Raw genomic sequence first — 72,089 nt, forward strand, 5'->3', positions numbered from 1 at the left:
AGCTCTACTCTTGGTCAAATCAACTATATCCATCCTGATATGACTCTCCAGGTTGTAGTAGTTTCCTCTAATTTACCAGTATGTTTAATTCTATTCTATGAATTTTATAGGTCCCTGAAATAATATTTTGGAATGTGGTTACATATTAGAAATAGGTAAATTAGGTAATGATTTGATGAGATTACTAATTACTTAAGTTTTATTTTATTTTTTGAGCACCTACTAGTATACGGCATTTTGCCATCTCATTAAAGATTCCGTGATAAATAAATGTACTTTCTATTTCAGAGGGTCTTACAATTCCCTCAAAATCATGCAAGACTTCAAGCAAGGTACTAATTTTTGAGTAGTCTGAATCTTTTTGAAATAATGTATTCCTCCTATAATATCTTAAAAAACTTTTGATGTATTAAAATTGCATAAACATATGAACAGAGAGTATATTTTCCAATCTATTATCCTCTTTCAGAATTATGTTAAAGTGGACTAAATATGAATCTTAATATGTTTACTTTAGTTATTTTTCTAGTGTTCTTAACTTCATTCATACTAGTAACTAGAAGACTAAGAGGAGGTGAGGCAGTGACCCTGCATGGATCACAAAATATGGTTAAGTGAAAGTGTTAAGTGTTCCAGGCAAGACACATGGCTCCAGTGAGTGACGGGACTTGTGACAAACTGATGTCCACATTTGAATAAAAATAGACAAAATAATCACCTACAGAGGAAACTCTACTGGACAAATTTAACCTTCCATGAAGTGGGAAGGTGAACATGCTAAGTTTTGAATCCAGGTCTATTTGATGCTGAAATCCATCCATCTTAAACTCTTCATCCAGGTCTTTAATTGTAGTTCATTCCTAAACCTGCACCTGAGTACACTGTCTTGAATTATTGCAAAATCTTCACCAACCACACATTCTCCAGCTTTTTCTTAGAATGAGCTTCTTAGACAGATGCTTAATGCTGTCTGTAATTCCTTGATTCTTGCTTGCTTCACTCACAAATGTTGATTTTAATTCCATATTCTAAAGGTTCCTTCTCAAAAGTGCTATATTAGGATTGTAGTAACATATTTAAAAAGGTCTGCTGTGTAGTCAGTTTTTCACCTTACCCGATTACGTGACAAGCAAAGGGCTTCTTGCCCATATAACACTTAATTAACCACAATGCTATGGCATTTATGTTTCATGCACAGAAGGAAAGGAATCAGAAGAGTCAGGAATGTATAGAACATATTCTAGGGCAGTCTATTTTAACAGAAAAAGAAATGGAGCCCAGGATGATTAGATCATTTCCCAAGGTTACTTTAAATATTAGACAATAAATTAGTAAGTGATTAAATAAATGAATAAATAAATCTCAAATCAGTTTCTCCTTTACTCTTTAAGAGATGTATATCATTGTGTCATTTTATCACACCGTATCATTTCTTCTTCTAGTATAGAATGTTAATGCAAGGTTTTCTAAAACTATTAAAATGAATTTTAATAAAAGTTATTTTGTGGAGAAAATACTTGATTATCATTCTTTCTGTAAATACTAACTTGGAAGACAGAATATGATACTCTTCATTGTTTTCTTTTTATTTATTTTATCTGTGTCAGTATCAATAAAATGTAGTCCAGCCCAACCAATCTTCTTTCTGGAGGAGCCATGAAGTATCATTTGTTATTAACTAGGTAAATAAAGTCTGTCTCTTTAGAGTGTAAAATTTCAGAATTCTTTAGTGATTTGAAGGTTTTAATGCTACTGCCAGCAAGTCTCTTTGCTTAAAAGAAAAAAATTGATTTTCCAATATATGTCAAGTGCTGCTCAGAGTTGAAAAACAAGTTGAAAAAGACAGTACCTGTGAAAAGCTGAAGAGAATGTGAGTGAGAGGGAATAGCAATTTATTTTACCCTGGAAACTGATTTCTGCAGAGTAAATGGTATAAAAAATCCAAACTTTGTCAAAAGTTCCAAAAATATGGATAAATGCAAGTGTAAAAAGCCAAAATTAGCTTGCCAAAGTAAGACTAGGGAGTAGTTATCACACACATTTTGTCCAAGTTAGTCAAAGAGAAGTGGAAAAAACATCCTTGCTCTTTGGAAATTATAATTTAGTACTTTTTTTCATTAGCAGCAGCAGAATACAATTTCTTATAAGACTTTTAACAATTAAGTTAACTTTTTCCACTTAATGAATCCAACTGTTTTTCTGTATAAACTGACCTTTCCATTGCCTAGGCAGTGAAATGGTTATGAGAACTGGCTTTAGGGTCAGGTTTGAGTCCTTGCCTTGTTATTTCTAGATATATGACAATTAAGTTACTTGAGCTCTCTATGCCTCATTAATATAGTCATAATAATAGTTCCCATCTCAAACAGTCGTTCTAAGGGTAAAAAGAGATATTAATGCAAAACACTTAGCATAGTGCCTGGCAAATGGTAAGCATTCAATATTTGTCAGCAAGGATAAATATGATGATGATGAGGAGGAGGACTACGACAAACACTGTATACATATATGTTTAGCATAATGGTCATACAACATTAAAGTGTAAATACGTGTATATGTATATGTGTGATATTAAATATTTGGTGTCTGGCATCAAAGAAGTCGTCTTCAATTAGGTGGTGCTACCCAGTGCCTTTACTAAGGTGGAGAAGCACTGCTGATGTGCTGTCAGCAGCTTTTCAAGCATGCACCATACATCAGAAAACAACTATCACTTCTTGAGCACTTACTATGTGTTAAGTAATAAGAGATTTAAAATCTTAAATTATTTAATTCTTGCAATAAACCAATGAAATAAGTTACTATTGTTACCTCTGTTCACAAACGGAGAAACTAAGAACTGGGGAGTTAAGAAATGTGCCAAAGTCACACAATCAATAGATGGAGTGCAGGGATTGCATTATATGCTATCTGGCTTCCAGCCTCTTTGTTCTTATGCATTATTCTCTACTGCTTTATAGGGAACAATTTGAATTTTTAAACCTTCAGAAGACAATATCGGAAGGAATCAGCAACACTCTCTTTGTTTTTAGTTTTCAGCAAATGAGATTTTTATCGGCATTCTTTTCACAAAGGGGCAGATTAAGACTGAAGATTGTGCATCTCCAAGGTAGTACACTTGAAAATAATTAGTAAATACAGTGAAAGAAATGTTGTGTCCAGCCACCCTTCATTATCTCTTTCAAAAAAGCATTCTGGGGAGGAGGACCTTCAAGATGGCAGAGGAGTAAGACGTGGAGATCACCTTCCTCCACAGAAATATATCAAAAATACATCTACATGTGGAACAACTCCTACAGAACACCTACTGAATGCTGGCAGAAGACCTCAGACTTCCCAAAAGGCAAGAAAATCCCCACGTACCTGGGTAGGGCAAAAGAAAAAAGAAAAAACAGAGCCAAAAGAATAGGGATGGGACTTGCACCTCTGGGAGGGAGCTGTGAAGGAGGAAAAGCTTCCACACACTAGGAAGCCCCTTCACTGGTGGAAATGGGGGGGGCGGGGGTGTGTGGCAGAGGGGAAGCTTCGGAGCCACGGAGGAGAGCGCAGCAGTAGGGGTGCAGAGGGCAAAGCGGAGAGATTCCTGCACAGAGGATCGGTGTTGACCAGCACTCATCAGCCTGAGAGGCTTGTCTGCTCACCTGCCAGGACGGGCGGGAGCTGGGAGCTGAGGCTTGGGCTTCGGAGGTCAGATCCCAGGGAGAGGACTGGGGTTGGCTGCATGAACACAGCCTGAGGGGGCGGGTGCGCCAAAGCTAGTTGGGAGGGAGTCCAGGAAAAAGTCTGGAACTGCTTAAGAGGCAAGAGACCATTGTTCTGGGATGCGCAAGGAGAGGGGATTCAGAGCACCGCCTCACCAAGCTCCAGAGACCTGCGTGAGCTGCGGCTATCAGCACGGACACCAGAGACGGGTATGAAATGCTAAGGCTGTTGCTGCAGCCAAAAAGAAACCTGTGTGCAAGTACAGGTCACTATCCACACCTCTCCTCCCGGGAGCCTGCGCAGCCTGCCACTGCCAGGGTCCCGTGATCCAGGGACAACTTCCCCAGGAGAACACACGGCATTCCTCAGGCTGTTGAACGTCATGCCGGCCTCTGATGCCATAGGCTCACCCTGCATTCCATACCCCTCCCTACCCCCACCCCTGCCGAGTGAGCCAGAGCCCCCTAATCAGCCGCTTCTTTAACCCCCTCCTATCTGGGTGAAGAATAGACACCAGAGGGTGACCTACATGCAGAGGCAGGGCCACATCCAAAGCTGAAACCCAGGAGCTGTGAGAACAAAGAAGAGAAAGGGAAATTTCCCTGTGCAGCCTCAGAAGCAGCGAATTAAATCCCAACAATCAACTTGATGTACCTTGCATCTGTGGAATACCTGAATAGACAACGGATCATCCCAAAATTGAGGCAGTGGACTTTGGGAGCAACTGTAGACTTTGGGTTAGCTGTAGGTGACAGACTAGTTTCTGATTTTTATGTTTATCTTAGTATAGTTTTTAGCACTTGTTATCATTGGTGGATTTGTTTATTGCTTTGGTGGCTCTCCTCTTTTTTTTTATTACTTTAAAAATTTTTATTTTAAAAATATTTTTTATTTTAATAACTCTATTTTATTTTATTATTTTTTTCTTTATTTATTTTCTTGCTTTTCTTGTGAGCTGTGTGGCTGACAGGGTTTTGGTGCTCCGGCCGGGTGTCAGGCTTGAGCCACTGAGGCGGGAGAGCAGAGTTCAGGACATTGGACCACTGGAGACCTCCCAGCCCCATGTAATATCAATCGGCGAGAGCTCTCTCAGAGATCCTTGTCTCAACGCTAAGACCCAGCTCCACTCAACGATCAGCAAGCTCCAGTGCTGGGCACCCTATGCCAAACAACTAGCAAGACAGGAATACAACCCCACCGATTAGCAGAGAGGCTGTCTAAAATCATAATAAGGTCACAGACACCCCAAAACACACCACCAGATGTGGTCCTGCCAAACGGAAAGATAAGATCCAGCCTCATCCAACACAACACAGGTACCAGTCCCTTCCACGAGGAAGCCTACACAACTCACTGAAACAACCTTACCACTGGGGGCAGACACCAGAAATAAGAGGAACTACGAACCTGCAGTCCAGGAAAAGGAGACCCTAAACACAGTAAGTTAAGCAAAATGAGAAGATAGAGAAATACGCAACAGAGAAAGGAGAAAAGTAAAAACCCACCAGACCAAACAAATGAAGGGGAGATAAGCAGTCTACCTGAAAAAGAATTCAGAGCAATGATAGTAAAGATGATCCAAAATCTTGGAATTAGAATGGAGAAAATACAAGAAATGTTTAACAAGGACCTAGAAGAACTAAAAGCAAACAAACAATGATGAACAACATAATAAATGAATTCAAAATTCTCTAAAAGGAATAAATAGCAGAATAACTGAGGCAGAAGAACAGATAAGTGACCTGGAAGATAAAATAGTGGAAATAACTACTGCAGAGCAGAATAAAGAAAAAAGAATGAAAAGAATTGAGGACAGTCTCAGAGACATCTGGGACAACACTAAACGCACCAACATTTGAATTATAGGCGTCACAGAAGAAGAAGAGAAAAAGAAAGGGGCTAAGGGGTTCAGAAAATATTTGAAGGGATTATAGTTGAAAACTTCCCTAATATGGGAAAGGAAATGGTCAATCAAGTCCAGGAAGAGAGTCCCATACAGGATATATCCAAGGAGAAACGCGCCAAGATACATATTAATCAAACTATCAAAAATTAAATACAAAGAAAAAATATTAAAAACAGCAAGGGAAAAGCAACAAATCATATACAAGGGAATCTCCATAAGGTTAACAGCTGATCTTTCAGCAGAAACTCTGCAAGCCAGAAGGGAGTGGCAGCACATATTTAAAGTGATGAAAAGGAAAAACCTACAACGAAGATTACTCTAGCCAGCAAGGATCTCATTCAGTATTGACAGAGAAATTAAAAACTTTACAGACAAGCAAAAGCTAAGAGAATTCAGCACCACCAAACCAGATTTACAACAAATGCTAAAGGAAATTCTCTAGGCAGGAAACACAAGAGATGGAAAAGACCAACAATAACAAACTCAAAACAATTAAGAAAATGGTAATAGGAACATTCATATCAATAATTACTTTAAATGTAAAAGGATTAAATGCTCCAACCAAAGGAAATAGACTGGCTGAATGGATACAAAAAGAAGACCTGTATATATGCTGTTTAAACGAGACGAACTTCAGACCTAGGGACACATACACACTGAAAGTGGAGCGATGGAAAAAGATATTCCATGCAAATGGAAAACAAAAGAAAGCTGGAGTAGCAATTCTCAAAGCAGACAAAATAGACTTTAAAATAAAGACTATTACAAGAGACAAAGAAGAACACTACATTAAATGATCAAGGGATCAATCCAAGAAGAATATACAACAATTGTAAATGTTTATGCACCCAACATAGGAGCCCCTAAATACATACGGGAAATGCTAACATCCATAAAATGGGAAATAGACAGTAACATAATCATAGTTGGGGATTTTAAAACCCCACTTTCACCAAAGGACAGATCATCCAAAATGAAAATAAATAAGGAAAAACAAGCTTTAAATGACACATTAAACATGATGGACTTAATTGATATTTATAGGACATTCCATCCAAAAACAACAGAATACACATTCTTCTCAAGTATTCATGGAACATTTTCCAGGATATATCATATCTTAGGTCACAAATCAAGCCTTGGTGAATTTAACAAAATTGAAATCGTATCAAGTAACTTTTCCAACCACAACACTATGAGAATGGGTATCAATTACAGGAAAAAAAAATGTAAAAAATGCAAATACATGGAGGCTGAACTATACAGTACTAAATAACCAAGAGATCACTGAAGAGTCAAAGAGGAAATCAAACAATACCTAGAAACAATGACAATGAAAACACAACGACGCAAAACCTATGGAATGCAACAAAAGCAGTTCAAAGACGGAAGTTTATAGCGATACAATCCTACCTCGAGAAATAAGAAAAATCTCAAATAAACAACCTAACTTTACACTTAAAGCAATTAGAGAAAGGAGACACAAAAACCCCAAAGTTAGCAGAAGGAAAGAAATCATAAAAATCAGATCAGAAATAAATAAAAAGAAATGAAGGAAACAATAGCAAAGATCAATAAAACTAAAAGCTGGTTCTTTGAGAAGATAAACAAAATTAATAACATATTAGCCTGACTCAACAAGAAACAAAGGGAAAAAACTCAAATCAACAGAATTAGAAATCAAAAAGAAGTAAAAACTGACACTGCAGAAATACAAAGGATCATGAGAGATTACTACAAGCACCTATATGCCAATAAAATGGACAACCTGGAAGAAACGGACAAATTCTTAGAAAAGCACAAGCTTCCGAGACTGAACAAGGAAGAAATAGAAAATATAAACAGACCAATCACAAGCACTGAAATTGAGACTGTGATTAAAAATCTTCCAACAAACAAAAGCCCAGGACCAGATGGCTTCACGGGCGAATTCTATCAAATATTTACAGAAGAGCTAATACCTATCCTTCTCAAACTCTTCCAAAATATAGCAGAGGGAGGAAAACTCTCAAAGTCATTCTATGAGGCCACCATCACCCAGATACCAAAACCAGACAAAGATGTCACAAAAAAAGAAAACTACAGGCCAATATCACTGGTGAACATACATGCAAAAATCTTCAACAAAACACTAGCAAACAGAATCAAAAAGCACATTAAAAGGATCATACACCATGATCAAGTGGCGTTTATCTCAGGAATGCAAGGATTCTTCAACATATGCAAATCAATCAATGTGATACACCATATTAACAAATTGAAGGATAAAAACCATATGATAATCTCAACAGATGGAGAAAAAGCTTTGACAAAATACAATACCCATTTATGGATAAAACCCTGCAAAAAGGAGGCAAAGAGGGAACTTACTTCAACACAATAAAGGCCATATATGACAAAACCCAAACCAACATGGTTCTCAATGGTGAAAAATTGAAACCATTTCCTCTAAGATCAGAAATAAGACAAGGTTGCCCACTCTCACCACTATTATTCAATAGAGTTTTGGAAGTTTTAGCCACAGCAATCAGAGAAGAAAAAGAAATAAAAGGAATCCAAATCAGAAACGAAGAAGTAAAACTGTCACTGTTTGCAGATGACATGATACTATACATAGAGAATCCTAAAGATGCTAAAGTTTTCTAACTACTGGAGCTAATCAATGAATTTGGTAAAGTAGCAGGATACAAAATTAATCCACAGAAATCTCTTGCACTCCTATAACCTAATGATGAAAAATCTGAAAGAGAAATTAAGGAAACACTCCCATTTACCACTGCAACAAAAAGAATAAAATACCTAGGAATAAATTTACCTAAGGTGACAAAAGACCTGTATGCAGAAAACTATAAGACACTGATGAAGGAAATTAAAGATGATACAAACAGATGGAGAGATATACCATGTTCTTGGATTGGAAGAATCAACATTGTGAAAATGACTATACTACCCAAAGTAATCTACAGATTCAATGCAATCCCTATCAAACTACCAATGACATGTTTCACAGAACTAGAACAAAAAATTTCACAATTTGTATGGAAACACAAAAGACCCCGAATAGCCAAAGCAATCTTAGAAAGAAAAACGGAGCTGTAGGAATCACGCTCCTGGACTTCAGACTATACTACAAAGCTACAGTAATCAAAACAGTATGCTACTGGCACAAAAACAGAAATATAGATCAATAGAACAGGATAGAAAGTCCAGAGATAAACCCATGCACATATGTTCACCTTATTTTTGATAAAGGAGGCAAGAATATACAATGGCAAAAAGACCGACTCTTCAATAAGTGGTGCTGGGAAAACTGGACAGTTATATGTAAAAGAAAGAAAGTAGAACACTCCGTAACACCATACAAAAAAATAAACTCAAAATGGATTAAAGACCTAAATGTAAGGCCGGACACTATAAAACTCTTAGAGGAAAACATAGGCACAACACGCTGTGACATAAATCACAGTAAGTTCCTTTTTGACCCACCTCCTAGAGAAATGGAATTAAAAACAAAAATAAACAAATGGGACCTAATGAAAGTTAAAAGCTTTTGCACAGCAAAGGAAACCATAAACAAGTGAAAGGACAACTCTCAGAATGGGAAAAAATATTTGCAAACAAAGCAACTGACAAAGGATTAATCTCCAAAATATATAAGCTGCTTATGCAGATCAATATCAAAAAAACAAAGAACCCAATCCAAAAATGGAGAGGAGACCTAAACAGACATTTCTCCAAAGAAGATATACAGATTGCCAAGAAACACATGAAAGGATGCTCAACATCACTAATCATTAGAGAAATGCAAATCAAAACTACAATGAGGTATCACCTCACACTGGTCAGAATGACCATCATCAAAATGTCTACAAACAATAAATGCTGGAGAGGGTGTGGAGAAAAGGGAACCCTCTTGCACTGTTGGTGGGAATGTAAACTGATACAGCCACTATGGAGAACAGTATGGAGGTTCCTTAAAAAACTAAAAATAGAGCTACCATACAAACCAGCAGTCCCACTACTGGGCATATACCCTGAGAAAACCATAATTCAAAAAGAGTCATGTACCACAATGTTCATTGCAGCTCTATTTACAATAGCCAGGACATGGAACAAACTAAATGTTCATCGAGAGATGAATGGATAAAGAAGATGTGGCACATATATACAATGGAATATTACTCAACCATAAAAAGAAACAAAATTGAGTTATTTGTAGTGAGGTGGATGGATCTAGAGTCTGTCATACAGAGTGAAGTAAGTCAGAAAGAGAAAAACAAATACTGTATGCTAACACACATATATGGAATCTAAAATAAAAAATGGTTCTGAAGAACCTAGGGGCAGGACAGGAATAAAGACGCAGACATAGATAATAGACTTGAGGACACTGGGAGGGGGAAGGGTAAGCTGGGACCAAGTGAAAGAGTGGCATTGACATATATACACTACCAAATGTAAAATAGATATCTAGTGGGAAGCAACGATATAGCACAGGGAGATGAGCTCTGTGCTTTGTGACCACCCTAAGGGGTGGGATAGGGAGGGTGGAAGAGTGATGCAAGAGGGAGGGGATATGGGGATATATGTATACGTATAGCTGATTCACTTTGTTATATAGCAGAAACTAATACAACATTGTAAAGCAATTATACTCTAATAAAGATGTTAAAAAAATAAAAAATAAAAAAGTAGAAGTTGACTCAGAAAAAAAAAAAAAATGAAGGGGATATGTGCTCTTAGGAAAATATCCCAAATACACTAGTAAGTGGGAACAAAAGCAAATTGGAAAATAATATATATAATAGTATGACAACAGTTTTGTTAAAAAAATAAATATCAATATAAAGATATATGAACACTTGTTCATATATGTTACTAAACACATACACTGTTTAAAAATGGTTCTTCCAAGAAACAGTGGACATTTCACCTTTTATTTTATATACCTCTATGTTTTAAGATCCAGTAAAGAACCTGTTTTATTTTTTAAAAAAAAAACAGCATTCAGGGACCTACAATTGAGCAATAATTCAGGACATAAAGAGGGACAATTGAATTTTCTGGCATTTACCTCAAATGGCTGCCTAAAAGGCCCATTTCTACCACACTGGCCCAACTTCAAGCAATGGAATATAAATTCACATTAAGGATAAAATAGTAGCTTTTAAATAACTTGATCATATGAAAGGTTTATAGAAATGATTCGAGAATTCTTAAAGGGATGTCGAAGGCTTGAATTCTGAGGATAAAGCTGAGCTGAGGATCATCATCTGGGCACTTCAGGATTGTTTGTGCTTTTGTGAAAAGTTAAATTATTGATCTCTTCATGACTCTTCATGACTCTTATCCTTTAGCTACTGACATTTCAAGAAAATAGAATATTAAGCCAATGTTGTATTCATTATTATACATATTACACAAAAATTTAAATTCTTAAGGGCTTTTATATTTTTTAAAAAATTCTTTCTACAGTGTTTTATTACCTGAGCTATAAATAATATATAATCTGATAATATAGTTATATTGCTAATCTAATTTCCAGTTAGTATTGTTCACTTACGGAATACTTAAAATAGAAAGAAAATATTTTAAGGCATCTGTTACAGGACAAACTATCATTTGACCAGTGATGAATGTCCTGAACTTGCGGAATTTTTAGGTAGTAACTTATAAAGTGCTCTTTAATTTTCTGAGCACTTTATATAAGCAAAGACTGAACTATGTTGTTTTTGTCAGAGTGGTCTAATGTGAAAAGTTACAATGTAAACATCAAGAGTGTACTAGTTTTATCACCTAAACTCCACAGTAGCAGACAGGCCATTGTTGGACTTTTTGTTGTTTCCTTTGCTTGTTTTTCAACTGCAAATTTAAAAGATTGTGTTACATATTGTTAGGTTGAAAAATAAAATGATAAAGGAAGACTTCAACTTCCACGAGGGATTATTAGCTAGCAGAGGACTAGCACTCCTATTAAAACCACTAGAAAAAATATATTTAAAACATAGAGATCAACTGGTCGAAGATAGGGAACTCAAAAGGCGGAGACCTTGAGGTAAGACGCCAAACAGGGGAGACCCCAGTGAGGTGAACTGACTTTTACAGACTTAACCGGGGGATGTGCGGCAATTCTGGGCATGTCTTAGTAAATATTGTTAAAGAAATGTTGTGGCCAGCCAGTCTTTATTTTCCCTTTCAAAAAACCATTCAGGGATCCACAATTGGGAAACAATTTTAGGACACAGAGGGACAACTGAGTTTTCTAGCTTTTATGTCAAATGGCCGCCTATAAGACCTATTTCTACCATATGTGCCCAACCTCAAGCAAGGTAAAATAATAGCCCTTGGAATGTGTGAAGGGGAAATAAGGTTGCAGATGCATTTGGGACTGGTAATCAGCTAACACTAAAGTAGAGAGATTATCCTGAATTATCCAGGTGGGCCCAAAACTGTTCAGTCTTTAAAAGCAGAGAACCTTTCCTGAATATGGTCAAAAGGGAAGTAAAGTTGGAAGAAGGGTGACAGAGATGCTATGACACTGCTTCTGAAGATGAACTAAGCATGCGATAAGTTAAGAAATACAAGCAGCCCCTAGAAGCTAGAAAAGTCTAGGAAACAGATTCTCCCCTATTGCTTCTAGAAAGGAACACAGCCCTGCCAGCTCCTTGATTTTAGCCCAGTGAGACCTGTGTCTGATTTCTATCCTACAGAATTGTAAGACAAAAAATTTGTGTTGTTTTAAGCTACAAAATTTGTGATAATTTGCTATGGCCTCAGTAGAAAGCTGATACATTACACAAGCAAGAGGGTGAAAGTTCAGACTATGCCACAGGGAGCTGTTGCTGGATGACAAATAAAATTTAGACAGGGACTGTGGGTGTCTCAAGCATATGCCTGCTTTTCCCTCAGGAGATGGAGGAATCTGGACACCAGATATTTAATCAAAAAGTTTTCTAGAAAATAGACTTTAACAGCACTCCTGTGAGGAAAAAAAAAAAAAAAAAAACAGATGAGTGTTTTAGTTGCCAATCCTGGAGGACAAAGAGTGAAGCCAAGGTAGCCTCAACCTTACCTGGACTGATAACCAGGCGTGAAACTGTGTAGTCTTTATCTGCATTGAGAGGAACTGTTGGCACTCAATCTCTTCTCTCTTCGGCACTCCAATTACAAGCATGGTAGATATTCTGACTTTATTCCACAGGTTTCTAGCATTCTTTTCTGTATTTTAAATTCCTATTTTTTCTGCACTTCATTTTAGATATTGGCTATCAACCTGTTTTCCAATTCTCTAATCACACCTCTAGCATTTTCAGTTCTGCTGTGTCTATCTAAAGAGGTATTAATTTTAGATATTGCATTTTACATTCTAAACTTTTAATATGATTATTTTATATATTTCAATTATCTGGTGATGTGCTCCATATTCTCATCTATTTTGTTAATTTTATCCTCCATTTTCTATAATATATTATTAAGAACTATTTTAAGGCCTTATTAATAACCTCTATTATCTGGATTACAATGTATTTAGCTTTTATGATCTGTGTTTCTTTTTTCTGTATACTCTTGAACATGTGGTTTTGCCTTTTGGCATGTCTATTAAAGAAATGAGACTCCAGATGATGCTTTCTTCCTTCAAGAAGTGTAGCGGGATTTACTCTTCCTTCTGCTAGAACAGGAGAGAAAAATGACATGTGGGAAGGAATAAAGAGCACCAAAAAGGTAAATACAATGAATGTTGGGCAAACATTAACTGTATAAAACAATAATAAGGAATCGTAGGGTTTAAAATATAACTAAATGCATGAAAATAATACTGTAAAAGATGAAAGGTGAAAAAATGGAGTTAAAAGTATTATAAGTTTCTATGGTTATTAGGGAAGTAATAAGAGTAATATTTTGTGGTGGACTGAAATAAGGTAAGGTTACATGTTGTGATCACTAAAGTATCTACTAAAAGAACAGAAAGACTTTTTAATTAACAAGTTTATGGAAGAAAAATGAGCTCACAAAATAATATTGACAAAACATAGATAAGAACAACATAAAAGTGGTTCATATAGAAAACAAACAGTAAGATAGCAGATGTAAAGTCAGCTATTTCAATAATTCCATTAAATATAAGTAAATTAAATATTCCTAATGAAAGACTAAATTTTTCAGACTTGGTAAAGTGTGACAAATGGAAATATGTGGGCCTTTCTACATTCCAAATTGATAGATTTGCCATTTTCTTTAATTATCTATACGTATATGTGAAATTAAATTGGATGTCTACATAGTTCACAGAGAAAATTCACTAAATATACACATACATATACTCACATTTATATTATGTATTTTCTATGATTACTATTTTATAAATTTTTCACACTGTTACATCTTACAAATGTCAGCATTTATAATAAACAAATGAGACATGGTTGACCAATAAAACCAAACACACTTTATAAGGTAATTTATGCTTATAGAGGTAAGGTAATTACAGATTTCTTAGAGAATAGTGCTGTGCCACAACTTGACAATTCTACTTAATTTCAATTTACCATCTATTTACTGACACTCAATTAACCTCACTATTTAATTGAAAATTTTCTATACGTGTTCTGTCAAAGATATAATAGCCACTAACCACACATGGCAATTGAGCACTTAAAACTGGCTTGTGTAACTAAGGAACTTAATTTTAATTAATTGAAATTTAAATTGAATTACCTATATGTGGCTAGTGGCTAGTATATTATACAGTATAGCTGTAGTATGTGTCATGAAATCTTGCAAAGACTGGAAGATACAGAAACACAGATCTTTTTTTTTTAATCTGCCCTTTCCTCAAGATGATTTCATCCTCATAATAAAAACAGTCATTTAAAAATGCACAAAACAGTGAAATAAATGCATTTATAGGTATATAAGGTATATGTTAGGTATGAGAGGTAGCACTGGTTAGATAATCATCAATTTAAATAAGGGAGGATATTGTCCAGTCTGATGAATAACAAGAGTTTATCAGAAGTATAATTAGGAAGCATCACATAAAAAGACATCTTAATAAATGGCACTGTCATCCATAGAGTTGCTCAAACCACGAAATTAGGTATATTTAATGCCCCTGTATCTCATACCTCCATATCTAATTCGTTAATATGCTCTGTCATCTCTACCTCTAAAAATAAAGCTGGAAAATGTATACTTGTCATCTCCACCTCTTCTCCTCTAGGCCACACAGTTATCACATAGTGCTTAGCATACTGCCAAAGCTTTCTATCAAGTTTCTTAACTTCTTTTCTGTCCACCTTGAAATAATCTTTCCAAACAGTAGCTAGAGAAAGCATTTAAATGTATAAAGTAGATCATGGTCCCTCCCTGTTTAAAATTACTCAGTTTATTCCAAATTACACTTACAACTACTAAAAATAAACAGACAAAACATAAACAAAAATGTCTTATTTCCTTATCTTACAAAATGCTATGTGATACAGCACTGCTAACTTCTTATCACACAACTTTCTCTTGCTCCTTTTGTGCTCTAGACACTTGTCTTTAGAATCCTCTCCCTTGCTAAGATTGTTCCAAAATTTACAGTCGCCATTCTTATAGCCTGCAGTGCTCTTCCACCTGGTGTCAGCTGGCTTTCTCTCATCATTTGGAATTCAAAATAAATGTTACTTTTTTAAAGAGACCTCTTCCCAGCATCTACCCTAATAATCTATTTAATAACTACCATATTGCTCTATTTAATTTCCTGCACAGCTATTATGTTTTTCTCCCATCGCCAGAATGTAAAGTTACAAGAAGACTGTGAGTCTAGTTAAACTATATCCCAAGTGCCTAGAACAGTAATTGGATTGTAGAAACAAATATTCAATAAATATTTCTCAAATGAATAATTGAATGGTAAGGTACAGAAATACCTTTTAAATGTATTTGGTAAACTATTTTTTAAACATTTTAAAACAAAAATTATATCATAAGAGATGAGGAGTAGAAAATAAATCTAAACAGGCCAGGCAGTGGTAGATTATGAAGGCTATGTACGTAACACTTCTTCCTGAAAACTAAGGCTCTCCAAATCAATAGGATGCAGTTAAGTAAAAATTAGAAGATAGATTGGTCACAGGTCCTCTGGGCCTTACAAAAGTTTTTTTATTATTCTCTCATTACATTAAAAATTATTGTGGTATAACTTACATATTGTTACAATTCACAAATCTTAAGAAAAGAATTTGATTTATTTTTAAATATGAAACAGTGAACTATAATTCAGATCTACCTATACCTATCAGCTAGCTAACTATCCTTTCCAGAACCCTAGAAGTCTCCCTTCTAATCCCTCCAAGTCAATTTTCCCCTTCAGACTTAATATCTATTTTGATCATTGTCACCATAGATTAGTTTGTGCATGGAATCCTTGCTTTTATGATCTTAAGATTTGTGAAGAATACTGGTCAGATATTTTGTAGGATGTCCATCAGTCTGTGTTCCTCTGATGTTTTCTCATGATTACTCAGAGTATACATTACTGGGAAGAATACCACAAGGTAATCTGCCCTTCTCTGTGCACGACATCAAGGGGACATGATATCAATATGTCTTATTATTGGTGATGCTAAACTTTCCAATTTCTACATTGTATATATTCTATTTTCCATTTTTAATCAATAAATATTTGTTATGGAGAAGATACTTTGAGTATATACAAAGATCCTGTTTCTCCTTAACTGTGTACCACATGATTTCATCAACCACCAGTGGATCTTGCCAGTAGTGATTATTATTATAACGTTCTGAAAAGGTAGCTTTCTATTTTACTCATTTCTTTTACATTTATTAATTAGAATTATCCTTCAGTAAGAATGCTGTCCTTTATCCCTCAGAAAATATCAGGAAGGACTTAAGGATATTTAATTAAATAAGCTATAATCCAATTCAATGGTTATTTATTTTGCTGCACAAATTGTCTTAGCTTCGGCCACTCCCACCTTCAGATAGGCTCTTGTGCTCTTTTGACATGCCCTCATCCTTTTTTGTTTTGTTTTGAACAGTTCCTTGCTTTCTGGCAATACAATATGATGTAGGATCATCTTGTATTATCCCTACCCCATCCTTAGAATCAACCACTTTCTCAGGGAACCACAAAGTTTCTTTTATTGGAGAATGATATTTAGAAACCAAGATCTGCGTACATTGAAGAATCCTTGCATTCCTGGAATAAACCCCACTTGATCATGGTGTATGATCCTTTTAACGTGCTGTTGGATTCTGTTTGCTAGTATTTTGTTGAGGATTTTTGCATCTATGTTCATCAGTGATATTGGCCTGTAGTTTTCTTTCTTTGTGACATCTTTGTCTGGTTTTGGTATCAGGGTGACGGTGGCCTCATAGAATGAGTTTGGGAGTGTTCCTCCCTCTACTGTATTTTGGAAGAGTTTGAGAAGGATAGGTGTTAGCTCTTCTCTAAATGTTTGATAGAATTCGCCTGTGAAGCCATCTGGTCCTGGGCTTTTGGTTGTGGGAAGATTTTTAATCACAGTTTCAATTTCAGTGCTTGTGATTGGTCTGTTCATATTTTCTATTTCTTCCTGGTTCAGTCCCGGCAGGTTGTGTATTTCTAAGAATTTGTCCATTTCTTCCAGGTTGTCCCTTTTATTGGCATAGAGTTGCTTGTAGTAATCTCTCATGATCGTTTGTATTTCTGCAGTGTCAGTTGTTACTTCTCCTTTTTCATTTCTAATTCTATTGATTTGAGTCTTCTCCCTTTTTTTCTTGATGAGTCTGGTTAATGGTTTATCAATTTTGTTTATCTTCTCAAAGAACCAGCTTTTAGTTTTATTGATCTTTGCTATTGTTTCCTCATTTCTTTTTCATTTATTTCTGATCTGATCTTTATGATTTCTCTCCTTCTGCTAACTTTAGGGTTTTTTTGTTCTTCTTTCTCTAATTGCTTTAGGTGCAAGGTTAGGTTGTTTATTTGAGATGTTTCCTGTTTCTTAAGGTAGGATTGCATTGCTATAAACTTCCCTCTTAGAACTGCTTTTGCTGCATCCCATCAATCAACGTGATACACCATATTAACAAATTGAAGGGGAAAAACCACATGATCATCTCAATAGATGCAGAGAAAGCTTTTGACAAAATTCAACACCCATTTATGATAAAAACCCTGCAGAAAGTAGGCACAGAGGGAACTTTCCTCAACATAATAAAGGCTATATATGACAAACCCACAGCCAACATCATCCTCAATGGTGAAAAACTGAAAACACTTCCACTACGATCAGGAACAAGACAAGGTTGCCCACTCTCACCACTATTATTCAATAGAGTTTTGCAAGTTTTAGCCACAGCAATCAGAGACGAAAAAGAAATAAAAGGAATACAAATCGTAAAAGAAGAAGTAAAGCTGTCACTGTTTGCAGATGACATGATACTATACATAGAGAATCCTAAAGATGCTACCAGAAAACTACTAGAGCTAATCAATGAATTTGGTAAAGTAGCAGGATACAAAATTACTGCACAGAAATCTCTGGCATTCCTATACACTAATGATGAAAAATCTGAAAGTGAAATTAAGAAAACACTCCCATTTACCATTGCAACAAAAAGAATAAAATATCTAGGAATAAACCTACCTAAGGAGACAAAAGACCTGCATGCAGAAAATTATAAGACACTGATGAACGAAATTAAAGATGATACAAATAGATGGAGAGATATACCATGTTCTTGGATTGGAAGAATCAACATTGTGAAAATGACTATACTACCCAAAGCAATCTACAGATTCAATGCAATCCCTATCAAACTACCAATGACATTTTTCACAGAACTAGAACAAAAAATTTCACAATTTGTATGGAAACACAAAAGACCCCGAATAGCCAAAGCAATCTTGAGAATGAAAAATGGAGCTGGAGGAATCAGGCTCCCTGACTTCAGACTATACTACAAAGCTACAGTAATCAAGACAGTTTGGTACTGGCACAAAAACGGAAATATACATCAATGTAACAGGATAGAAAGCCCAGAGTTAAACCCACGCACATATGGTCACCTTCTCTTTGATAAAGGAGGCAAGAATATACAGAAGAGAAAAGACAGCCCCTTCAAAAAGTGGTGCTGGGAAAACTGGACAGGTACATGTAAAAGTATGAAATTAGAACACTCCCTAACACCATACACAAAAATAAACTCAAAATGGATTAAAGACCTAAATGTAAGGCCAGACACTATAAAATTCTTAGAGGAAAACATAGGCAGAACACTCTATGACATACATCACAGCAAGATCCTCTTTGACCCACCTCCTAGAGAAATGGAAATAAAAACAAAAATAAACAAATGGGACCTAATGAAACTTAAAAGCTTTTGCACAGCAAAGGAAACCATAAACAAGACTAAAAGACAACCCTCAAAATGGGAGAAAATATTTGCAAATGAAGCAACTGACAAAGGATTAATCTCCAAAATTTACAAGCAGCTCATGCAGCCCAATAACAAAAAAACAAACAACCCAATCCAAAAATGGGCAGAAGACCTAAATAGACATTTCTCCAAAGAAGATATACAGATTGCCAACAAACACATGAAAGAATGCTCAACGTCATTAATCATTAGAGAAATGCAACTCAAAACTACAATGAGATATCATCTCACACTGGTCAGAATGGCCATCATCAAAAAATCTAGAAACAATAAATGCTGGAGAGGGTGTGGAGAAAAGGGAACACTCTTGCACTGTTGGTGGGAATGTAAATTGATACAGCCACTATGGAAAACAGTATGGAGGTTCCTTAAAAAACTAAAAATAGAATTACCATACAACGCAGCAATCCCACTACTGGGCATATACCCTGAGAAAACCATAATTCAAAAAGAGTCATGTACCAAAATGTTCACTGCAGCTCTATTTACAATAGCCAGGACATGGAAGCAACCTAAGTGTCCATCAACAGACGAATGGATAAAGAAGATGTGACACATATATACAATGGAATATTACTCAGCCATAAAGAGAAATGAAATTGAGTTATTTGTAGTGAGGTGGATGGACCTAGAGTCTGTCATACAGAGTGAAGTAAGTCAGAAAGAGAAAAACAAATACCGTATGCTAACACATATATATGGAATCTAAGAAAAAAGAAAAAAAAAGGTCATGAAGAAACTAGGGGTAAGACGGGAATAAAGACACAGAACTAATAGAGAATGGACTTGAGGATATGGGGAGGGGGAAGGGTAAGCTGTGACAAAGTGAGAGAGTGGCACGAACATATATACACTACCAAACGTAAAAGAGCTAGCTAGTGGGAAGCAGCCGCATAGCACAGGGAGATCAGCTCGGTGGTTTGTGGCCACCTGGAGGGGTGGGATAGGGAGGGTGGGAGGGAGGGAGATGCAAGAGGGAAGAGATATGGGAACATATGTATATGTATAACTGATTCACTTTGTTATAAAGCAGAAACTAACACACCATTGTAAAGCAATTATACTCCAATAAAGATGTTAAAAAAAAAAAAGGAATGAAAACATATGTCGACACAAAGACACGTACGTGAATGTTTATAGCAGTGTTATTCATGGTTGCCAAAAGCTGGCAACAATCCAAATGTCCATCAACTGGTGAATCCATCCAGTGGAATACTACTAGCAATAGAAGGGAATGAACTATTGATAATATGCTACAGCATGGATGAACCTCAAAAAACATTACACTAAGCAAAAGAAGGCAGATACAAAAGATTACATATTGTATGAAATATTCAGAAAAGACAAATCTATGGAGACAGAAGGCAGAACAGTAGTTGCCTGGGGCTGAGCATGGGAGCAGGGATTTGTAGCAAGTGGGCATGAGAGAACGTTTTGGAGTGATGGAAAGATTTGAAAACTGGAAGGTGGTGATGGTTGAGTAACTGTCTAAATCCAAGCTCCCGGCTTGTGATATGAACTTGGTAAGTTACTTCACTGTTCTGAACCTTTATCTCTGCATCTGTAAAGGGGGCACATCAGTGCCCTGGTGCTGCAAGAGCCAGAGGTAACTCCTGTAAATTGTCAGGCTTGGTTCCTGGCACAAAACAGGCACCCAGTAAGCGGCATCACTCTTAATTGTGCCTTACCAGTCTCCAAAATAGTTTGTTGCATTCATTATTTGCAAGGCGTTGTTTTTGGTTTGTCCCTCCACCCCCCTTGTAGGCTCTTTAGACTGTGAATTAAATCAATGAGCTAACGTTTCTTCCCTCTCATCAGTTTGGCAAAAATGAAAAAGTTTAAGACTATCAGATTTTGATAAGGATCTGAGCAATTAGGTGGCTTTGTTCACTGTTGAGTAGTGACTATTGAAACAGCTTTTTTGAGTGCTCATTTGGCAATGTCTATTAAAATAGAAGATGTGGGAAAAAAAAAAAAAAGAAACCAAGATCTGGCACTAGGTGTACAAATTGCTACTGTGGTGTCACATCTTTTAGCCCTTCTTAACAGACAGGACTAATAGAGTTTATATTGTTAACAATATAAACTCATACAAACATGAGTTTACATTGATAAAACTTGAGTTTATAATAATACTTCCAACACCAGTCCTGCACCACATGATTTGTTCTAGCCGTTTCCCTTTCTTTATTTATAACTTTGTAACTTCCTTCTGTTACAGACAGAAATGTGGGTCTTATTCTCTACAATAACATGTACATGCATTTGTCCAATACTATTACACATATAAATTAGTTTTAGAATTGCTAACCCATACATTCTGAAAAAAAATTTTACCACTTAAAGCACAATGTGTGGATAGTTTTTCTTGACCTTAGCCTTCACTATCCTGTAAGAACACTGTCTTCCAAAGTTACTTCAGCTCCTCTCTTCCTAAGACCCTTAAAGTTAGTGATTTATTTGTAATATACTTATATTCATTTGTCACAATCTTCAGTGAACCTTGGGTACTTTCACATATTGTTTTTCTTTAATTTACATCAATTAAAATTTACTCTTTGTGGTATAAAGATCTATGAGATTGGACAAATGCATAGAGCCATGCAACCATGACTACCTGCATTCTCTACAGTTACAGAACTGTATGGAACATCTGGTTCACAACAAAACTTTTTGTACTGACACTTTGTAGTCAACCCCTGTCCCTACTTCTCAAATCCTAACAATCGCTGATCTTTTATTTCATTCCTATAGTTTTGCCTTTCCCAAAACGTCACAGAAATGAAATTATACAACACAAAGTGTTTGAGGTCTGGGTTCTTTTAAGCAGACTGTTTCTAAGGTTCTTCCATGTTGTGTGCATCAACAGTTTGTTCTTTTGATATTGCAGATTAATATTCTATTGCATAGATGTACTACCATTGTTTATCCATTAACTGGTTAAAGGATATCTGTGTTTTTCCCAGTTTTTAGTGATTAAGGAATAAAGATGATACAAACAATTGTATCATTGTCTTTGTATAAAAATACATTTTCATTTCCCATGGGGAGATAACTAAGAAGCATAGAATTGCTGTGTCAAATGGTAGTTGTATGTTTAGCTTTCTAAGAAATTGGCAAACTGATTTCCAAAGGAGCTGATCCATTTTGCACTCCTGCCAACAGATAAAAGAGTGTCAATTCATGCAAGAATGTGCTGGCCATTATAATTGACACCAAAGCTGTGAAGGACAAGAGTAATATTATATGCTTAACATTTTGAAAGTCACTTGGTTTCTATATTGTCAGATCAAAAGTGAGAGTAGTTAGTAAACTTTTACAAAAGTATAGTAGAGAGATGATGCCATACACACAAGACATACAGAAATACACACTCTTTCTCTCACATACACAGACAAACATACACATACCTCCTTGTTTCAAAAATCATTTCTGGGGCTTCAAATAACTTAAAAGTAGTATTTATAGCAATATATTATTCTATCTGAATTATATTTAATCACTTACTATATATTTGGCATTGTATTAAGCTTCAGGATATTCTGATCAATTATATAATTATGTATATCAATTAATATATATAAATTTGTTACATGTAAAAATATTAATTATATATATTTATATTATACATATATTTTATATATATTTTACATTATATATATTTTATGCTATAAAATATACATATATATTTCCCACATAGACCTTACAGTCTTTTGTAATTAGTATGGTAATAAAAATGGAGATCACAACAAATACTTACATTTTTTAATCTATAATATTGTTATATAAATTTATGAAATTAAATACATATATGTTTAGTCACATTCCCTCGGTAAAGTCACATTAAGTTTCCTATATATGTGCCCAAAGTAATTATGTAAATTACATTATAATAATTATTGTTATTTTATATATTTGGGTGAAACTTGCAATACTGATGAAACATTTGGCTCTAAAGATTATTTACCACAGAGTTAAAACTAAACTGATTTTTAAAAATTTTTCCTTCCAAGGAATATTGGCAAGCCTGTTAAGTAAAATTCACCAGTATGCTTTCCATTTTATTATCTGTTTATATATATGTATTCCACAAAACAAATGGTAGCTATTAGATGCATGCAATAGTTATCTGAAGAAAAAGAAACCTGACACTTAATTTCAGTGCCTGATCCATTTGTAGGAATTTAATTTCACTTTTTTACCTGAAAGATAGGTAATTTATTCATTGTTTTATAATTTATGTCTGTTTACCACCATAATGGCCTTCTGACTTTGACCCTTTCAATTGTTTATGGTTATTTTGAAATGAAATCATGTAAGTTACGTTTAAGCGGGCAAATCGAATAGCTTCAATGTCCAAAAATATTGGCAAATTGGCAAGCATTTCTTACTAACCTAGTCCTATATTCTAATTGTTTTCAGTCATCCTCTTTTTATTTTATATCCTTATGTCAAGACTTCTTCTCATTTAGAGTAATTTCTATTGTCCTGTTCTCCATTATTATATATTTATTTATTACAACTACCCTGGGATATGTGGGTAGAGTGGAGTAAAGAAATAGAGAAAAAAATTGGTTTAAGTCATTTTGCTGAAACACAAATTTTGGTTGGCTGAGTTAGGACTATACCCCAACTTCCTTTACTCATTCTCTGTTCAATTTTTATTCCTTTAATCAGTCTATAGGTTTGAGGTATTTTGAAAAAGAGAAACAATAAATTAAATGTATTGTAATATAATTTAGATAAAAATTTCAAATCATATAAGAATAATTTGAATATTTCTAATTAAAATATTAAACATATATTTAAAATACAAAAATCAGCAAATAATATTTAATAATATTAACAAAAGAATCTTCACAACCATTCAGTCACTTCTGTGTACTGATACAAGAACTTTGAAAATGACTGACAAGTTGTTTTTCCTGTGTTCTCCAACCATGAATCTATCATGTTTATTCTTGTTCAAAGAGAGTGACAGCAGATGAGAAGAAATAGAATGGACTTTAAAAAAAATAAAAACACATGAAAGATGCCATATGGCTTTTCCCCCCATAACTGTGTTGAATACATTTAGAAAAGAATTTCAAAAAAAGGAGTAAAGTGGAAAATTATTTCATAAATGGCCTTGCATTTCAAACAAATAAACAACAAATATCATTTAGCATCAAGTGACCTAATACAATGCTAAGCAATAAATTATAAACTAACTATAAGGTATTGATATGAGAATTTGGATAATGAAACTTTGTTAAGAAATCAAATATGTTAAAAAGTAGAGAGACAAGCATAATGACCCACAGTAGGCCCGTCACCCAAATTAAAAAGTTTTCAACTATGGTCAATCATCTGCTTGACCATCTCCCCAAACCTAAATTAACTTGAAACAAGTCCAAGAAAGCATACATTTACATTATTCTATCATGTGACTTTAAAATGTAAGTATTATATTTAAAGTAAAATAAAAATATCATAAGTTATTTTATCATAAAGTAACAAAACATATTTAATGTCATTTAATATGCCATCAAACAGAAACACCCATTCAGGATAAAAACCTCTCAGAAAGAAACAAATAAACAGGAATAGAGGAAACTTCCTCAATTTAATTTTTTATTTATTTATTTATTTATTTATTTATTTTTTTTAAAACATCTTTATTGAAGTATAATTGCTTTACAATGGTGTGCTAGCTTCTGCTTTACAACAAAGTGAATCAGTTACACATATACATATGTTGCCATATCTCTTCCCTCTTGCATCTCCCTCCCTCCCACCCGCCCTATCCCACCCCTCTAGGTGGTCACAAAGCACCGAGCTGATCTCCCTGTGCTATGCGGCTGCTTCCCACTAGTTATCTATTTTACATTTGGTAGTGTATATATGTCCATGACACTCTCTCACCCTGTCACATCTCACCCCTCCCCCTCCCCATATCCTCAAGTCCATTCTCTAGGAGGTCTGTGTCTTTATTCCCATCTTGCCACTAGGTTCTTCATGACCTCTTTTTTTTTTTTTTTTTTCCCTTAGATTCCATATATATGTGTTAGCATACTGTATTTGTTTTTCTCTTTCTGACTTACTTCACTCTGTATGACAGACTCTAACTCCATCCACCTCATTACAAACACCTCCATTTCATTTCTTTTTATGGCTGAGTAATATTCCATTGTATATATGTGCCACATCTTCTTTATCCATTCATCCGATGATGGACACCTAGGTTGCTTCCATGTCCTGGCTATTGTAAACAGAGCTGCAATGAATATTTTGGTACATGACTCTTTCTGAATTATGGTTTTCTCAGGGTATATGCCCAGTAGTGGGATTGCTGGGTCGTATGGTAGTTCTATTTTTAGTTTTTTAAGGAACCTCCATACTGTTCTCCATAGTGGCTGTATCAATTTACATTCCCACCAACAGTGCAAGAGTGTTCCCTTTTCTCCACACCCTCTCCAGCATTTATTGTTTCTAGATTTTTTGATGATGGCCATTCTGACCGGTGTGAGATGATACCTCATTGTAGTTTTGATTTGCATTTCTCTAATGATTAATGATGTTGAGCATTCTTTCATGTGTCTGTTGGCAATCTGTATCTCTTCTTTGGAGAAATGTCTATTTAGGTCTTCTGCCCATTTTTGGATTGGGTTGTTTGTTTTTTTGTTATTGAGCTGCATGAGCTGCTTGTAAATCTTGGAGATTAATCCTTTGTCAGTTGCTTCATTTGCAAATATTTTCTCCCATTCTGAGGGTTGTCTTTTGGTCTTGTTTATGGTTTCCTTTGCTGTGCAAAAGCTTTTAAGTTTCATTAGGTCCCATTTGTTTATTTGTGTTTTTATTTCCATTTCTCTAGGACCTGGGTCAAAAAGGATCTTGCTGTGACTTATGTCATACAGTGTTCTGCCTATGTTTTCCTCTAAGAGTTTGATAGTGTCTGCCCTTACACTTAGGTCTTTAATCCATTTTGAGTTTATTTTTGTGTATGGTGTCAGGGAGTGTTCTAATTTCATACTTTTACATGTACCTGTCCAATTTTCCCAGCACCACTTATTGAAGGGGCTGTCTTTTCTCCACTGTATATGCTTGCCTCCTTTATCAAAGATAAGGTGACCATATGTGCGTGGGCTTATCTCTGGGCTTTCTATCCTGTTCCATTGATCTATATTTCTGTTTTTGTGCCAGTACCAAACTGTCTTGATTACTGTAGCTTTGTAATATAGTCTGAAGTCAGGGAGCCTGATTCCTCCAGCTCCATTTTTCGTTCTCAAGATTGCTTTGGCTATTCGGGGTCTTTTGTGTTTCCATACAAATTGTGAAATTTTTTGTTCTAGTTCTGTGAAAAATGCCAGTGGTAGTTTGATAGGGATTGCATTGAATCTGTAGATTGCTTTGGGTAGCAGAGTCATTTTCACAATGTTGATTCTTCCAATCCAAGAACATGGTATATCTCTCCATCTATTTGTATCATCTTTAATTTCTTTCATCAGTGTCCTATAATTTTCTGCATACAGGTCTTTTGTCTCCTTAGGTAGGTTTATTCCTAGATATTTTATTCTTTTTGTTGCAATGGTAAACGGGAGTGTTTTCTTAATTTCACTTTCAGATTTTTCATCATTAGTATACAGGAATGCAAGAGATTTCTGTGCATTAATTTTGTATCCTGCTACTTTACCAAATTCATTGATTAGCTCTAGTAGTTTTCTGGTAGCATCTTTTGGATTCTCTATGTATAGTATCATGTCATCTGCAAACAGTGACAGCTTTACTTCTTCTTTTCCGATTTGGATTCCTTTTATTTCTTTTTCGTCTCTGATTGCTGTGGCTAACACTTCCAAAACTATGTTGAATAATAGTGGTGAGAGTGGGCAACCTTGTCTTGTTCCTGATCTTAGTGGAAATGGTTTCAGTTTTTCACCATTGAGGACAATGTTGGCTGTGGGTTTGTCATATACGGCCTTTATTATGTTGAGGAAAGTTCCCTCTATGCCTACTTTCTGCAGGACTTTTATCATAAATGGGTGTTGAATTTTGTCGAAAGCTTTCTCTGCATCTATTGAGATGATCATATGGTTTTTCTCCTTCAATTTGTTAATATGATGTATCACGTTGATTGATTTGCGTATATTGAAGAATCCTTGCATTCCTGGAATAAACCCCACTTGATCATGGTGTATAATCCTTTTAATGTGCTGTTGGATTCTGTTTGCTAGTATTTTGTTGAGGATTTTTGCATCTATGTTCATCAGTGATATTGGCCTGTAGTTTTCTTTCTTTGTGACATCTTTGCCTGGTTTTGGTATCAGGGTGATGGTGGCCTCGTAGAATGAGTTGGGGAGTGTTCCTCCCTCTGCAATATTTTGGAAGAGTTTGAGAAGGATAGGTGTTAGCTCTTCTCTAAATGTTTGATAGAATTCGCCTGTGAAGCCATCTGGTCCTGGGCTTTTGTGTGTTGGAAGATTTTTAATCACAGTTTCAATTTCAGTGCTTGTGATTGGTCTGTTCATATTTTCTATTTCTTCCTGGTTCAGTCTCAGCAGGTTGTGCATTTCTAAGAATCTGTCCATTTCTTCCAGGTTGTCCATTTTATTAGCATAGAGTTGCTTGTAGTAATCTCTTATGATCGTTTGTATTTCTGCAGTGTCAGTGGTTACTTCTCCTTTTTCATTTCTAATTCTATTAATTTGAGTCTTCTCCTTTTTTCTCTTGATGAGTCTGGCTAATGGTTTATCAATTTTGTTTATCTTCTCAAAGAACCAGCTTTTAGTTTCATTGATTTTTGCTATTGTTTCCTTCATTTCTTTTTCATTTATTTCTGATCTGATCTTTATGATTTCTTTCCTTCTGCTAGCTTTGGGGTTTTTTTGTTCTTCTTTCTCTAATTGCTTTAGGTGCAAGGTTAGGTTGTTTATTCGAGATGTTTCCTGTTTCTTGATGTAGGCTTGTATTGCTATAAACTTCCCTCTTAGAACTGCTTTTGCTGCATCCCATAGGTTTTGGATCGTCGTGTCTCCATTGTCATTTGTTTCTAGGTATTTTTTGATTTCCCCTTTGATTTCTTCAGTGATCACTTCGTTATTAAGTAGTGTATTGTGTAGCCTCCATGTGTTTGTATTTTTTACAGATCTTTTCCTGTAATTGATATCTAGTCTCATAGCGTTGTGGTCGGAAAAGATACTTGATACGATTTCAATTTTTTTAAATTTACCAAGGCTTGATTTGTGACCCAAGATATGATCTATCCTGGAGAATGTTCCATGAGCACTTGAGAAAAATGTGTATTCTGTTGTTTTTGGGTGGAATGTCCTATAAATATCAATTAAGTCCATCTTGTTTAATGTATCATTTAAAGCTTGTGTTTCCTTATTTATTTTCATTTTGGATGATCTGTCCATTGGTGAAAGTGGGGTGTTAAAGTCCCCTACTATGATTGTGTTACTGTCGATTTCCCCTTTTATGGCTGTTAGTATTTGCCTTATGTATTGAGGTGCTCCTATGTTGGGAGCATAAATATTTACAATTGTTATACCTTCCTCTTGGATCGATCCCTTGATCATTATATAGTGTCCGTCTTTGTCTCTTGTAATTGTCTTTATTTTAAAGTCTATTTTGTCTGATATGAGAATTGCTACTCCAGCTTTCTTTTGATTTCCATTTGCATGGAATATCTTTTTCCATCCCCTCACTTTCAGTCTGTATGTGTCTCTAGGTCTGAAGTGGGTCTCTTGTAGACAGCATATATATGGGTCTTGTTTTTGTATCCATTCAGCCAGTCTGTGTCTTTTGGTGGGAGCATTTAATCCATTTACATTTAAGGTAATTATCGATATGTATGTTCCTATTCCCATTTTCTTAAATGTTTTGGGTTTGTTATTGTAGGTGTTTTCCTTCTCTTGTGTTTCTTGCCTAGAGAAGTTCCTTTAGCATTTGTTGTAAAGCTGGTTTGGTGGTGCTGAACTCTCTCAGCTTTTGCTTGTCTGTAAAGGTTTTAATTTCTCCATCAAATCTGAATGAGATCCTTGCTGGGTAGAGTAATCTTGGTTGTAGGTTTTTCTCCTTCATCACTTTAAGTATATCCTGCCACTCCCTTCTGGCTTGCAGCGTTTCTGCTGAAAGATCAGCTGTTAACCTTATGGGGATGCCCTTGTGTGTTATCTGTTGTTTTTCCCTTGCTGCTTTTAATATGTTTTCTTTATATTTAATTTTGGATAGTTTGATTAATATGTGTCTTGGTGTGTTTCTCCTTGGATTTATCCTGTATGGGACTCTCTGTGCTTCCAGGACTTGATTAACTATTTCCTTTCCCATATTAGGGAAGTTTTCAACTATAATCTCTTCAAATATTTTCTCAGTCCCTTTCTTTTTCTCTTCTTCTTCTGGGACCCCTATAATTCGAATGTTGGTGCGTTTAATGTTGTCCCAGAGGTCTCTGAGACTGTCCTCAGTTCTTTTCATTCTTTTTTCTTTATTCTGGTCTGCAGTAGTTATTTCCACCATTTTATCTTCCAGGTCACTTATCCGTTCTTCTGCCTCAGTTATTCTGCTATTGATCCCATCTAGAGTATTTTTAATTTCATTTATTGTGCTTGTCATCGTTTCTTGGTTCCTCTTTAGTTCTTCTACGTCCTTGTTAAATGTTTCTTGCATTTTGTCTATTCTATTTCCAAGACTTTGGATCATCCTTACTATCATTATTCTGAATTCTTTTTCAGGTAGACTACCTATTTCCTCTTCATTTGTTAGGTCTGGTGTGTTTTGACCCTGCTCCTTCATCTGCTGTGTGTTTTTCTGTCTTCTCATTTTGCTTATCTTACTGTGTTTGGGGTCTCCTTTTCACAGGCTGCAGGTTCGTAGTTCCCGTTGTTTTTGGTATCTGTCCCCAGTGGCTAAGGTTGGTTCAGTGGGTTGTGTAGGTTTCCTGGTGGAGGGAACTAGTGCCTGTGTTCTGGTGGATGAGGCTGGATGTTGTCTTTCTGGTGGGTTCGTCCACGTCTGGTGGTGTGTTTTGGGGTGTCTGTGGCCTTATTATGATTTTAGGCAGCCTCTCTGTTAATGGATGGGGCTGTGTTCCTCTCTTGCTAGTTGTTTGGCATAGGGTGTCCAGCACTGTAGCTTGCTGGTCGTTGAGTGAAGCTGGGTCTTGATGTTGAGATGGAGATCTGTGAGAGATTTTCGCCGTTTGGTATTACGTGGAGCTGGGAGGTCTCTTGTGGACCAGTGTCCTGAAGTTGGCTCTCCCACCTCAGAGGCACAGCCCTGATGCCTGGCTGGAGCACCAAGAGCCTTTCATCCACACGGCTCAGAATAAAAGGGAGAAAAAATGGAAAGAAAGAAAAAAAGAGGATAAAATAAAATAAAATAAAGCAATTATAATAAAAAATAAGAAAAAAAATTATTAAGAGTAAATTTAGTAAGAAAAAAAATTTTTTTTTAATTTTTAAAAATAGATTTATTAATTTTTTATACTAAAAATAAGAAAAAAATTATTTAGAAAAAATTTATTAAGAAAAAAAATTTTTTAATTTTTTAAAATAAAAAATATGAAAAAACTTATTAAAAATTTTTTTAAAAATAGAAAATAAGGAAAAAATTATTAAGAAAACATTTATTAGGGAAAAGAAAAAAAAAATTTTTAAGCCAAAAAGAAAAAAAAAAAAAAAAAAAAAAAAAAAAAACGGACGGACCTAACCCTAGGACTAACGGTGAGAGCAAAGCTATACAGACAAAATCTCACCCAGAAGCATACACATCTACACTCACAAAAAAAAGGAGAAGGGGAAAAGTTAATATATCCTGCTCCCAAAGTCCATCTCCTAAATTTGGGATGATTCGTTGTCTATTCAGGTATTCAACAGATGCAGGCACATCAAGTTGTTTGTGGAGCTTTAATCCGCTGCTTCTGAGGCTGCTGGGAGAGATTTCCCTTTCTCTTCTTTGTTCGTACAGCTCCCGGGGTTCAGCTTTGGATTTGGACCCGCCTCTGCATGTAGGTCGCCTGAGGGCGTCTGTTCCCCGCCCAGACAGAACGGGGTTAAAGGAGCAGCTGATTCGGGGGCTCTGGCTCAGTCAGGCCGGGGGGAGGGAGCGGTACGGAGGAGGCGGGGCGAGCCTGCGGCGGCAGAAGCCGGCGTGACGTTGCAGCAGCCTGAGGCGCGCCGTGCGCTCTCCCGGGGAAGTTGTCTCCGGATTACGGGAGCCTGGCCGTGGCGGGCTGCACAGGCTCCCGGGAGGGGCGGTGTGGAGAATGACCTGTGCTCGCCCACAGGCTGTTTGGTGGCGGCAGCAGCAGCCTTAGCGTCTCATGCCCGTCTCTGGGGTCCGCGCTGATAGCCGCGGCTCGCACCCGTCTCTGGAGTTCGTTTAAGTGGCGCTCTGAATCCCCTCTCCTTGCACGCCGCGAAACAAAGAGGCAAGAAAAAGTCTCCTGCCTCTTCGGCAGCTGCAGACTTTTTCTCGTGCACCCTCCCGGTTAGTTGTGGTGCGCTAGACCCTTCAGGCTGTGTTCCCGCAGCCAACCCCAGTCCTCTCCCTGGGATCAGACCGAAGCCCGCGCCTCAGCTCCCAGCCCCCGCCCGCCCCGGCGGGTGAGCAGACAAGCCTCTCGGGCTGGTGAGTCCTGCTCGGCGCCAAGCCTCTGTGCGGGAATCTCTTCGTTTTTCCCTCTGCGTCCCTGTTGCTGTGGGATCCGCGCTGATAGCCGCGGCTCGCGCCCGTCTCTGGAGCTCATTTAGGCGGCGCTCTGAATCCCCTCTCCTTGCGCGCCGCGAAACAAAGAGGCAAGAAAAATTCTCCTGCCTCTTTGGCAGCTGCAGTCTTTTTCCCGGACTCCCTCCCGGCTAGCACCGAAGCCCGAGCCCCAGCTCCCAGGCCCCGCCCGCCCCGGCGGCTGAGCAGACAAGCCTCTCGGGCTGGTGAGTGCTGGTCGGCACCGCTCCTCTGTGCGGGAATCTCCGCTTTGCCCTCCGCACCACTGTGGCTGCGCTCTCCTCCGTGGCTCTGAAGCTTCCCCCCTCTGCTACCCGCAGTCTCTGCCCACGAAGGGGCTTCCTAGTGTGTGGAAACCTTTCCTCCTTCACAGCTCCCTCCCACTGGTGCAGGTCTCGTCCCTATTCTTTTGTCTCTGTTATTTCTTTTTTCTTTTGCCCTACCCAAGTACGTGGGGATTTTCTTGCCTTTTGGGAGGTCTGACGTCTTCTGCCAGCGTTCAGTGGGTGTTCTGTAGGAGCAGTTCCACGTGTAGATGTATTTCTCATGTATCTGTGGGGAGGAAGGTGATCTCCGCGTCTTACTCTTCCGCCATCTTAATTTAATTTTTTAAAAAATCATCTATAAAAATACTATAGCTAACATTATATTTAATGATAAAAGATTGAATATCTCTCTCCTAATATTAGGAACATGAAAAGGATGTGTGCTCTAACCATTTATTCAACAAAGTGGAGGTAGTTCTAGCCAGTAAAATGAAGCATGGAAAGGAAATAGAAGGCATACATATTCAAATGGAAAAATAAAACTGTCTCTACAGTTTTATTTTATACATAGACATGTTTGTCTATGTATAAAATCCTAAAGAAACAACCAAAAAAAAAAAAACAAAACCCTACAACTAACAAGTTGGTTTAGGAAGGTTACAGGACAAAAAATAAACATTCACAAATCATCTGCATTCTATATGTTAGAAATGACAACATGAACACTGAAAACTAAATACAATACGATAGCGCTCCCCAAAATTAAATACTTAGGTACAAACCTAACAATATATATAGCAATCTCTATTTGCAGAATATTACAAAATCTCTGAAGACAGAAAACAAAGATCTAAATAAAAGAGATATCCCACGTTCATGAATTCGAATATTCAATATTGTTAAGATGTCAATTCTCGCAAACATGTTCTATAAAATCTGTGAAATCCTATTAGAAATCACCCCCAAATTATTAATAAATACTGAAAACCTAATTCTAAAAATTCTCTGAAAAAGTAAAAGACCTAGAATAGTCAACACAATAGTGAAGGAGAAAAAAATTTAGAGAACTCACATTGCCTGATTTCAAGACTTACTATACAGTTACAGAAATCAAGACAGCATGATAGTGAAAGAGAACCATCTAGATCAGTGGTTCCCAACCTATTTGGCACCAGGGACCAGTTTCATGGAAGACAATTTTTCCATGGACAGGGGGCAGGGGGATGGTTCAGGCAGTAATGCGAGCAATGGGAAGCGATGGGGAGCGGCAGATGAAGCTTTGCTCGCTCGCCCGCCGCTCACCTCCTGCTCTGCGGCCCGGTTCCTAACACGCCGCGGACTGGTACCAGTCTGCAGCCCGGGGGTTGTGGACTGCTGATACAGATTGATAGAATAGAATAGAGTCCACAAATAGACCCACACAAATATAGTCCATTGATCTTTGGCAAAGGAGCAAAGACAATTCAATGGAGAAAGAATAATCTTTTCAACAGATCTAGAGACTTACTGTGACTCAGTGTCAAGATATTTCATTTCAGTTTTCTGTGCTTCTGTCAGCATGCATTGAATGCCTGAGTATTCGATGTTTTGAAATGCTAGCAATCACTGATGACCATGGCCTAGATTTATCATTTCATTCTTAGTGGAAAAAAATGGTAATGTTATAACTCTGCTCTTCTTTATCTATTAGCCAGGTACTTCCTTAACAGACACTTTCCCTTATTAACAATTTGATAAAAATTCCTATATAAATTTTAGGATAGATTCCTGAGTATTTTCCTTTATAACTACTTTTGAAAACATAAATTTGGTTTCTTAGGATAATTCAGAGATGAAAATGAGCTGTTTATTTTTTTAAACAAATTTTCCATTTGGATAATAGATTTTACATATTTAAAGTGCTCAGTGCATTGCAGTTAACTTATCAATGTTAAAATTCCCCATCTTTGGCCAGGGAACCACTTCAAGTTGTTTCTTGAGTCAACCTGATAAATGCTTAATAGTCTTTAATAGCACCTTGCTTTTGATAATTATAAAATATTACAGGCTCATCTTGAATGTTTGTAGTTCCAGCCTTAAAAATCAACTAATTCACAAATAGGCAATGGTATTTAGAGATATCAGCCTTTGAGACAGATGTGCCCCCAAGACAAGGTTGGTTTTGTGCTTATTAAAAGAAAAGCAAAAACCTAATTTTTACAAAATCAATTTTCATGAGTTTACAAAGACACTTCCAATCCAAACTTAAGACTACAAGATTTTTATTCTTAAATTTATATATCTTTCTCCTTTCCCCCATACCAAAATCTAAGATCCCAGCTACAATAAATATTTTCTCATTTGCTTTATCTTGTAATATGTTATGTTTACATTTACATTAAAATTTCATTATTATAAAATAATTAATGGCATAATAAATAGACTTGCATATTTGTATTTTTGTCAGTGTAACTTTGAAACAGATTTCCATGAGTGAGATTTCTGATCAAAGTCAAAGACTAAGTATATCTTTGATATTGGCAATTTCAGAATGTAGATGTATATCAAAACATCAGATTGCACACCTTAAATATACACCACTTTTATTTGTCAATCATACCTCAATAAAGGTGGGGAAAAATAACTACATAGTTGAAAAGGCATAGAATATGTTAGTTGCTTTTCCTGGTGATTGTGACTATACTGAGATAAATCACAAAATTTGACAAGTGGTCATTTATTAAAGGTTACTGAGGTATAGAATATGGAACTATACTGATTAAATATAGCCTATTGGTCTATCTTGCACTTTGAATAGATCTTTAACTGATGTATTATTATCCAACAGCATGCATTGGTCATTTGGAAAATATTAGTTCACTGAGTTGTACAGAGCTTTCATACATTGACATTTTATTATTTGATATAATCACATTTTTAAAAATCACTGACAATCTCATTTTAAAGTAGTTTAAGAACTGGCAAACTTACAAGCACACAGTGCCATGTATGTTTTCCAAAATTTTAATTTTCACTTTAACACTCAAATTTTATTATTGGCAACAAACAGTGCCAATTGTTTTCCTGAAAATGATCCACATCAGTCATTTTCTAGAAAATATCTGCCAAAATCCAAATGTGAATCAGCACACATTTTCATTTTAGTAAAAATGATATTCTATGTAAAATATAACAAACAAAAACTCAGTTAATTCAGCTCACAGTTCAAACAATTACGTAAGTGTTTTCCCTCCAGACAGAAAGGATTTATGTGTTCTTCCCATTTTCTTTCAGAGTATATTGAAAAGTATATTCCATTTTCCTCTAGGAATACTGCTTCTGTCCTATCCACAGCACTGTCTGGCTAATCACAACAAAAAGCCTAAATGGCAAACCTAATACCAATGGAGAAATGTTCAACATTATTTTAAAAATATAATATTTAATTAATTATTGTTAAACAGCAAAGAAGTCCTTCAAAATATTTTAGCTTTCTGAATATCTATAAATAGAATCGGCTAAATACTGTATATATGTGGTGGGAATTTTTGTTTTCTTTCTTAAATATCTGTGTGTAGGGCTTCCCTGGTGGCGCAGTGGTTGAGAGTCTGCCTGCCAACGCAGGGGACACGGGTTCGAGCCCTGGTCTGGGAAGATCCCATGTACCGCGGAGCAGCTAGGCCCGTGAGCCACAATTACTGAGCCTGCGCGTCTGGAGCCTGTGCTCCGCAACAAGAGAGGCCGCGATAGTGCGAGGCCGCGATAGTGAGAGGCCCGCGCACCGCGATGAAGAGTGGTCCCCGCTTGCCACAACTAGAGAAAGCCCTCGCACAGAAACGAAGACCCAACACAGCCATAAATAAATAAATAAATACTTTAAAAAAAAAAATCTGTGTGTAGGTTTTCTTTTGATCTAGTCCCTTAGGCAGTCCCTTGCTATATGGCAATAATTTAATGGACATTTTATATGCTTATTATGAGGAAAGTTGATTTTGCACATCAGTCAATTGAAATCATCTAAAGAGAGATCATCTGTGCATTACCCAGCATAATTTTATTTTATTACACTTGATATACATGAGAGAGTGAAGTGATCATGGCTAGTATCATTGAACAGATGGCAGTGAATTTTTTTTCCATCCTCTGTAACTCAGAAGGAGTGTCCTTTCTTATTCTACTTCAAAATTAAGTTTAATGTAAAGAATAATTAACAGCAGATTTCATGGCTTTCCATTTTCAATTAGAATGCAGAACTTCACTGATGACCATCACTTCATTCACCAATGACAAGTCAGATAAATTAGAAAACTTCAGTATCTAAAAACAAACATGGTGATAAAGACTCCAAAAAATAAATAAACTAATGAATTAAGTTTTGAACAATATCGTATCCTTCCATTACCTAAGCAACCTATGGCTATTTTCAAGCCTGGAAGATAAACAGGAAGAGGAGCGAATACAACATAAATAGTGGTAAGGAGAAATCACCCCAACTTTTAACCACTGTGAGAGTGCTGGAGGGATGACTTGGAATCCCAAGGAGCCATAATTACACAATGAGCCGGCACCTGCCAACTCTTTTCCATTGGCCTTTTCAGAGCATATGGTGTAACCTCTGTAGGCTGGAAACTGTGCAGGAGATCTAGCTAAGAGAGAATCTCCCTATAAGGTGCACAGTGCTTCTACTGAATACAAGGCTGTGGACATGTAAAGGACTGAGGCTGTTAGGAAAGCCGACGAAAATTGTCCCTGAGGCACCTAGAGCCTTCATCTCATCTGAAGGATGAAAATGAGAGAGGAGAAATGAGAGACATTCCTCCAAGGTACATTAGGCTTTCATAAAGCAAACTTCCATGGACAAATACAAGTGGGGTGAGGGAGGAAGACAGCAAGACAAAGAGAAATCACCAAAGCACCAGCAAGTTCAAGGTGTGTCTCTGCGTAAAGAGAATTCTTCAAGAACTCTAAAGTCTAGATGTCATCCTGTATACCAGAGAGAGAGATTCTAAATCCCGAGAACAAACTGGTTGTACAGTATACAGTAGCTTGGATATAAAGTACAAAGTGTTCTGTGGAATCTCACCACTGCAAAGACGCAGATCCTGCTTAAAGGGAAGCAATGATCCCGTCCTCAAAATTCTTAATGCCAGTGTTGAACTAAATATAAATAAAGCTGCAACAAAACCCAGATTTCACTACAGATCTGACTGGCTCATCATGCTCTCTTCCCATATAAACATCATAGACAGGTGTATGCCGTTTTCTGAGAAAATTAAATTAATGAATTCTCCATTGTTCTTTGGACTATGATATCTCATATAATAAAAAGTAATGAGAAATTCAAAGAAGCAGGAAAGTGTTAACTATATCCAATAGGGTAAAAAAATAGTTAATAGAAATAAACTCATAAGTGGCCAAATTATTAGAACTATTATACAAAGAATTTAACATTATTAGGGAAAATATACTAAATGATCTAAGGGAAAATATTAAAAACATGTCTGAATGATGTTCACTAACATTACTGTGGTAACCATTTCATGATGTATGTAAGTCAAATCATTAGGCTGTACACCTTAAATTTACACAGTGCTATATGTCAATTATATCTCAATAAAACTGGAAGAAAAGTATGTGTGAATAGATGGATAATTTCAGCAGATAAATGGAAACTATAAACAGGTAATAAATGATAGAAACCAGATTCCCCTCCCCCCCAAAAAAATGTTTCTGCATGAAACATTTCCATGAGTACAAAACTAATTCATGGTGTTAGAAGTGAGAAGATGTTTACCTAAATTGGGGACAGGGATCAACTGAAAAGGGGCAGGAGATAATTTTCTGGTGTGAAGTAAATATTGTTTTATTTTATGTTCTGGTTCTTTTTGCTATATAATTGCTAAAACTTATGTAGCTGTACTGAATACTAGGATTCCTAAATTTAATTATCTGTAAAAAAGACCTTTATAGATATGTCAATAAATAGATAAATAATCCAATAAAAATGAATCCACTAAAAGACCTCAGTACTTTAGAACTGCCACTATACATACTGATTATTTTGCATCGACACATACATTTATGTGGATTATGATAGTCTTTTTATACTGCCTTTTGTGGAGCAGAAATTTTAAATTTTAATGAAGTTCAGCTTACCAATTATTTCTTTCGTGAATTCTGCCTTTAATGTTGTATCTAAAAAGTCATTGCCATACTCCTGCAAAAGCTGCAAACAGGGGAAGCCTGCAGCTCCCTTAACCAGAGATTGTGGTCCCAGTAAGGCAGTGGCAGAACTAGCAAGAAATATAACAAGCGGATCCTGGAAATGAAAGAGCCATTGAGAAAGGCTGATAACTATCATATGTTGTTAACTTGACTGCTGAAGAAGCTACACACAAGGGGGAAACCAAAGGAAAGGACCTAAGCTCTCCACAAAACCACAGCTGACTGGTTGCACTTAGGAACAGGGAAGACACGAAATGGCCAAAGTTTTCCACACATTTCTGAATGAGTTGGAAGCATGCACAGGGAAGACTTGAGAAGATTCAGCAAAATATAAAATTCATGATAGAACTGAAAACTGCCTAAAATTTGAATGTAAAACCTGATCTATACACAGATCCATTGGTAAAATGTGGAAATTTTACTTGGCTCAAGGTGTTTAATCACAACCTTCGACCAATCAGTGACTGACACCTAAGTTTTGCAGACCTTTGACCAATCAGTGACTGACACCTAAGCTTTGCAGACACAGCAATGACCCATATAAAGTCAAAATTTAAAAATTTTAAAATAATAATTAAAATCAACTGAGCACAGATATCATTGTCCGCAGAGCATGGGGAAGACAGGTTTCACAGATTAAAGGCAGAAAAGAGATTAGTGTTTCGCAGGAATCAGGGCTCAGGGAAGGACATTGATTGCCAGGGTTATAAGAGAAATTTGAGCACTGATGGAAATGTTATATATACCTACATCATTATTGTGGGAGCAGTTACATGACTGCATACATTTGTTGATCTCATCAAGTTGTATACCTAAAATTGCTCAGACCAATCTAACAGTATGTAAATAATTAAACTATAATTTATTGTCTGTATTGTGATAAATTCATTTCAATAATTAATGTCAGTGTGATATAGTTTATTTTAAAATATGCGTTAAATTTAGAAAGTAAAACATAGTTTCCTTGTATGAAAAAATATGTTTTACTCAAATTACAACTAAGATATAATGTTATTTTATTGTTTTTTTTTTAAAATCATGAAAGTAGATACTGATTATTTGATAAAGCACCTTTGGTTTTCCTTAATGCTATACTTCTGGGATGATAGGGAGAGGTATGGGATTTCCATTCTCTCTAGCTTTTCTCAATATCTTATATACGAGGTATGTCCTTAGATTATTCTTGAGAGATCTAATTTGAGGATAGTCTCAGGCCTTTATCCTTCTCATAATAGAGCACTTCTTCATTTTCCTAATGATATCTGGTTATAGTTACACTTTTTTACCAATAAAGTTTTTCTTTGACCCTTATTCTTAATACCCCACTCTCTTTTCATTGCAGGTCCAAAATCCTAATTATCCTGAAAAAAATTCCGGATTATTAAATATACATTGTAACTCAACTCTGATATAGAATTGAAATATCTTCACCTTGGTAAGAATTTTAGACCTGTCAAAACTAATTGAAATATTAAATTTGATTTCATTAAAAATATTAGCCATTCCTTCCATTGTGATGAAATTAATGACAATAAGTAATGACGCTGGTATTAAGAAAAGTTACAATTGGAAAGTAAAGTGTAATTTCCTTGTAAGAGAAAATTTTAGACTTTTCAAATTTTATAAAGAAACCCTTTAATATATTAATCTGTTTTCTGAATATGAATATATTCCCTCAGTCAGAAATACACAATGCTAATCACCCAATATTGTCTAGAAAATATTTACTTAAAATTTATTATTCTAAAACTGTGTTAATTCAATATCATCATTCTCAATTATGGTATATTTCTAAATCTTCTATAAGACTTGCCTGCTCGAATATAGTCATATATATTTCCTCTTTTTCTTCATCTCACAAATTCTATGGTATACTTTTTCCTTCATATAGTAAGTATGCAGGGGGTTTTTTGCACAATGTTCCAAAAAGCCAACTTTACAGAATGCAGTTGATAGTTTTAAAAAACATCAGCATAAAATGAACATACATTAACAATGTGGAAGTTCTTATCTATATGAAAACGGAGGAGAGATCAGATTTTTGTTATTCTGTTTAGTTTTTTTTTCTTTTTTGCTGTATTTAGCTGTACTGAAAAAATGTATAGTCACCATAATATATCCTAAGTATGATGGAATAAGAAATAATCTTATATTAAGACAGGAGAAAATTACATTAAAATTTTATAGGTGAGTCACTTCCTCAAGACTGATATCCAGATGAGTAATCAGGAAGCTATCCTTTGCTTGAACCTTGTTATAAAAAAAAAAAAAAAAAAATACAAACCCATCCATCTTGTAGCTTACTTTAAATTAAACATGCTTATGATAGTATATGGCATTCTACAGTCTCTACTGCATATGACAGATGCTCATATTTTATTAAATAATGATGATAAACATATCTAAATATATTTGCTACTAAAATTCATCATAACTAAAATTCTGAATATATTTGTTGCCTTAAAGAGAGTTCTTTGTTTATCCATTTGCATTTTCTCTTGATGCCCACTTTCATTTTTGTACTTCAGTAATTTTTCTTCTGACAGAACCATTCATTTTCCAGGCAAATACTCTGAATTGTCTTCTTTTTCATTTGCCTGTTTCAGAAGCTGCAACCCACATTGTTTGTACCAAAAGCCTAGTCATATTTACTGAGATATTACCTTTTAATTGAAGTAGATTAGATATACTTTTTGGCATCGTTGGGAGAGATTTGTTTTGAACAGTTAACTTCTAAAGTGACAATTTGTGTCCTTAATATTGAATTTATGTATCTTTCCATATTAATGTGCATTATGGTTATGAAGTCACAGTGAACAAAACCATTATTAAGTGAATTCTAAATTCAATGAATTTTAAGTTGCATTAAAAAAGTACATACCAACAATTCACAAAAAACCTATTTGTAGAAAGAAATTTGTCTGAGCTTGACCAAGGTTATTTGGGAACACACCAATTCTTCTAAAACTTGCTAAAAAATAGGAGAATACATATGAAAATATCCATTTTAAAAATGGAGATTTGACATATTTTATAATTGTAAGTGATAAGATATATATTAGATAAAATATAATGCATTATGCTAGTAAATGACATTGTAAAAGCACATCATTAATTTTTTTAAAAAGACTTCAGTGATTTTGTGATTTTATGCATTTATTATACATGTACAAATGCTTCAAATATGTAATAGAACTTCTAAACATAAATCCTGTTTTACATACAAAATGTTCATGCACATACATTCTTTTCCATATGGTCCAAAGAGCTACTATATTTAAATGGTATAATTATATGAAATATATATATATAAATGGTATAAATGATTTTATATATATATATATATATATATATATATATACACACACCCACTGGTTTTTGAAATATTGGTAAATGTCTATCAGGTAGTTGCATATAAGTATCTGAAGTTTGTAAGAGAGTTTAGTATGTATATGCATATAAAGATGTAAAAGTCAAGAGCAAATAGGTAGTATTAAAGTCACTGGTAGAGAAAAATATCTAAAGAGGGGATGTGTAGTATAAGAATGATGTAAAAGATCTAAGTTTGGATAATATGAAAATTTTAAGAAAGATTCTTAGGAAGAACAGAATACTAGAAATAATAGAAGCTGAAATAATCAGAGAGGTAGGAGGAGAATCAGCATATTACTGAATTCTAAGTGTTAAGAGTACTATAAGGAGATAAGGGATTCCTACTTAAAATAGAAAGTTAGTGTCAAAAAATTCCCCACCTGCCAACTTTGTATTGAAATAACACACAGAGTTAGGTGTAAAATTTAACAACAAAAAATTGAGGGATTGAGACCACGGGGCAAAACTAAATTAACCGAAATCACAATGGACTGAGGCAAAAGAATACAGGGCCAATCAAGAAGCTATTAGAGGATTTCTAATAATCCTTTCTATATTTGGAGAAAATGTTTTCAATGAATAATTTCTAAAGTAGTAACTTCTGTTATTAATATTGAATTAATATATCTTTCCATATTACAGTGTATTATGGTTATTAAATCATACTGCTAATTAGACACCTCTAACTCAGTGGTACAATGAGTGGCCAGAGGAGGGAGATGGCAAGCAAATGAGTCTTACATTATGAAACACGATAAAAATTGTAGAAAGAGATGGAGATAAAAATATCCTGGAGCTGATGGAATTTATAGTTTTTTTAAATGGTAATTTCTAAAAACAGTAAATGATAGTCTTTGCCACTTTTCAGACTGAATTTCCTTCTATGTAAAAAGACCAGGACATGGAATCTTTGGGATACATTTTGAGTTAGATAAACCTTAATTATACGAAATCCAAGAAAACTTTGTTTAATTAGACACAGATATGAAACTGTCATTCAATAAAACTGTAAGAAATTAATAAAAATTAATTTAAAAATAATTCTAAAGGGAAAGAATGGATGCTAAAGAAATGATCCTTAAAGTGATACTTGCATAAATACACTAATAAATGAATTAATGAATAAATTAATTACATATTCATAAAATTCAGATTTTAGAGCTTTGGTTTAAAAATAGTAGTCACCAATGTATTAGACCGCAATCACAGAATCATTTCTGCAGAGAATTCTAAATTAATCCAAGTCTAAAACATCACACTAGTAGGAATACCTATACTAATATAAATAATAGATATGCAAGGTTTGCCTATATGTTCTATTTAAAAAGTAAGTAAAAAGTAAGTTTTGTTATCAAAACTGACAAAGATGGTTTTAAAACAGAAACAATTGGTCAGTCTCACCTGTAAATACTGAAGCAAAAAATCTCAAATAAAATTAACAAAATATAAATCGGATCTTTGAAATAGTATTACAAGATCAAACAGGTTTCTTGCACGAACAAAATATAGCTCTACATTAGGAAACCTAGCAATATAACTTTCAGATTAAGAGATTCAAAGAAAAAAAATCAAAGGATTAGATGCATAGATACTGAAGTTATATTTGTTAAAATTCAACAAAGAACTCATAATAGGACTCATAATAAAATTAGAATATAGGCTATGTCCTTACATTTCAATATGCACGTATATGAAAAAAATATAACAGAGAGTGTCCTTTCACACCATATTTTTAACATTGATTGGATCTACCTATCAGCATAAATAGACCAGATAAAATAATACTGGCTTGTGGTAGACAAAATAATGCCCTCCCCCCCAAAGATGTCCATGTCCTAATCTTTGGAAATTGTGACTATGTTATATTACCTGGGAAGGAGTATTAAATTTGAAAATGGAAAGAAGGTTGCTATTCCATTGACTTTAGAATAAGGAGATTATTCTGGAATATCTGGGTGAGCCCACTGCAATCATGCGGGTCCTTTAAATGTGAAAGTTGGAGAGAAAAGAGTTAGTATTAGAATGGTGCAGTATGAGAAGCACTTCACTGGCCATTGCTGGCTTTGAGAATGGAAGGAGACAACGAGCCAAGGAATTTGGGCAGCCTCCAGGAGGTGGAAAAGACAGAAGATGGATTTTTTTCTAGAGCCTCCAGAAAGGAATTCATACCTATCAACATCTTATTTTAGTCCAAGGTGAACATTGCAGATGTCTGACCTCCAAAACTGTAAGATAATAAATTTATTTTACTTATTTAAGCCACTAAAATTGTGAAAATTTATTAAAGCAGCAATAGGAAACTGGCACAGTGCATAAAAGTTTAAGAGGTGGTTTAAATGTTTTGTTATCTAGAGATAGTACTTACTGATGATAGAGTTTTACAGTCGAAAAATCTACAAGAACACTGGAAATATTACAAAAATTTTAAAAAAATACTAATGAAGCTAGAGAGAATTTGTAAAAATCAATTGTTTTTCTCTTCAGAAAAAATATAAAACTAAAGATTACACTTAAAAGAACAAAAATAATAAATGGATATAAATGATTTTTAAAACATGAACATGTATGTAAAGATTAACATACTCTTAGCAAAGCCTTGAAGAAATGAAAATACAAATATTCAGATAAAAATTCAATTCTCAGATATCTTTACTATATTAATCTATATGTGATCCTGATTCCAATAAAAAGTACAAAGCTATTTTTGTAAACAAGCAAGCAAGGCAGAGAATATACATGTAATATTTAACAAGTAATTCTCAAAAAAGAATGAGGGGATGCTAGCTTTTTCAGACGTCAGAAATCCACCATAATTTACACAATGTGGAGCTGTTGACATAATAGTGGAGAGAAATCAATGATACAGAATGGAAAATTCAAGAATAGACTCAGATATGGGAAGTAATACACAATAAGTCTTTAGAATTGCACAAAACTTGACAAAATTGTCAAGAATATAAAGATCTTCTTTTCATAATCTTATCTCAGAATCAATCTTGTTAAAGCCCCAACTCAATATGAGCAATAAAGGGATAGCCTGATTTTAGCAATTTATAGCAATCTGTTTTACAAGTAACTTTAAATGATTTCAGCAGTTCTAATCCTGAAAATTAAATATTAACTAGAAAATATTTCTCTAAGGATACTTTAAACCAGAAACTTGTATGGAAACATGGGACATTTTTGGTAATTGCCATTTTCCAGATTAGGGTTCAATGATAGCCAGGTAAAATTTCCAAGTCCTGACAATATTAATCGAAGTTTTAATTGAATAGAGACACATTTTGGAAGGAGAAGGTTCCATTTCAAAAAAACTAATGAGACCAGCATCTTTCAGGCTTTTCTACATTATGAATTATATAATTTGCATAATTTGAAAGAAGCTATAAAGATAACCCTTTATAAGTACTTTCATCACTTGTAAAACTCTTGTTCTGTGGTTTCTTGCAGTACTTTTAAGATGTTAAAAACACACACACACAATATATGTACTCCAGTAAATATTCATCTGAATTGCTCCAAATGTTTCTCATTTCATTTTCATTGACTTGCTCATATTTAATATGTCTCTTCCACTGCCATCCACAATAATGTCATTCTGTATACAACTGAGAAAATACATTCAAATAAGAACAACTAAATTGCAGAGGGAATACATTTAATAGGAGCATAATAGTTATCAGTAAATTATTCAGTAAAACTTGCTCTTCCCACAAGAACTGCATTTAAGCGCTGCAATATAAGTTCCATCAGACAAACATGATAATCTTAATGAGTCAAATCTAAAAGACTTTCATTCTCCTCAGGTGGGCAATTAGTTAATTATAAAATAAAAATATTCTGTTAATGCTACCTACTTAAAAAAAGGAGTGTCCCATGATTCCTTTGTTTTTTTAGATATGTTTTTTCCTGAAAATGTCACTATATGTAGGATTTGTCACTATATGGAGCAAATTTTGGGGTTTTCAACTTCTGAACAATTATTAAAATAATGGTTAATTTCTCAATTCATCAAGAAAAATATCTAAATATATCACCAATCAGGAAGTTTTGGTCTTCTGTCATTTTTGTACTTCTATATATTAGATCTTATATATATTCCTAGGTAATATCTGAATATGAAACCACTTATCTTATAAAGTGGCATATAATAATTCTATTTCCAAAGCAATTTCCTCTACAATATATTATAAAATTGAAGGAAAAAAGACTGAAGACAAAAACAAAAAACAAAAAATCCAGAACTTTCATCTGCAAGAAATCAGAAGGCATACCAGGTACCTACTAAGTGTTTAGCTGTGGGGGAACTGATTGGGAAAAGTCAGAATGTTTTGTTTACTCTTGGCTCTCTTTAGCAAAGTATTACTTTGATCATTACCTTGTATTAATTTGACTCTTTGGGAGTCACTTTGCCACTCATACTAAATGTGGCCGTCATTAAGTTATTAGAGACAGTCATGAATCATGTAAGAAAAAAAAAAAAAGTGAGAACTGTATGTAGTGGCAGCAAATGCATGAAAAAATTGCTTGTTAAAAGTTGATACTATTGTACGAATAAAACAATACACACACATTGTACATAGGTTGTATATATATAGCATACAAATACAAATAAAATGTTGAGCTTTAAAATAACCCTTGCCTCAATACTTGAATGTTTATGAATATTGCTATTAACATTATGAAGCCCTCAAAAGGGTAGACTCACCATTTATTTCAAATATGGTGAAAGAGGAAACACTGAAAAGACTGAGAGTGAAAATGAACAACAGCAACAAAACAGTGCATAGTGCACACTGCAACTCTTTTCAGAGAGCAGTGTCAGCTAATAATTAATGAATATCCTCATCCCAAGATAGGCAGTCTTATATTGTCTGTCTAGTGATGTCAGAACTGGTAATTACCATGTCACCCATTTTTCTCTTTTCTCCCTGAGAATGTTCCTTGCAGTTGGTGTATCCATGTTCTACCATTGCATACTGGGTGTGTGTAGGACAGATAGCTTGTCTTTTTAGGGTGTATGTCTGAAGGAAATGTACCTGATGGAGAGACAGCGGCACCTCTTCCACTACCCAGGACTTTGAACTGTGACTGGATAGGATTTGGGTTGTCTGCCGTGGGGAGTGAGTGAGTGTGTTCAATGTGTGAGACAGAGAGTGAACCAAACAGTTTGTTATGAAAAAATGGACTATGGTAGACATTAATGGTATTTGTCAATATCCAGTGCTTTTTGACTTCAGATAGAGCAGCCAAATTTAGCAACCTGTTAAATCTGAATTTCAAACAAACAGAAGATATATTTTTGTATAGGTATGTACCATTTTTATTCTAAAAAATTAGTTTTTGTGTGTGCAATTCAAATTTAACTGAGCATCCTGTATTATTTTCCAGCAACCCTACTTCTGTGGTACTTGGCAGACTCTGTTTCCCAGACTCATTTCATTTCGGAAAAGCCATTTGACTAGTTTCACTAATAGGCTTTTAAGAAAGACAACACATGTTACTTCTAGATAAAACTAAATTTTCATTATGCAACTCTTTACTTGTTTTCCAGTTATGGTATCCAAGCAGACTTCAATTTGAGATTTTGGTGAAACAAGATGAAAGCATCCCATATTACTAACTCACTGGCCTCTAAATAAGTGAGAAATCAACTTTTGCGGTTTATACAACTGATAATCATGACTATCACACACAGATTTTATCTTCTAGTTTTTCTCTATTTCCCCTTTCTTTTACCACAACTCTCAACCATTTAATACCTTACCAAATCTCTCACCTCACTTGCTCTCCAACTACCTTGTGCTTTTGTGTTATACCAAAATTGCATAGAAACGGGTAGGACAGAGGAGTAGTCTCAAGAATATTTTTTAAAAATCCATAATAGCTTGGATGAAAGTATAGAATTATAATGAGATTTGGGTCCTAGTACAATTTGCATGTCCAAACCCCCTCTTACAGCTCAAATGATGTTCCACTTTTCCCCCCACTGTGGAAAATGTAGCAGATCTGGAAATGATATATTCCTTTCTAAGAATATTAGTGGATGAAAAGATGGAGAGGTTAAAGAGATCAACTCAATAGTAGAAATAGCAATTTCTACTTCTCTAGAGAAAAAATAACCTTCTTTATCCTATTTGTGTGAATAGGCTGAAAATATTGGCTATGTGACCCAAGACACCTGCTACTACATGGCAGACTGGAATAAAAGCAGCACAGTAGTCCAGGAGTAGGTTTGGGAGACGGGATTTTAAATAAGTGTTGAGATATGGGGAAAAGAAACCATAAGAAAGAACATAAATTATGAGTAAACTAGTAAATTTTACCTCATGTAAGGAAGAGATATCATAGGCAAGTAATACAGATGTTCACATTGTTAAACTTTTTGTTGTTTTGTTTCATCTGAAACTGGGTTGCATTATTGTGGGCATGGACCTCATAATTTTAAATATTGAAAAGTTCCAGAGAGAAGCAACTCCATGCAACAAGAGGAAATTACCTCAGGAATTGAGAGATCACAAGAGAAAAGAGCTGAATTTGCTTTTCTCACACATCAGAAGCAGAGATAAGATCAAAACCATTCCCTAGCTTAAGAATGGAAACTCAGATCATACTCTAGTCTTTCTTGTTTGACTAACATAATGAATAACTATTTGCACAGTGCAAGTCAATTTTGCTTTGATGCAACACTTATAACTGATATTTCAAAAAATCAAATTAATTAAAACTGTTGAACTGCCCTCTGTAATATATGTCAACAGAATTGACCAACTCATAAGAAACAAAGATCTACTTATTTCCTATATTAATATGATTGACATTAATTTTACCAACAGATGTAAATATTCACATAAGTCACCTGAGATCTGCCACTGTCTGGAGTAAAAATTAGAGTCAATTTCTTCATCACTCATTCCTTAAAAGTTAAAAATACTGAATAATCAATCAATATGGCATTCTGGAGAAGCAATTTTGTTTTAACATTACCTGTCAAATAACACATTTGCATCCTGTTAAGGCAAGATCTGCTATGAGATGAGAATATGTGTGTACCCATAATTTAGAGTATCCTTCAAAAAGAATAGAGTACAATTTGTTTATTCAAATGTGTGTGTGCTTTTATGACATCTACCATGATTTATTCTCGTTCAAAAAGTCTATCAAAAATACTTAGAGACAACCGAAATATTTAACTCCACCAATGTGTTTCTTTTTTTAATAAAAAATATATACTTAAGGTGTACATGATGAAATGACATACATATAAATAGTGAATGATTACTACAGTCAAGCTAATTACATATCTCATTTGGTTGCTTTTTTTTTTTAATTAGAGCACCTGAAATCTACTGTCTTAGCAAATGTCTAATATTCAACACAGTATTATTTACTATAGTCATCATGGGGTACATTAGATCTTTAGACTTATTCATCCTACATAACTGCCACTTTGTACCCTTCGACCAATCTTGCCCTGCTTTCCTCATGTTCCAGCCCCTGGTAACCAAGTTTATATTCTCTGCTTCTATGTATGTGATGTTTTTAGACTCCATATATAAGTGAAATTATGTGCTTTTTTCTCTTTTTGTGTTTGACTTATTTCAGTTAGCATAATGTCCTCCAGCTTCATCCATGTAGTTGCAAATGGTTGAATATTCTTATTTTTTAAGGATAAATAATATTCCATTGTACATGTATAACATAATTTATTATCTCTTCATCTATCAATGAACACTTTGGTTTTTTTCCATATCTTTGCTATCGTGAATAATGCTGCAATGAACATGGGATAGCAGACATCTCTTTGAGGTGTTGATTTCACTTCCTTGTGAGTATATACCCTGAAGAGGAATTTCTGGATTATATGGTAATTCTATTTTTAGTTTTTTGAGGAAACTCCATACTGTTTTCCATAATTGTTGTACCAGTTTACATTCCTACCAACAGTGTACAAGGATTCCTTTTTCTCCACATCCTTGCCAACACTTGATTTCTTTCTTTTTATAAAAATAGCCATCCTAACAGATGTGAGGTAATATATCATTTTGGTTTTGATTTGCATTTCCCTGATGATTAAAAATGTTGAGGATCTTTTCATATACCTTTTGGTCATTTGTATGTCTGCTGTGGAAAAATGTCTATTAAGGTCAAAGATTATTTTTGGATATGATACCAAAAGCTCAGGCAACAAAAGCAAAAATAAATAAGCTGGACTTAGACTAAAAACCTTGTACAAAACAAAGGAAACAATAAACAAAACGGTAAGGCAAGCAGTGAACTAGGAGAAAATATTTGCAAAACATATATCTGATAAGGAGTTTTTAACCAAAATATATAAGAAACTCATAAAACTAGAGAGCAAAAAATGAATGATCTGATTTAAAAATGGGCAAAAGACCTGAATAGACACTTTTCTACCAATGTATTTCTGAAATTTATTATGTTTCATTTATATTTAAATAGAAAAATAAATTTTAGCTAGGTTACTGGATTTTTAGATGAAATTTTCAGGTGTTAACTCAGGGAAACATTGTGCACTAAGTGTATAAAGTACTTTTAAATATTAAGGTTCTGGATTTTAAAAATGCATCCTACAGCTCTGGCATACAAAACTGTAACTTTATACAACCAGAACCTTCAAAACATGAAAGCCATTATGTCTATCTATACTAATTTCTATCATATCAATATTAATATCATAATGACATTATGAAAATAAGATTACTTATTTTCTACATTTAATCTTAATAGAGTGTTAATTGAAATAGGTAATATGTTTATTTAGACTTGTTTGCTTATATTACATAAACTGAATGACAAATATCTTTAATCTTATTACTTTGTACAATTTACCATCCCCATCTAGCAAATTTGGTTGTATTTTCTAACAGTACTAAATACTGCATATCATAGTAATAAAACTGAAAATGATGAAATGTTATATATGTAAATCTTTTATGTATGCACTCACTAAAAAAATTACCGAATTCTTATTATGTGCTAAGCTCTATGATAAAAAGGATGACTAGGGAAATTGTAAGCAATATGATTTTAAGTTGTTAGAACAATGACATACAGATATAATTAATTTTATAATAAATTTCTTCTTAAGCACATCAGCAGGTTTGATGATACTAAAATGTCTCAGTGAAATTCATTATTTGATTACCCAAAACAATTCAGAAATACTAAAAATCGGTCCAAAAAAATCAAGGAAAAAAAATGAAACAAATACTATTTGCCAAAATCTGAATAGTTTTCCAATTTCTGAATTACTGATAGCAGATGATTGATATCTCATAAATGACTGATATTTAGTCACCATTCCAACATTCTCAAAAAATGCTGGACATGTACTAAATCAACACCACCACGTGCAAATAATTTACAGGAAACTACAGAAGTGGTATAGAGATCAAATAAATGGTATCATTATAATGTTGATAGAAAGATGAAAGTAAAATTGATGAGAAAAGAGTTGAGCATTATAAAACAGATATTCAATCTAAGATTCCTAAATTTTAAGAGGAAAATTTACAAACAATATGTGCATACACAATGAACACAGAAAAATTTTAAAGATCTTAGAATGTTCCAGAGAAAACAATTAAATTATAATCTGAGATATAAAAAGGTTTTCTTTCCCCCTATTTCTAGAACTCTAAATATTCAGAATATGTACCAATAGCCCATATTTTCCACAAAGTATTAGTAGGAATATAGGAAATTAGGAAAAAGTAAGTATAGAGCATAATTTTATATTTTTATGTTTATTCATATAAATGTAAAAAATTAACAAGCTTATAACCAAGAAGCACTAGTAGTTACATATTAGAGATACGTTTTGAGATTTATTTTTCATTCTATAATACAGTATATGTCTGAAATAATGGAGATGAAATTTTTTTATTAATTTTAATATTTAAAATTTTATTACATATTTTAATCTAAATTCTAATTGTAAACTTTAAAAATTATATTAGAAATAAGTATTTTAGCATTATTTTCTCTTTTATATTGTAAAGCTTGATAAAGTCACATTTGTCTTTAAAATCACAACTTTCTTATTTGTCTCATGCCTATTTTTGATTCCTAAATATGAATATCTTATTTGCCTCATGCCTATTTTTGATTCCTAAATATGAATTTAGGAATTCATATTCCTAAATATGAATATTCCTAAATATGAAAATACAATTCCTAAATATGAAATTAATAACCAACTGTTATTAACATATAAATATTGTTCACAATCATGACAAAGTTTGTCATGATTATATTTCTTTATGTGTTTGTTCACAATGCCATGACTCCCATACTTCTCAAACAAGGATACTCAATGCTTTGCAAGTGTTTTTAATAATCCTGGCACATATACTAGGTACTGAAAAAATTTTAATAAGAGAATAATAATTATATCTAAATTTAAACATGATAAAAATACAACCAAAATTTTAAATTGTAGCATACTTGATATGAGGATATAATTAGAGATAAGTAGTTCAGAGGTCTTATTTTGTTGTGGAAGAATGAAGAGATAGTGAATAATTTTAATAGTAGCCAAACTGCATGCCAAATAAAGTTTAACTGCATGCCAAATAAAGTTTACAGTTATTCCATTTCTTTCTCTCAATATCTATAATATCTATAATATAATGGTAATTACAAGAGCTACATGGTTTCCAGTTGGTAAGGTATTTGGCTCACATGCCTTATACTAGAAGAATATAGTAAACATGCAAGCAAAATAATAAATAATATTTCAGATAGTGATAAGTTAAATGAAGGAGGTAAAACAGACTATAATTACAGGGAGTAATTTTTCTGAGGATATGGCATTGCACTGAATGATAAGCCTGTTCTCACAAAGTCAAAATTTGGGGGAAATAACTCTTCAGTTATTGGAAAGAGTTACTGCAAAAGCCATGAAGCTCAGGTAGATTCTGTGGCATAGAGGAAAAGAAAAGGAGACTGTGTGCAGGGGGCAAAATGAAGGAAAGTACACAGAACTGATTGGTATTTAGTGACTATATTTGAAGGTATGGCTTACAATGTTAACACAAATACAAGAATGTAGCAATAATTCACAAGTATACAATTTATCCTTTTCATTTATTTACTATCCTATTTCAGTTTATTAAAATTGCAATACAAATATGTTGTACTTAAATCAAATCTGAAATGTGAAATAAAAGCTAAAAACTTTGTTCTGAAAACTAGTGTTTAAAATTTAATATATTCTATTTTTATCAACTGACTGAAAACTTCAAATTAGTTATAATTACAATTAGAAACTCTGGGAACAAACAGTCCATGCACACATGTTGTTGCACATCATCTAGGAAACATTAATCATATTTACCTGAAGGAAGTTTTTAGACTGCCTGCAGAGACTAAATGATTATAGGACCACAAATGAGTATTTTTCATTTTACTTCCATGTTTTACAAATGTAAGGTAATACCCAAACCCATTACCTCCTAAACTGGGGAGACTAACGATCTGTGGAAATATTTTAAATGCCAAACATTAAACAAACCTCAGATTTCAGGACATTAATATACAATATCATAGATGAGTTTTTAATGGTCTAACCACATTTTCATGCATACTGCTATCTTTTTATCACATTTTGGATCAGTGGTCTGGAAAATTTCATTCTATGAATTCCAGGACTTCAAATGAATCCTTGCAAGGATGTTGAAGGAGAAAATAGAAGCAGTAGCATAGTCAGAAGTAATACGTCACCACAACTAGTAGGATGTATGCTTGTGTACTTCTCAAGTGTTGTTTTTTTTAATATCCTTTACCATTTTCTGTAAACATAATTATTAACATAATTCTTATGAAAAATTACTTTTATATAAATTTTTAGAAATTTCTAGAAAACATGTACATTGGTCATTAACACAACTGTTGTTATAATAGAGGTATCTGCTACTTAAAATTTTTCTAATTTTCTCTATTTATTGACATTAATTTTCTTTCAAATATTTATCTTCCCCAAAACTAATGATACTGCAATAAGACAATGGAAAAGAAAAATATTTCAAAGAGATAAACAAGTTTTTTTTTCTTTTCTTTTCTTTTTTTTCTGTCTCTCACAATGCATAGTGCAAGGGAGGCTTTGCAGTTAGAAGGCATGTTATTCACATAGCACCTCTGGTAATGTAGGTTTCTTTGCATGCTATTTAACCATTAGGAAGCACCAGAGATAAAATAATTAATCATTATCAACTGTAAGGTGACATTAAAACACAAAATATGTTATTAGCCCAAGAATTTTTTTAACCGTTATTCTCAAGTTTAGGATTCCCTGCATCTGCCAATCAGTTCCAACCCTTAAACATATAGGACAAGAATAGCCTAATGCAGAAATATATTACTTAAAATATTTTATTATGTTTGTAATTGAACTATTAAATTTTTAATAAAATATTTTAAGGAAAAATCACAGAGTCCACTTCTTTCTATTAATGAAATTTTGTTAATTTGGGGAAATTTTGTTAAAATGTGTCTGCTTTCTTTATACACATAGTCAAATATTATTTCCTAGCCACAATAAATGTCTAAAGAATGGAAAGCAAGTAATTTTGACAAAAAAAAAAAAACAAAAAACTGTCACCAGTAAATGAAAACAAAACATATGAATACTTCAAAACGAATTACTGTGCTAGATAAACTGGCACACTCAGGATCAAAGCTAAGGTAGGAGAAAAACATAAGCTGATAAATTTTCTGTGTTCGAAACATGCAGAAATTTAAGTGAGGAAAGAGGGAAATTGCCAATAAGACACTTGGCACAAGAAAATGAAATCTGTAATTAAAAGCTAAAAAGATGATGCTATACACCAATAACAAACTATCAGAAAGATAAATTAAGAAAACAATCCCATTTATAATTTCATCAAAAAATAAAATACCTAGGAATAAATTTAACCAAGGATGTAAAAAATCTGTACACTGAAAAATGATAAGATGTTGATGAAACAAATTGAAGAGGACACAAATGAATGGAAAGACACTCCATGCTCATAGAATCGAAGAATTAATATTGTTAAAACATCCATACTACCCAAATTGATCGATAAATTCGGTGTAATTCCTATCAAAATCCCAATGTTTTTTTCACAGAAATAGAAGGAAAAAATCCTAAAATGTGTATGGAACCACAAAAGACACTGAATATCCAAAACAATCTTGAGAAAAAAGAAAAAAAGCTGGAGGCATCACACTTCTGTATTTCAAATATATTACAAAGCTATAGTAAAAAAACTCAGCATGGTATTGGCATAAAAACAGACATAGATCAATGGAATGTAAGACCTGAAACCATAAAACTGATAGTAGAAAATATAGGCAGGAAGCACCTTGATATTGGTCTTGGTGATGATTTTTTGGATTTGACACCAAAAGCAAAAGCAGCAAAAGAAAAAATAAACAAGTGAGACCATGTCAAACTAAAAAGCTTTTGCAGAGCCAAAGGAAACCACAAACAAAATTAAACATCAACAAACAGAATGGGATAAAATACTTTCAAATCATATATCTGATAAGAGGTCAATATCCAAAATATAGAAAGCACTCATAGAAATCAATAGCAAAAAAAAAAAGCAAATATTCTGATCAAAAAATGGACTGAGAAATTGAGTAGAAATTTTTCCAAAGAAGATACAAAAATGGCTTACATGAAGAGGTGCTCAACATCACTAATCATCAGGAAAATGCAAATCAAAACTACAATGAACTATCACCTGACACCTGTTAGAATGGTTATTATCCTAAAAATAAAACAAGTGTTGGCAAGAATGTGGAGAAAAGGGAACCCTTGTGCAGTGCTGGTGGGAATGTAAATTGGTGCAGCCACTATGGAAAACAGCTACTATGGAAATTTTTTTTTCTCAGAAAACTAAAATGGAACCACCATATATGCAGCAATTCCACTTCTGGGTATATATCAGAAGGAAACAAAGTCACACTCTCCAAAAGATATCTGTACCCCCAAGTTCATTGCTTCATTATGTGTAGTAGCCAAGACATGCAAACAACCTATGTGTTCATCGACAGATGAACAGATAAATAAAATGCGACACACACACACACACACACGCACGCACACCCTGGAATGTTATTCAGCCAAAAAGAAAATATCGCCACTTTCAACATGAGGGACCATAAGGGCACTATGCTAAGTGAAATAAGTTAGAGAAACCCTAACCTAGAGCTCTTTAATAGTTCAGAGCCACACAATCCCTACTATACAGTCTGAAATCCAGACAACTCTGAAAACTGCAAGCTTGTTGTGGAACTCATTTGGAAGCAAACCAAACTGACTTGAACTTCTTTTGTGGTGACCTTGAACTGGGGGCCCTAAAGCTATGTACGGTTTTTCCACATCCCACCTAATGTGAATGTTCATCTGTGTCACTGTATAAATATTAATGTGTTTGATCATAAAAGAGTTTGAAAGATGATGAAAGCAAATGAACTATTAAAATTACCATAGAAATATTAAAGTTTAAGGATAACATATTATTCAACAAGTTTCTATTGAAGACCTATTTACTGCAAAACATACTAGATGTTGTAAAGTACAGAAAATATGTACTATAAAAATGAACTACTGAAAATTAAGTCAATCATTTTGTTTTAAGCTGTAAAATAAAACCACATAAAAATGAATGTAAATTTAGTGAATGATTATTAGGCACACATGCTTGTAACCACCATCCAGAGAAAGAAACAGAACTTCGCCAGTCTTTTCTGATGTCCCTCCACGTGTCATGTTCTGACCTCACCTCCTCTCTTCACCTGTAATTAACCACTCTCTTGCCTTTTATAGTAATCCCTTCTTTGCATTTCTTAAGATTAGCACTCAAGTTTACATTATTAATCTCTACAGTTTAATCATGCCCATTTTTGATCATTCTTTTAAATATTTTTAATCCACAGATTTTGCTTTTCTTTCTTACAGAAAATCCTCTTCCTTTCTTACAGTTTATCTATTGTTAAAATGTGATTCATTGGGCCTACAGAATTTTTTATAGCCTGCGTTTTGCAGATTGCCTCTTCATGTACCAGATACACATGTTCCTCCATCTTGAATACTGGCAGCTAGATACAAAGGTTTGGTTAAATGTAGTTTCAATCTAATTGGCAGAACTACAGGTTGCATTAGTTTCTATTCATTTTGGAACACATCACCACAATCTTAGTGGCTTAAACACTACAAATTTTAGTTCTGGAGGGCAGATGTTGTATTTGGGTCTCATGGGGCTAAAATCAAATTTCCAGCAGTGCTAATTTCTATTCTGGGGGTAGCAAATCCATTTCCAAGCCTTTCCCAGCTTCTAGAGTCTGCACTCATTCCTCACCTCATAGCCCCATTCTTCCACCTTCAAACTCAGCAGTGTTGACCCTCTCTGACAGTTTTCCCTTAGTTTCATCTCCCTCAGGGAAGGTTCTCTGCTTTTAAGAATTCATATTCAATAGACTCCACTTGGATAATCCAGGATAATCTGCTCATTCCAAAGTTTCTAATAGTAATCATATCTGTTAATCCCCTCTGTCATGTAAAGTAACATCTTCAGAGGTTCCTGTGATCTACAGAGGCATTATTTTGCTGACCAATCACATAGGAGCTATCTCATTCTTTCAAAATGAAGCAAATATTTCTGGTTTTCTCTTCATTGTCATGTGAGCAGTTTTTGATTCTCAATGTCTAGATACATCAGTTCACTGATGGCTGCAAAATGGAGATTTTCTAGTTTGTTCTTCATTTCTTTTTCATTTATTAACTGGAATGCAAAAGTATGTATTGCAAAAATATAATATAAAAACATAGGATACGTTTTATCTTACCTTTTCAGATTCCCAATTCAAATGGAAAAGGTAGGATCAATGCCTGATTCTTTCCCTTTATTTATCAGATTTTAAGGTAATTATTTTTTCCCTATCATGCTCATAAGGATTTGATACTAGTGTGTGTGTGCGTGCACGTGTGTGTGTGTGTGTGTGTGAGAGAGAGAGAGAGAGAAAATACAATTATTAACTTATGAATTTAAATATATTTGGTGGGTTTCAAGCCACTGTAAGCACTATGCCTGTTGCCTATTATCCCATCTTTGGCCAGAGGGAGGGCCTTCAAGGTTATTTCTTAACGTTTTATCATGACCCTAGAAGTCTTTGATATTTTTCTTGCTATCTGACATATCAAAGTATTTAATATTCCATACTGATACTTCTAATTAAAATTCAGAACTGTAGAGCTTTTACTTACTTTTTTATTAGATAGGTTTCTCTTTCATTTCAAACTCAGATTTTCAAAAAAAGAGAGGATGATAGAATACCCTAAAATTACTCATTTTGCTCTGACCACACTACACTTATAGGTGTCCTGATATACCAGTGCTAATAGTAAAACTGCTAAGTATATTATTAAAAGAGATATTTTTGCATACCCCATGTTTTTGTTTTTTAGTTGATTTACAATGTTTCAGGTGTACAGAAAACTGATTCAGATTCTTTTCCATTACAGGTTATTACAAGATTTTGAAGATAGTTCCCTGTACTATAGAGTAGGTCCTTGTTGGTTATCTATTATATATAAATTAGTGTGTACATGTTAATCCCAAATTCCCAATTTATCCCCCCCTTTCTTCTTTGGTAATCATAAGTTTGTTTTCTATGTCTGTGAGTCTATTTCTGTTTTGTAAATAAGTTAATTTGTATCATATTTTAAGATTTCACATATAAGTGATATATCTGTCTTTCTCCTTCTGACTTACATTACTTAGTATGATAATCTCTAGGTCCAACCATGTTGCTGCAAATGGCATTATTTCATTCTTTTTTATGGCTGAGTAATATTCCGTCTTTTTTATCCATTCGTTTGTCAATGGACATTTAGGTTGCTTCCATGTCTTGGCAATTGTAAACAGTGCTGCTATGAACACTGGGGTGCATGTATTTTTTTGAATTAGAATTTTTGTCTTTTCTGGACATATGCTCAGGAGTGGGACTGCTGGATCAGTATAGCTCATGTTGTTTAAAATTCTACTCTATGTAAAATTCCATACCCAATAGACATTGCATTATATACTCATTATTTTGACCTCATTTGTTCCCTGTTTTACAAAATCTAGATATTTATTGATTACTGCTAGTTCTTATGTTGCTGTGCCTTTAATAGTTTTTCCCATTTAAAGCTCATTTTGGGCAGATTTTTCAGGGTAATCTCATATAAACATAACTCCCTAAGTATTTGCATGTTGGTAACTTTTTTCTGACATTTTTTCTTAAAAATCAAGTTGACTTTCAAGTACATTCTTGACCCCCATTTTCATCTAGCGTAGAGTAATATTCTTAAAAATGCTGATTGTGATCCAATTTTCTATCTTTTATAAGTCACTTGATCTTTTGTCCTAGATATGCAAACAGTTCTTTCTTTATTTGCTCTCTAAATTTCAGAAACTGCTCTATAATATTTATTGCATAGTACCTCAAAACTGAATTGTCATCTTTTTATACATATTTCAAATTTTATTTTTTAATTTAGAAGTATTTTCTGAAATTACAGTTTTTAGTGTTTGTTCAGTTTTCTTCTTTTGGTTTTCACCTTCAGGAGATCATAAATTTTACCATAAATTTTAATCATAAATTTTATCTGCCTTAGCTATTTTCAGTATTTGTCACTTGCTTGAGGTTTTATTATTTCTTTCTTCATTTCATCTTTATTTTTAAAATAATCCTGTTTCACCTTCCTTTTCTAGTAAGTCCACTTTAGTCTTTGATTGTTGATATGATTTTTATTTTATTTATAATTCTTTCCTAAATTCTGTAACCTCACTTCTAAGTTTTTTCTAAATCTGGCATATTTTTGCTCTTTTTCTATCTTGTATCATTTTCTTAATGACTTTTAACTGATTTTAAAATAGATGTTTGATCTCTTTTTGTGGGCATGTCTTTCTGGCATGATTTCATTGCCTGTAGTAAGAAAGAGAAAAAGCAGCCTTTGAGCTAGCTTAGTACTATCATCAAGGCTTCAGTGTTTAGAGAATCTGGTTTAATTATCATAGCTAAGCTTTATTGTGGCCCTGTTATAAACAATTTTGCAACACTTAAATGTCAGACACATTTATAACAGTAGTTTATAATATCCCTTTGAATGCACATTACAATGTGTTTCTCCATTCACAAGGTGATGGTCATTTGGATTGTTTCCAGATTGGGGCTGTATATAAAACTGTTACAAACATTCATGCAGAAGAATTTATGTAGATGCTTACTTCATTTATCTTGTGAAAATACATAGGAATTCAGTTCCAGTCATATAGTAATTTTAGGCTTAATTTTATTAAAACTGCAAAATGACTGCCCCAAGTAATTACACAATTTTACATTTCCACTAGCAAATTATGAGAGTTCAGTTGCACAACCTCCTAACATTTGATATTATTTTTATTTTAGCAAGTCTAGGGTGTATGTAGTAATAACTTATATTGTGGGTTTATCTGATGACTAATGAAGTTTGGCATCTGTTCTTGTAATTATTGATTATTAATTTTATCTTCTTTCCCCCCTGAAGTATTTGTTCAAATATTTTGGCAATATAGATTGGGTTATTTTTTTCTTACTTTAGAGTTATAGGAGTTATTTGTATATTTTGGATACCTATCCTGTGTTATATGTATGTGTGTGTGTATATATATATATATATATATATATATATATATATATTCTGCAAGTAATTTCTATTTGTCATTTACATTTTTATTTTCTTAACAGAGACTTGGGAAGAGTAGACTTTTTCATTTTGATGGAGTCGAATTTATCATTGTTTCCCCAATTTCTTTTATGATTCACGCTTTATGTACCCTACTTGGAAATCTTTGCTAGATAATAACTGCAAACATTTTTTCCTATTTCTAAAAAGGTGTATATTTTTAGTCTTTAACTTTAGGTATATAATTTGATATGAGGAAGAAATAACAATTATACACAATATCTTCCAGAAAATAAAAGGAAATACTGCCTAACTCATCTTAAGAGACCAGAATTAATCTCATATTAAACCAAACATATAGTTTTTTTTAAAAGCTATCTTTTCCATATTGCATAACATGGGCAACTTAAGTAAAAATATGAACCATATATGGGTAGGTCTATTTTTGGACTATCTATTCTGTTCCATTTACTTATATCAAGTATAGATTTATAGTATGTTTTGAAATAAGTGAGCATAAGTGCTATAGCTTAGTACCTTTTCTTCAAAAATGTTTCTGGATAAATAAATATATGTTTGCTCTTTTCACATACAGTTTAGGATCATCTTACCTATTTCTAAAAAAAATAGCCTGTTGGATTTTAGCTGAATTTGTATTGGACCTATAGATCAATGTGGGGACACTGATTTTGATACTTCTATTTATGCTGGGTTTAATTTGCAAGGCTTTTCTAACTTCACCTTAACTCAGCAACACCAGTCTGTTCTTCTTGGGATTCCCTTTCCTGTATCATATTTCATAAAGTAACTCCAGGGAGAATTCTGGAGGCAATTGTACAGTGCACCTCATTTGCTTTTATCTTTCAATGTTGATGATCCCATACTTTTTTTCAGTGTCAGAAAAAAGTTATTTTTACATTTTGCAAGTTTCCCAGTCATTTAAGGGGGTAGCTTAAGTAATTTCCACCTGCTCATTTATGTACTCAAGTGGAATTCCTTATTTCCTCTTTAAAAAAATTCTCTATTGGATCTGTAGTGGCTTTATCTCATTCAATTTTCTCCCACTCCTGTTCAGTCTTGCAAGGAGTCATAGTTTATTCATATCTTCAAAGAACCCACTTTTAATTTTGTTTATTTTCAATATCAATCACCTGTTTTCTATTAAATTCATTTCTGCTCTTCATTGTTTCCTTCCTTCTCTTTCCCTTGGGTGATGTTACTCAATTATAATGATGCTATCAATCTATCATTCATTAATACATTTCACTTATTCTCTAATATGTGCATTAAAAACTATGAAATGTCTTCTAAACATTATTTTGTCTGTACCTTAAAAATTTAATATTCTATATAACATATCCATATATTCGTAAACATATTTTATAGTTTTCATTATGATTGCTTCTTGAGATGTTGATTAATTAGAAGTAATTCTTTTATAAATAGTTGAGAATTTTCTAGTTTACTTTATGATATAGACTACTACCTTAACATTATGAACAGAAAATAATTGATATGTAGTCTTTAAAATTTATTAATATTTGATTTATAATACTTTGTTCAATTTTGATAACTTTTCCACTTGCACTTGAAAATAATGTGCGTTGCCTTGGTTGGGTGCAGGTTTACTTCATTAAAACTAGGTCAGAGACCTTCAAGATGGTGGAGGAGTAAGACGTGGAGATTACCTTCCTCCCCACAAATACAACAAAAATACATCTACATGTGGAGCAACTCCTACAGAACACCTACTGAATGCTGACAGAAGACCACAGACTTCCAAAAAGGCAAGAAAATCCCCACATACCTGGGTAGGGTGAAAGAAAAAAGAAAAAAAGAATAGGGATGGGACCTGCACCTCTGGGAGGGAGCTGTGAAGGAGGAAAAGTTCCCACACACTAGAAAGCCCCTTCACTGGCAGGGACAGGGTGGGGGGAGCTTCAGAGCCACAGAGGAGAGCGCAGCAACAGGGGTGCAGAGGGCAAAGTGGAGAAATCCCCACACAGAGGATGCCAACCAGCACTCACCAGCCTGAGACACTTGTCTGCTCACCCGCTGTGGTGAGTGGGGGCTAGGAGCTGAGGCTCGGGCTTCGGAGGTCAGACCCCAGGAAGAGGACTGGAGTTGGTTGCATGAAGACAGCCTGAAGGGAGCTAGTGTCCCACAGCTAGCCAGGAGGCGGTACAGCAAAAAGTCTGGACCTGCTGAAGAGGCAAGAGACCATTGTTTCGGGGTGCACGAGGAGAGGGGCTTCCTCCTCCGTGTGCCCAAAGAGGACTGTGCACCACCTGAGTTTCAGAGAAGGGCATGAGCCGCTGCTATCATCGTGGACCCCACAGGCAGGCACAGAACACTACCGCTGCCTCCACTGCCACCAAGGATCCTGTGTGCACATGCAGGTCACTACCCACACCCTCCCGGGAGCCTGTGCAGCACACCACTGCCAAAGTCCCATGATCCAGGGACGACTTCCCCAGGAGAACACATGGCATGCCTCAGGCTGCTGCAACATCACGCCGGCCTCTGCCGCCACAGGCACACTGCGCATTCCAACTGTGCTACCGTACCCCTACCTGTCCCCAGCCTCAGTGAGCAAGAGACCCCTAATCAGCTGCTGCTTTAACCCCCTCCTGTCTGGGCTGAGAGGAGATGCCTGAGAGCGGCCTACACACAGAGGCAGGGCCAAAATCAAAGATGAACCGCAAGAGCTGTGCGAACAAAGAAGAGAAAGGGAAATTTCTCCGTGCAGCCTCAGGAGCAGTGGACTAAACCCCCAGAGTCGCTTAGTAAAACCTGCATGTCTGGAATACCTGAATAGAAAACGAGTGTTCCCAAAATTGAGGCGGTGGACTTTGGGGGTAACTGTGGACTTGGGGTTTGCTTTCTCAGTTTGATTTGCTTTTGGCTTTATGTTTATATCTTAGTTTATTTTTTAGTGATTGTTTTTATTTGTGGGTTTGTTTAGTGGTTGCTCTCTCCCATTTTTTTCCTCTTTTTGTGAGTGTGTGTGGGTATGTTTCTTTGTGTGACTTTTTCTGTTTAGTTTTGCTTTTACCATTTGTCTAGCGGTTCTGTCTGTTCGTTTTTTGTTTTTCCGTGTGTGTGAGTGTGTGTGTGTATGTTTGTGTGGTTTTGTCTGTTTAGTTTTGCTTTTACCATCTGTTTTGGGGTTCTTTTTTTTTTTCTTCCTTTTCTTCCGAGCTGTGCAGTTGACAGGGTCTTGGTGCTCCAGCTGGGTATTGGGCCTGAGCCTCCGAGTTGGGAGAGCCAAATCCGGGATGTTGGACCACCAGAGACTTCACAGCCCCATGTAATATTAATCAGCGAGAGCTCTCCCAGAGATTTCCATCTCAACACTAAGATCCAGCTCAACCCAATGGCCAGCAAGCTCCAGTGCTGGATGCCCCATGCCAAACAACTAGCAAAACAGGAACACAAACCCACCTATTAGCAGAGAGGCTGCCTAAAGTGATACTAAGCTCACAGACACCCAAAAAATACCCACCAGACACGGCCCTGCCCACCAAAGGGACAAGATCGAGCCCCAACCACCAGAACACAGGCACCAGTCCCCCCCACCAAGAAGCCTGCACAAGCCACTAAAACAACCTCACCCACTGGGGGCAGACACTAGAAATAAAAGGAACTACAAACCTGAAGTCTGAGAAAAGGAGGCCCCAAACACAATAAGTTAAGGAAAGTGAGATGACAGAGAAACACACAGCAGATGAAGGAGCAAGGTAAAAACCCACCAGACCTAACAAATGAAGAGGAAATAGGCAGTTTACCTGAAAAAGAATTCAGAGTAATGATAGTAAAGATGATCCAGAATCTTGGAAATACAATGGAGACAATACAAGAAATGTTTAACATGGACCTAGAAGAACTAAAGAGCAAACAAACAATGATGAACAACACAATAAATGAAATTAAAAATACTCTAGAAGGAATCAATAGCAGAATAACTGAGGCAGAAGAACAGATAAGTAATCTGGAAGATAGAATAGTGGAAATAACTGCTGCAAAGCAGAATAAAGAAAACAGAATGAAAAGAATTGAGGACAGTCTCAGAGACCTCTTGGACAACATTAAATGCAGCAGCATTCAAATTATAGGGGTCCCAGAAGAAGAAGAGAAAAAGGAAGAGACTGAAAAAATATTTGAAGAGATTATAATCGAAAACATCCCTAATATGGGAAAGGAAATAGCTAATCAAGTTCAGGAAGTGCAGAGAGTCCTATACAGGATAAACCCAAGGAGAAATACGCCAGGACACATATTAATCAAACTATCAAAAATTAAATACAAAGAAAAAATATTAAAAGCAGAAAGGGAAAAGCAATAAATAACATACAAAGGATTCCCCATAAGGTTAACAGCTTATCCTTCAGCAGAAACTCTGCAAGCCATAACGGAGTGGCAGGACATATTTAAAGTGATGACAGGGAAAAACGTACAACCAAGATTACTCTACCCAGCAAGGATCTCATTCAGATTCCATGCAGTAATTAAAACCTTTACAGACAAGAAAAATCTAAGAGAATTCAGTACCACCAAACCAGATTTACAGCAAATGCTAAAGGAACTTCTCTAAGCAGGAAACACAAGAGAAGAAAAAGACCTACAACAACAAAACCAAAACAATTTAGTAAATGGTAATATGAACATACATATCGATAATTACCTTCAATGTAAATAGATTAAATGCCCCAGTCAAAAGAAACAGACTGACTGAATGGATACAAATACAAGACCCATGTATATACTGTCACAAGAGACCCACTTCAGACCTTCAGACCCACTTCAGACCATACAGAATGAAGGTGGGCGGATGGAAAAAGATATTCCATGCAAACGGAAATCAAAAGAAAGCCGGAGTAGCAATACTCATATCGGACAAAACACACTTTAAAATAAACACTATTACAAGAGACAAAGAAGGAAACTACATAATGATCAAGGGATCAATCCAAGAAGAAGATATAACAATTGTAAATATTTATGCACCCAACATAGGAGCACCTCAATACATAAGGCAAATGCCAACAGCCATAAAAGGAGAAATCAACAGTAACACAATCATAGTAGGGGACTTTAACACCCCACTTTCACCAATGGACAGATCATCCAAAATGAAAGTAAATGAGGAAACACAAGCTTTAAATGACACATTAGACCACATGGACTTAATTGATATTTATAGGATATTCCATCCAAAAACAACAGAATACACTTTCTTCTCAAGTGTTCATGGAACATTCTCCAGGATAGATCATATCCTAGGTCACAAATCAAGTCTTGATAAATTTAAGAAAACTGAAATCATATAAAGTATCTTTTCCAACCATAACACTATGAGACTAGATACCAATTACAAGAAAAAAACTGTAAAAAATACAAACCCATGGAGGCTAAATAATACAGTACTAACTAACCAAGAGATCACTGGAGAAATCAAAGAGGAAACCAAAAAATACCTAGACACAAATGACAATGAAAACACGACAACCCAAAACCTATGGGATGTAGCAAAAGCAGTTCTGAGAGGGAAATTTATAGCAATACAATCTTACCTCAAGAAACAAGAAAAATCTCAAATAAACAACCTAAACTTACACCTAAAGCAATTAGAGAAAAACCCCCAAAGTTAGCACAAGGAAAGAAATCATAATGATCAGATCAGAAATAAATGAAAAAGAAAAGAAGGAAACAATAGCAAAGATCAATAAAACTAAAAGCTGGTTTTTTGAGAAGATAAACAAAATTGATAAACCATTATCAAGACTCATTAAGAACAAAAGTGAGAAGATTCAAATCAACAGAATTAGAAATGAAAAAGGAGAAGTAACAACTGACGCTGCAGAAATATAAGGGATCATGAGAGACTATTATAAGCAACTATATGCCAATAAAATGAATAATCTGGAAGAAATGGAAAATTTCTAGTAAACTACAACCTTCTAAGACTGAACCAAGAAGAAATAGAAAATATGAACAGACAATCACAAGCACTGAAATTGAAACTAATTAAAAATCTTGCAACAAACAAAAGCCCAGAACCAGATGGCTTCACAGGCAAATTCTATCAAACATTTAGAGAAGAGCTAACACCTATCCTTCTCAAACTCTTCCAAAATACAGCAGAGGGAGAAATACTCCGAAACTCATTCTACGAGGCCATCAACACCCTGATACCAAAACCAGACAAAGATGTCAAAAAAAAAGAAAACTACAGGCCAATATTACTGCTGAACATAGATGCAAAAATCTTCAACAAAATACTACCAAACAAAATCGAACAGCACTAAAAGGATCATACATCATGATCAAATGGAGTTTATCCCAGAAATGCAAGGATTCTTCATTATATGCAAATCAATCAATGTGATACACCACATTAACAAATTGAAGGATAAAAACCATATGATCATCTCAATAGATGCAGAAAAAGCTTTTGAGAAAATGCAAAACCTATTTATGATAAAAACTCTCCAGAAAGTGGGCATAGAGGGAACCTACCTCAACCTTATAAAGGCCATATATGAGAAACCCACAGCCAACATCATACTCCATGGTGAAAAACTGAAACCACTTTCTGTAAGATTGGGAACAAGACAAGGGTGCCCACTCTCAGCACTCTTACGCAACATAGTTTTGGAAGTTTTATCCACAGCAATCAGAGAAAGAAAGAAAAAAGCAATCCAAATTGGAATAAAAGAAGTAAACCTGTCACTGTCTGCAGATTACATGATACTACACATAGAGAATCCTAAAGATGCTACCAGAAAACTACTAGAGCTAATCAATGAATTTGGTAAAGTAGCAGGATACAAAATTACTGCACAGAAATCTCTTGCATTCCTATACATTAACAATGAAAAATCTGAAAGAGAAATTAAGGAAACATTCCCATTTACCATTGCAACCAAAAGAATAAAATACCTAGGAATAAACCTGCCTAAGGAGACAAAAGACCTGTATGCAGAAATCTATAAGACACTGAAGAAAGAAATCAGAGATGATACAAACAGATGGAGAGATATACCATGTTCTTGGATTGGAAGAATCAACATTGTGAAGATGACTATACTACCAAAAGCAATCTACAGATTCAATGCAATCTCTATCAAACTAACAAGGGCATTTTTCTCAGAACTAGAACAAAAAATTTTACAGTTTGTATGGAAACACAAAAGATCCCGAATAGCCAAAGCAATCTTGAGAAAGACAAACGGAGCTGGAGGAATCAGGCTCCCTGACTTCAGACTATACTACAAAGCTACAGTAATCAAAACAGTATGCTACTGGCACAAAAACAGAAATATAGATCAATGGAACAGGATAGAAAGCCCAGAGATAAATGCATGCACATATGGTCACCTTATCTTTGTCAAAGGAGGCAAGAATACACAATGGAGAAAAGACAGTCTCTTCAATAAGTGGTGCTGGGAAAACTGGACAGCTACATGTAAAAGAACGAAATAGAACACTCCTTAACACTGTACACAAAAATAAACTCATAATGGATTAAAGACCTAAATGTAAGGTCAGACACTATAAAACCCTTAGAGGAAAACATAGGCAGAACATTCTATGACATAAATTACAGCAAAATCCTGTTTGACCCACCTCCTAGAGTGATGTAAATTTAAACAAAAATAAACAAATGGGACCTAATGAAACTTAAAAGCTTTTGCACAGCAAAGGAAACCATAAACAAGACAAAAAGACCACCCTCAGAATGAAAGAAAATATTTGCAAATGAAGCAACTGACAAAGGATTAATCTCCGAAATATACAAGCAGCTCATGCAGCTCAACATCATAAAAACAAACAACCCAATCCAAAAATGGGGAGGAGACCTAAACAGACATTCCTCCAAAGAAGATATACAGATTGCCAATAAACACATGAAAGGATGCTTAACATCACTAATCATTAGAGAAATGCAAATCGAAGCTACAATGAGGTATCACCTCACACTAGTCACAATGGCCATCATCAAAAAATCTACAAACAATAAATGCTGAGAGGGTGTGGAGAAAAGGGAACCCTCTTGCACTGTTGGTGGGAATGTCAAGTGATACAGCCACTATGGAGAACAATATGGAGGTTCCTTAAAAAAACTAAATATAGAAGTACCACATGACCCAGGCATCCCACTACTGGGCATATACCCTGAGAAAACCATAATTCAAAAGGAGACATGTACCACAATGTTCATTGCAGCACTACTTACAATAGCCAGGACATGGAACCAACCTAAATGTCCATCGACAGATGAATGGATAAAGAACATGTGGCACATATATACAATGGAATATCACTCAGCCATAAAAAGAAATGAAATTGAGGTATTTGTAGTGAGGTGGATGGACCTCGAATCTGTCATACAGAGTGAGTCAGAAAGAGAAAAACAAATACCATATGCTAACATATATATGGAATCTAAAAAAAAAAAAATGTTTTGATGAACCTAGGGGCAGGATAGGAATAAAGACGCAGATGTAGAGAATAGACTTGAGGACACGGGGCAGGGGAAGGGGAAGCTGGTACGAGGTGAGAGAGTAGCACTGACATATATACATTACCAAATGTAAAAGAGATAGCTAGTGGGAAGCAGCTGCAAAGTCTAAGCTGATCAGCTTGGTGCTTTGTGACCACCTAGAGAGGTGGGATAGGGAGGGTCGGAGGGAGTTTCAAGAGGGAGGGATATGGGGATATATGTACACATATGGCTGATTCACTTTTTTATACAGCTGAAACTAACACAACATTGTAAAGCAATTATACTCCAGTAAAGATGTTAAAAAAAAAAAATACTGTCAATTTGCTGCTTGTGCTTACATATCTACTACAGCATTTTTTTTTCTTTGTTATATTAGCTATCATACAATAAATGTTAAATGTGTGGTATGTGAATATCTCCCATTAATTTTGAATACATATGTATATAGTATATAATAAAATATATATTTTTATGTATGTATATATCTAACATATTTCTTTCTAACTGTGCTTTACATATTTAAAATCTATATTACTTTTGCATACAACTTTTGAAATGTGATATGTTCCTGTTGGGTTTCTTTTTCTAAATTACAAAATATTCCTCTGTCCCTTAGTGATGCATTTTTGTTTGAAATGTACTTTGACTACTATTAGTATAGCTACAGTATCTTTGTTTTGTTTAGTGTTTATATATTTATTTTTTTTTACTTTTAAAATTTTCCATGTCCTTATCTTGAACATAATGCTCTTGACAGAAGTCTACAGTTGTGTTTTGCAGTTTATGTTTTCTGAAAATCATACTGTTTTCCCGAAGTATTTTCTGTTCGATCCACCAATTTTTAAAAAATATTCCTTTTTCCTCCATTTTAAATTAATATAAACAAGTACAAATATGCTAAGGACCGTGAAATATAAGAACAGATGTAAAAATACTACTACTATGTGGGGAGGGGCTTCACGGTATACTTCAGTGATAGAGAAGTCCTTCCTGAGAAAATGACACGTAAACTGATTAGCAGAAGATGAAGGAGAGATAATCACTTGAAAATTTTTTAGAATAGGGTTATGGATAGAGAAAATAGCATGAACTCCCAGATACAAAAAAGAGGTCGGCCTGAATGGCCATAGCATAGAATGGAAGAAGTTACATAAGATGAAATTAAATAAGTTGTAAAAATATCTTAAGAAACGAACAAATTTGGTGGTAAAGAATTTGTATGTAGAAAATTATTAGACTATAGATCTAAATTTTTAAATCAAAATGTAAAAATATCCCATGAATGCAGTGCTCATCCCAACATACTCTACAAAATGCTCTTATAATTGCACATTGGAGATTTTCTTCCAGACTTTTCTTGCTCTTGTAATTGCATATTGGAGTTATAGAAAATAGAAAAATAAATATTTATTAGTCTTTATACATTAAATTAGCAGGTGTTATGTGTTTATAAGGTCTATATTGATTTTGGTTGTATTGGATGAACTGTCACATAAAGTTTAACTTTTACAAGAATACAGTTATGATTATAAAGATAATGGATAAAAATATTTCCAAATCCATGCTAAATTGTCATAAAACAGTATGGTACAATTTAACTGCTGAAAATGTATCTTTCTAAACTGTAATGACTCAAGGCAAGCATCCTATAAACTGTGAAATAAAAACTGCAGAGGCATTATCTCAAATTATAATCTTCAAGTAGCACTGTCTAGATAAAAAGCATTTTATCATTCATTTTAGGAAAATATTTCACATTTTGTATTTATGATAAAGAGCTTTGAAATTTCACATATGAATGAGTTAATAATGCATTCATAAACACTTTCCAAATGGCACTTCCATTCACCTTGGTGTATTCACTGCATCCAAGATTATAAAAGGAAATAGCAATTTCTTGTCATACAGTAATTTACTTCTATTCTGATGTGAAGAGAAAGTGAAGATCTCTTTTGAAATGAATCAAAAGTAGTACTGTAGAGATAAGACATGGTGGTATTTTACCATGACTAATTTTTTAGGTCTTCACAATATACAGTACTAAAACATTACTTCTTGTAGTAAAGATTCTCAATATCAAATTTTAGTAAATAAAATTTTGAAACATTCATTTTGTTCATGTTTTCCCATTACGAGAATTAGCGGAAAAGACAGATTATTACAAGGAAACAAATGACATTAAACAAAAACAAATGCAAAACGAATATCCCAAATTGGAGTTATATTTAAGTATAAAACATCTGTGTTTAGTTCTACTATTTATTCATGGATTAGTAGAATCACCTACCTTGGTTTAACCACACTTTCAGACACACATATACATCATACATATGTAATTCCCTATCTTAAAATATATACTATCCTTGCTTTGCTTTAGTTTGTTGATAACAATCTTATTCTGACCTACTAGATTATAATTATTGCCCAAAGAATAGTTTTCAAAAACAAACACATATGGTTTTAAAATTCTAACTCTGTCACTTGACAGTTTTGACTTTCAAATACTTCATTTGTATAGTAAGAAAAAGAACATTTATCTCACAGACATTTTAGTAGAAGGTAGAAAAATATCAATAATATTACCTAATAATTTGCACTTATTAAGTAATGGCTATGTAACAGCAACTATTCTAAGTACTTATTTAATCATTAGACTAAACATATGAGGAAGGTAATTGTATAATTACTATTTTATGGATGAACAAACTAAGAATTTACTAAATTAATGCATGGTAGAGAAAGGCCTTCAAACCCAAGTTCTTAATAACACACATTTACCTTTATTAAAAACAGAAGTATTGATGCATAGGTAAATCCTGTAGTCCCTCAAGGCAAGGAACGATGATTATAGACACAAGATATTTGTGTGCATGTAAGTTTTTGTTATGATATCACAGAGTTATCTGAAGATTTTCTTCCAGGCTTTTCCTGGCTTGATTGTCTCAGTTAGATATCCATTATGTCAGGGTTGGTTCTCTTTCATAATTAGCATTCTTGGATAATTATGAGTATAAAAGAGAACAATTCTGGTTTAGTTTCTAGAAACTTGAAAAGTTCCCTTTTATAACTTTCTCTTATTTCTTAACTCTATTTTATCTGTACTTAAATATGATCAATATTTATTGATATGTAATATGTAGTCAATTAAATAAGCACCCTAAAAATTCCTCTTGACTCATACCTCCTTTCAGTTTAAATACTTTCTTTTTTTCTCATTTTCATAATGAAAAAAGTTGTCTAGATATTCTGATGCCCTATCTCCAAACTGTCAATCTA

This window comes from Eubalaena glacialis, chromosome 2 (genome assembly GCF_028564815.1).
Source record: "Eubalaena glacialis isolate mEubGla1 chromosome 2, mEubGla1.1.hap2.+ XY, whole genome shotgun sequence".
Lineage (NCBI taxonomy): Eukaryota > Metazoa > Chordata > Mammalia > Artiodactyla > Balaenidae > Eubalaena > Eubalaena glacialis.